General features: G+C 50.4%; 2 protein-coding genes across 4 annotated transcripts in view; one reads left to right on the top strand and one right to left on the bottom strand.

Annotated features, from left to right (window-relative positions):
- RERE (arginine-glutamic acid dipeptide repeats) overlaps window positions 1–5,876 on the top strand; it is a 470,948-nt gene extending 465,072 nt beyond the window's left edge. For all 3 annotated transcript variants that reach the window (XM_025378261.1, XM_025378250.1, XM_025378272.1), the window contains 4 exons: window positions 1–36; window positions 1,949–2,095; window positions 2,639–2,819; window positions 3,143–5,876. The exon at window positions 1–36 is cut by the window's left edge and continues 685 nt beyond it. In XM_025378261.1, the coding sequence (XP_025234046.1) occupies window positions 1–36; window positions 1,949–2,095; window positions 2,639–2,819; window positions 3,143–3,176 (398 nt within the window). In that variant the 3' untranslated portion in view covers window positions 3,177–5,876. The remainder of the gene's footprint in view (window positions 37–1,948; window positions 2,096–2,638; window positions 2,820–3,142) is intronic.
- An 8,608-nt stretch (window positions 5,877–14,484) lies between these two features.
- On the bottom strand, window positions 14,485–39,946 carry SLC45A1 (solute carrier family 45 member 1). Its single transcript, XM_025400651.1, has 9 exons — window positions 39,851–39,946; window positions 33,505–33,925; window positions 32,834–32,926; window positions 32,184–32,408; window positions 27,029–27,756; window positions 22,168–22,321; window positions 20,020–20,196; window positions 18,320–18,525; window positions 14,485–14,904 (listed from the first exon to the last, which is right to left on the bottom strand). Exons 1-9 carry the CDS (start codon window positions 39,926–39,928, stop codon window positions 14,638–14,640), a joined length of 2,349 nt encoding a protein of 782 aa, XP_025256436.1. The 5' UTR covers window positions 39,929–39,946; the 3' UTR covers window positions 14,485–14,637.
- Window positions 39,947–70,631: the final 30,685 nt, after the last annotated feature.

The following is a 70,631-nucleotide window of genomic DNA, read 5'->3' as shown; positions in this document are numbered from 1 at the left end:
ACCTCCACCTCCACCAGCAGGACCCCCTCCACCAAGGTGCGTGCCCCGGCGTGGCAGGTGGGACAGAGGCACAGGGAGGGGTGCAGAGCCTGATGAGTGATAGTCACCATCCAGGAGCAGAAAGTGTTCTTTTCTGAACAGATTCCTCATACTTGGCAGATCTTAGAAGAGCTCAGCATCCACTACCGTCATGGTTTTGCTGTATCACAGTCTGTCCTTGGCCCTGCAGCTCTCCAGAACTGCAAGGCCTCAGACAGCTGCAGCACACAGGGGTGAAGCCTGTGTTATCGGCCCTGTGCCTGGGATGGAGGGAAGTGGCCTAGGCCCACGGGGCAGGGTAAGGGCAGCACAGCAGTGTCATGTGGCCTTTGGAGCCAAGGAACGTACAGATGAGGCACTGCGCTACTCAGGGGTCACTTGGTGAGAATTAAAAGCACAGTCCTCTTCTCTTGAGGAGCGAGGCTGGGCAGGCCTCCTGCTGGCTTTGGCTGAGTTCTCCGAGCTGACCCACCTGGCCAGGGCTGCCCAGTCCTATCCACCATGGGAGTAGGAGCTCCTGAAGGCCGCTCATTCACCAGCTGTGGGGAGGCTGCTCTAAGGCAGAGGTGAGATGGCGCAGGAGGGTGGCTACTGTGCTTTAAGGAGGCAGGTTCACCGCTCCATGGGACTTGGGAGTACAGGTCCCGTGGTACAGCCTGTGTGCAGGGCTTCCTCACCAGCCACCCTCCAGTGTGGGGCAGGATGACTGAGAGGCCAAGGCCCAGAGGGAGGGTGGGGAGCCACCTTGCTTGGAGGCACCAGGTGCCTCCCCTGCTCCTGTACCCAGTCCTGGCATGGGAGAGCACTCACCATTGCCATCCTCATATCTGAAGCTCTATTGCCACCTGGTGTAGACCTTACAAGCCTTGGTCTAACAAGTGTTGAGGACAGGTAGTCATTTGCTCATTCCTGCATCATTCATTCAGCATGTGTTTACTGAACCCCTGGGATGTGCCAGGCACAGTTGTAGGTGCTGGCAGAACCCCTGTCCACATTCACCTTCCAGTTTGGGGAGATAGTTGAAAGATGTGTGCTGGGTTGTGAGAGGTGGAAAGTGCACGTTCTGGAAGAAAATAAATCCGGAAGAGGGAATCAGGAGAGTGGGGGGCAGGGGCAGTGTGGCAGTTTTGAGAAGGCTGTCAGGAGAGGCCCGCTGAGGACGTAGCAGAGACATGGAGGAGGTGAAAGGGCAAGCTGTGGGAAACAGGGGCAAGAGCAGCCACAGAGGCCGAGGGGGGCTCCCAACCTTCCAGGGACCCCCGGGCAGTGTGGCTGGAGGTGGCAACCCTGAAACCCTGCCAGCACCTGTGTTGGCTGGAGCTGGGGGATAGGAGGTAAGGGTAGGAGGTGGTGTGGTGAGGTCAGATCAAGGCAACTTTCTGAAGGGAGAGATGCAAGATTTGGCGCCAGCAGAGAAGAGAGGGCAGTGCCGGGCCGGGTTCCCATTCTGTGCCACCGGCTCTGCTGGCCTCCTTTGGGTTCTGCAAGTGAAAGGCAGGGAGACAGCCCTTGGCAGGGCGTGCCAGCCCAACACCTGGTGGGGCAAGGCTGTATGCTCCTGTGACCTGACAGGCAGAGGGCAGGCCCAGGTGGCTGACGAGAGGAACCCTGCTGATCCCAGATCCTTGACCAAACCGGACTGAGATTGCCTGTTGGGGGCGCTCCACAAAGGGACTAGGAAGTACCTGCATCAGCGGTGGGCTCATCACTTCTCTCTGCCTCTGGAGCTGTTGTTGAAGGTGGAGGCAGCCACTTTAGGGCAGGGCCACCTGCAACCAGGTGGTGCATCCGGCCCTGGTGACCCGGAGCCAGCTTGGGCTAGGAGGAAGTCATTGGCCATTCCAGCTAAGGGGGACAAACATTGAAGAGCCGCGCGCTGCCTCCATCTGGCCTTTTGTCCTTTCTTTAGGTTCAGCAGGCCCCGTTCACCCGCTGGTCGACCCCCTGACTGCTGGCCCCCACCTGGCTCGCTTCCCCTACCCGCCTGGCACTCTCCCCAACCCTCTGCTTGGACAGCCACCTCACGAGCACGAGATGCTTCGCCATCCAGTTTTCGGTAAGACTTCCCCTCTGGGAGGGGCGGGGAAGCCGTGTGAGTTGGGTTGGGGTCTGGTCTGCTGTCTTCATTCATTCATTCATTCATTCATTCATTCATTCATTCATTCATGCGTTGAGCAGGCAGGTTCTTTCCCCCTGCATGCAGGGGGTCCGTGGGGGAAACAAGCCTGCACTCTGGCACTCTGGGGGCTGCCTGGGGTAGGGGGTCATAAATGCATCAGCCTTGCTAAGAGCCAGGACTGCAGGACCAGTCAAAGTAGCAGAGGGGGCTCATAGCAGGTCTCTGAAGGAGAAGCACTTGGGCTGAGGCCTGGAGCATGTGGAGGAGGGGCCGGGAAGGGTCCAGGCAGAGGCTCCCAAGGGCACCTCCTGCCTCCCTGGAGGCTCTGCCTTCTGGCTTTCTGCAGTCTGGGAGGGGCTGGCTCCTGTGTCCGTGCTGGCACCTCTCCTGTGCTCCTTGCCGTTTGCTGTGCCTGTGCTGTCCCGGTCTTGGCCAGTCCTCTGGCTATTTCTGTAGCGCAGGTTGTTTTGTGTTTGGCAGGCACCCCCTATCCCCGAGACCTGCCTGGGGCCATCCCACCCCCCATGTCAGCAGCCCACCAGCTGCAGGCCATGCACGCCCAGTCGGCTGAGCTGCAGAGACTGGCCATGGAGCAGCAGTGGCTGCATGGACACCCCCACATGCATGGTGGCCACCTACCAAGTCAGGAAGATTATTACAGGTGAGGTGGGGTGCTGGGAGGGAGTGGAGGGGGATCTGAGCCCAGGCTCCCACCAAATCCCCCATGTGCCCACGGTGCTTCTCCCGCAGTGCCCAGGGCCAGGCTCCTCCCCCTCGGCCTGCTGGGCCCTAGAGGGGACATTGCGGAACCACAGTGATGGGAGAAGCAGAGGAAGGGAGGTGTTGGGAGGGTAGGTCAGCTACACAGGAGGCTGCAGGCTTGGGCTTGGATTGCCTGGCTATTGCCTTTGGGGTTGCCCCCAGCCTGCCTGACTGCCTGCCTAGGCCTGAGACTAAATATGCTTTCCTGTTTTGTCTTTCCAGTCGACTGAAGAAAGAAGGTGACAAGCAGTTATAAGTTATTTATTTGTTAATGCTGGCTGTGGAAACCCCAGTTCTTGGGGGGAGAAACAGGACTTTTTACATACAATAGGAGCTGCAAAAGCAAAAAGAATATCTTCTAAAGATTTCTTTATATATTTAAAAACCCACAACTAAAAATGTATCCACATAATAGTGTTCGTTTGTCGAGAGGATTTCCCGAGACTGGTTTGGATCTCCCTGCATGACAGTCCCCCAGAAACTTAGTGAGTCCTGGACTGGACTGAACATCCAGAAAGCTTCCCTGCAATCTTGGGGTTTGGCTTTAGTTTTCTTTTCCTTGATTTCTCAGTAGGTGCTAGAATCCAGTTCACACCCTTCACTGTGCGTGCAGACACACTGACACACTCTGCCACGAGTGCTCCAGAGCCCGCGAGGCTTGCAGATCGGTGGCATAGGAATTTGGAATCCAAGAGCTATAATTTTTAGAAAAATCTTTTATTTTAATACATTGTAGGAAATCTTCATAATTTGAGAAAGTTCTGCAGCATGGCTTTTTACGTCTGTAAATAAATAATTTTAGAACAGCCTTTTTTTTCTTCCATAAACTACTATTGTGATCTATTTTTTCCAGCCATGTCACTAATTGTGAATTCCTACCAACTATTGACAGAATACAGAGTTGATTTTTTAATAAAAAGTTATATATAATTATCCCTTTAATTAAAGGGAGCAAAGGGGCGTTCCACATGGACAGAGGCTTGGGCCGAGGCCTGGTCACAGCAGCGAGCATCCAGGGTTTGCAGGGACGATGTTACAGACTGTCTGTTTTGCTGCCTTGCGTTTCACTTGTGTCTGCTCCTAGCCTGTGCTCTGCCAGCAGCGCAGACTTCTGCTTCATCAGACCTCTTCCATTTTGCACAGGGAGTGCAGGAGGTGAATGTTCACTTTCTGTTCTCCGGTGTCACTGTTCTGTTTCCACGGGATGGAAAGCGCATGGGCCTGTGTCCATTGTAGATTTCCTTCTAGATTTCTATGTACACACACTTGATTGTTCTGGATGAATGTCTTTTTTAATACTCCGAAAATTTCATCATCTAAGAAATTCAAGAAAATGATTCCATATAAATAGCACATGAGCAACCCAGGACATATGCCTGCCAAAAGGATCTGTTAGAAGGCTGCCCTCTCGTGCTCATTGTCATCTGGATCTTGTGGTGAGGACGGCCCTGTCATTCTTGCCACAGACTGAGGCCACTTTTGAGCAAGGGAGATCCTGGAGTTAAGACAGGTGTTGGGGGTAGTCTGTATTTCACCCTAGGAGCAGGTCTGCATGGTGACCTCGCCCCGCACTGGTAAACCATTTGAGTCCCACTCTTCGTCCTGGAAGTGGGAACTGGAGTCCCACCCACAAATGTGCAGTCAGAAAGCCAGCTTTGTGGGGGCCGCTTCTTAGGAGGCCAGGCCCTTCTGAGCGGAACAGTCCTGGAGAGAGCCTGCCCTCCTTTCCAGGGTGCCGCTGTAATGCACTTTCTCCCAGGCTGAGTGCAGGCTCTTCCGGGTTGTCTCCCCTCTGTCAGCCCTGCTTCCTGCCAGGACATGTCCTCTTCCGATCTTTTTCTCTCAGACACTTGACAGCTCTTCTGCCATTGTGCTGGTCCCATCCCAAGAATTGTAGGACAAAAAGAGACCACACTGGGTCAGAGGACACAAAGTCCACCTAGGACCCAGGCCGCAGAGGGAGCAGGAAGAGAGGCTGATAGTTTGATCCAGAAACCAGCAGGTACTAGCTCAAATTCAGGTTCTGGAGTCAAATAGGGGCATTTCCAGTTTCTCTTAAAAACCAGGTTTGGTTTCAGTTGGGATAGGATTGTTTTGTCTGTTGAAAATGTTTCTAGGTTTTTTTTTCTTCCATTTTTCTCTCATTCCATTTCTGCCTTAGCTTTAGTTTCTTAGCGGGGAGGAAAGCTCACATTCACCTTCTGCCGTGGGACTTCAGACCACAGTGGCTTGGAGGCATTCGTCTCCTTCTGGGGTGGGGACAGGCTCTCAGGGCAGGCTTGTTCCCATGGCTCTGAGTGAGGCCTCTTCCTGCTGGGCTGCCAGACTCCTGCGCCCGGGCCCCCACCTTCTCGGCTTTTGGTTTTTCTTTCTTTTTGGTAGAACACAACATCTGCCATTCAGTTAAACCTTCTTTATCTCCTCCTCTGTCATCCGTTTTTCCAAAGAATTAAGAGTCGAGTCCTCTGAGGTCTGTACTTGAAAACCGTCCGAAGGTGTTCTCGTTACGTTTGCTTTTCTCCCCGTATCCCAAGGCGAAGCACTGAGATTCTTCCATCTAAAAAACCCTCGACCCGAAACCCTCACCTGGTCAGCTACAGTTTGTTTAGGAGGCCCTGACCTTCACGGTGTCTTTGAAGCCCAACCACTTGGTTTCCTTCAGATTTTCCTCCCTTTGTTCAGGGTTTGGTTTGGCTCCTCTGTGTGTGTCCGTATCTTGTTCAGTGTCCTCGAGGTTGAGCTTCACTCCACTGCGGCAGAGGCAGAGTGCACACTCGGATTTGCTACATTTCTATATATCTTGAAGCTAAATGTATATATGAGTAGTTCGCCGTGAGATAACACAGTGTGAACAGTAGACACCCAGAAATCGTGACTTCTGTGTTCTCTCCATTTGAGTATTTTGTAATTTTTTTGAAATATTTGTGGACATAAATAAAACCAAGCTACACTACAACCCCTGGGTGTCTCCCATGCGCTGTCTCATTCCTGGAGAGTGGGTGAGGATCCTGGCTGTTACGCTAGGTGGGGAAGGAGCAGAGGGAGAGTCGGCTGTTCCCTGCTACTCAGGACCCTGTTTGAGCGGCTTCCAGAAACATCCTCTGTCTGGGAAGAGGCTTTCCCTGGTGAGGGTGCCATCTTTCTGCGGCGGCTCCCCAAGCAACGGGATGGGCCCTAAGCAGGCATTGGCACTGGGACTAAAAGCATCTTCCCCACCCCTCGCCATTCACCCCACACCTCTAATCTGTGGACATCGCCAGCGTGTATGGGCGTGTGGCAGCCTCCCTGCTCAGGAGACATCAGAGCCGCCCTCACCTGTCTCTCCCCAAGGCCAGCCAGTGCCCCAGCACCCCACCCTCCTGCCCAGCTCTAGAGTCGCCCTCAGGTGGCAGATGTATCCCAGTCCTAGGGGGCTCTGACCCTCCAAAGGGGCAGCAGGCAGCCTGCAGCGTGTGGACATGGCCACATGGGCAGGCATGGTTGGAATCTGCACTGTGGCTTAAGAACCTGTCGGGAATCTGCACTGTGGCTTAAGAACCTGTCGAGGGCGTTTTCCTGAAGCCTCAGGATTGTCCCGGGAAGTGTGTCCACCCCTTGTCATCTGGCATGGGGCCATGAGTTTCTAGATGTTTTGGGACATGGGAAGAGAACAGCGCAGAAGGCTGTTGGTAAACTGCCCTCAAACCAGGCAGGATCCGCCACGTGGTAAAGACTTGGGGAGCAGCAGGCACCAGGCACTGCCTCACTCAGGACCTGAGAAAGCATCGTCATACAAGGACCCGAGTGGCACACGCAGTGACGGTCCTCGAGGCAAACAGCAGGGGTCCTGCTCAGCATCGTAGCTGACCAGGGCACAGGAATGGGCCTACAGGCCGGCCGCGGGAGCCCCAGGTGGCTCTCAGTCCAGGTCTTGAGTGAGAGGATGGCACTGGGGTGGCTGGGAGAGGCTGGAATCCAGGCGCTGTCTTTGTGGGTCTCTGGGACTGCCCCCCTTTAGGAAGCTGCTGTGTTTAGCAGGTACAGGTCTGTGAGGTGTAGATTTCAGGGTGGTCAAATGATTGGACCCAAGCATCTTGAGTAGATAGTAGGTTGATGCTACAACAAGGCCTCATCAGAGCTGGGCAGCTTCTCAGGTGTGAACAGCTGTGGCCATTGTCACCACTCTGCCATGCACGCATGTGAGGAAGAGGGCTGGGAATGCTAACCAGACATCTGCTGGGTGGACGGGGTGGAGGGAAATGGTGCTGTCCTCCAGCAGCACCCCCAAGCTGGGCCCTCACCTCTTGCTGCCCCAAGGCGTGCCCTCTGCCCCTTTGTTCCTGGAAATGCATCCTCAGCTTGGACATGGTGGCTCAGCAGCCCCGCTGGTTCCACTGCAGGTGGGCTAGGGAGATGGCACTTGGCAGGACATGGTGTAAGTCCCAGGGCCTCAGCACAGTGTAGGTGTGCCGCAGGGTGTGTGGCTGCATGGTTGGTAAGTGTCCACGGTAAGTCTAGGGAGGGGAGACCTCACTTAGGCCTCACCTGGGTAAGACAAGATCACGTATCTGAGGGCAAGGATGCACCGTGGAGAGATCAGCGGTGGCCTCCCACACACACACGGGATTGCAAGCTTCCAGGCCCTCAAAAATCAGCACTGGTGAGCTATACAGTTGTGGATGTGATCAGCTGATGAATGGTGGCGGGGCCCTTCTGTGTGGAAACTGAGGAGACGTGAGGACCCCTCATCTGAGCTAAGAGCCCTCACTAGCCTGACAACGTGGTGAGACCCAGGGCAGTGTGGCTGGGCGCCAACATAGACCAGTGACCACCGTCAGCCTCACCTGAGCAGCCCAGAAGGCCAGGGTACATATCTGAACTCAGAGCTTTGAAATCAGAACCAGCTACCCAGACACTGGGGATGAAGCTGCCAGGCCCCAAGACCAGTGGAAAAGTCTGTCCTGCACTGGACCCCTGGGGTCCTTCCTGCTGCCCAGTGGAGACCCAGAAACAGCAGGGTCCTCGGCCTCCCTACCTTCTCCTAGGGAAGGTCTGCCAGATGAGCCAGCCAGGGGAGGCAGCCGTGCACTTGGTCATCCAGTTGGACTGATGTGGGCTGCAGGATAAAGCCAGCCCTTTCTGGTTCATGAGGTTCCTGGACCTCCCATTGGAAGGTGGAGCCTGGCCGGAGCTGGCATCCATCGTGGATCCCCAGGGGTCCAGGAACAGCCTCCTGCTCAGTCCCTGATGAGCTCCAGCCACGGATCCCTCACCGGGTCCTCTTGGAGGCGGCATTGTCGGCTTTTGGCAGTCTCGGTATCTCAGGTCCTTTCCCTGAATCCCTGCTGGGTTCCTAGCTGCCCTGGGATCCTTGGCAACTCAAGTTCTGGGCCCTGGTTCTCTGCTCCTCCAATTCAAGGTGGCTTCTCCAGTGACTGTCTTTGCCAAGAGTGGTCATTGTTTCCTTTTGGCACCTCAGGGACCCAGACTGCAGAAGTCCCTCTGTATCTCCCGCAGCCCAGCTGTGTGTGTGCACAGGCTCCCTTCTTAATGAACCAAGTTCTGTGTGGAAGGCACTTGCTCTGTGGATATTGGATGGATGGATGGGCCCTGCTGAATGGACGGATGGACGGATGGATGGATGGATGGATGGATGGATGGATGGACGGACGGACGGATGGGATGGACAGACGGATGGATGGATGGGATGGATGGGATGGACGGACGGATGGATGGACGGACGGATGGGACGGATGGATGGATGGATGGATGGATGGATGGATGGATGGATGGACGGACGGACGGATGGATGGGATGGATGGACGGATGGACGGACGGATGGATGGATGGGATGGATGGGATGGACGGACGGATGGATGGATGGATGGACGGACGGATGGGACGGACGGACGGACGGATGGACGGACGGATGGACGGATGGATGGGATGGATGGAGGGATGGATGGATGGATGGATGGATGGATGGATGGATGGATGGACGGACGGACGGACAGATGGATGGATGGATGGATGGATCCATCCTGCAGGGCAAGGTTCCTTGCTGCCAGTCCAGATGTGCTGTTGGGAAGTAGGTGTGAAGGACCAGATAGAAGGACCTTTTGGGTTGACTTAGGAAGGCATCCCAGGGACGCCTCTGCTGGGCACCTAGAGACCCTCCCTGCACATTCTCCTGACTGTGCCTGCCATGTGGGCCCTGCAGCCCCTCTGACCCCAGCCCTGGTTGACACCATCTTAGAAATGGGGAATTGGGCTTGGGGGATCGGCTTCTGGTGAACCCCTAGGGTTTGAGTATCCACTGGAGTAAATTTGGTTAAAAACAGGCCTTTAGGGCACCTTTCAGTTGTCCCAGAGAGGATTCCTGAGGCCATTTCTTGCCTATCCCACTGTTTTCTGGGCACCTGACCACCCAGCCCCATCCATCCCCTTGGACCCTGCTGCTGGGCAGCCGTCAAAAGAGTCCGTCCCCATCCTGGCCACCAGGTGGCAGTCGTTACAAGGCCCAGGTGCTTTCCCTAGGCCTGTGGCTGCCACAAGACCTGCAGCCTTCGCCGTAGGGGTGAGCCAAGGCTCCCTGGGGATGGTGGGGAAGGCTGGAGGGTTTGACAGTGAGCATTGTGTAAGAGATCCGACATTTCCTGGAGGCAGGCGGCCAGACGGGTGGGTCAGAGATCAAGGGGCGACTGGACAGGCCCCAGCAGAGCAGAGTGTGGAGACGGCTGGGAAGAGGGGGCTGAGTGTGGGCAGGTGAGGCTGATGGCTGTGGGCAGGTAGGCAGGGCGGCACGGCTGTGAGAATGAGGGCAAAGGCCTTGTCTAGAGAACAGGAGGTTTCTTCTGTTCTCCGCTGCATCCCCCAGGGCTTGGGAGGTACCCGGTAGGAACTCAATGTTTCTTGTGTAGAAGAGAATCCCAGGATGGCATCAGCAGTGGATGACTTCCAAGAATCAAGACTCCCATAACCATGCCTCCACTCCCCGAAAGGCCCCCTGAGCAGCTGCTGGGGGTCCTTGTGTGCCATGAAAGTACCCACCCCCAGTTCCAGATACCTGCTCCTTCCCTCTTCGGATGCCCTCCACCCGCTCCCCGCTGAGGATGACACGTCACGTGCCACGCGCCCGAGTGGATTCTGCAGACACGCTCCAAGCGAGTGCAGGGAGGGCCGGGACCGCCCGACTGCCGGGGGCCCAGGCAATTGTCAGTTCTTGCATATTCCAGGGAAACCACCTCTGTTCCCCCCAGAAACCTGTAGCCCAGCCTGGTGAGTGTGGGAATGCCACCTTACCCTGTCCTGGTTCCCAAGGGAATGGTCCAGGGTTAGCCCAACAGCCTAGGGAGGTAGAAACACAAAACCCAGGGAGGTGATGACTTCTAGGGCAATTCCTTTGATGATGTTCAGTTTCCATGCTAAGTGCTGTGGGCAGCGCTCGATGGCAGTTCTGAGTGGCATCAAGGAACAGCAGCCACTTTCCAAGTTTGCTGACAAGAAAGTCAGGAATGGCTTCAGATCTTGGTGGCGCAGTTTTGGTTTTGAGTGGCCTGAGAAGCGTGAGTCTTACGGAGTGCTGGCCGATAAAGCAAGAGGCCTTCTCCCGCTGTCCCCTCACCTCTGAATGGGATGAGAAGCTCCTTCCAAGCTGAGCTCTCTGGGGAGCGAGCCCAAGGCCTCCCTGCAGCAGCACAGTGTTCAGGACACAGGGAAGGAAGCCGCCCGCCCTCAGGGGCTCGGCCAGCTCACAGTGCTCCTGAGGCACTCGGCGGCATGAGGCTGGACTCAGACTCTTTGGGCTCAAACTCCACCCGGTTGTGACCTGGGCTAGGTACTGGGTGTGCTTGTCTCAGGATCCAGGTCTGTCAAATGCAGGAATGGTACCTCCTTCCCGGCAAGGTCGGAGAATAGATTAAGATTCATTCACACGTGACCGCGTGCATAGTGAGGACTTCACAAACAGCAAGCAGCGGTGACCATCCTCATCATCACAGCCTGAATTTTTTTTTTTTTTTTTAAATTTTTTTAGACAGAGTCTCGCTCTGTCGCCCAGGCTGGAGTGCAGTGGCGCCATCTCAGCTCACTGCAATCTCTGCTGCCGGCTTTGAGTGATTCTCCTGCCTCAGCCTCCCAAGTAGCTGGGACCACAGGCGCCCACCACCACGCCCAGCTAATTTTTTGTATTTTTAGTAGAGATGGGATTTCACCGTGTTAGGCAGGATGGTCTCAATCTCCTGACCTCATGATCCGCCCGCCTCAGCCTCCCAAAGTGCTGGGATTACAGGTGTGAGCCACTGCGCCCGGCCCACAGCTTGATTTTTAAGTAGAGAGAAATCCTCTCTGAGATGTGGAAGTCAAACGAATGTGGCTCTCAGTGAGTCCCAGGCCTTGTGGTTTGGAGCCAGTGACTGCCCCCACTGCCATCTGCTAGGAACAGACCTGAAGGTCAAGGGCAGCTTTTTGGACCCGGCCTGAGGGCAGTACCCCCGCAGTTCGGGAGGCTGGGCAGGTTCTCAGAAAAGAGAGGCTGACAGGGACAATCCCCACATGTAGAAGCAATCTGTGTTTTGTTAGAAAGTTCTAGGAAGAGGGCCTAGGATTTGACAAGCCAAGAGTAAGAGGGAAGCCCCTTATTCTTCATTTTGACCAGTTCTTGGCAAAGACAGCCCAGACCAGAGGACAGCCACCCAACACCACAATTTCTAGAAAGTCTGAAGCTCTTCCAAACAACATGAATGTGGGGAGGATAAGTCTGCAGTTCCAGGAAAAGCATGGGACTAACAGGGCCCAGGTCCATGGAGGCCCAGTGGAGCTGTGTGACTTTGAAAAGCCACTAAACCTCTCTGTGCTTCAGCTACACGTGTATCAGGGACCATGAGAGCCACCTCGCTGAACTCATGACCATGAAGAGTAAAGCAGCATCACATGAAAGCACAGGGAAAGAATCGCTGGCTCCAACCAGGATGGACTGAACGGAGGAGGTGGCATTTCAGACAGGTCTACATGGATTAATCAGATATTGATCGGCAGAGAAGAGGTGGACTTGGCCTGCAGGAAGATCCTAAACACAGACACCAATTGCGGCCCGCAAGGGTTCTGTGGCTGTAGTACCGGGGGCTGGCAACATGGCGGGTGGCCGGCTCAGGAAGATGGGCTGGGCTCCGTTTGGCGGGAGGAATTTCCACCTGATTCCTCAGGCTCTGGGGAGCCAGGGTGGGTGTCATGGAAGACTGGAAGAGGGGATGGGCTCAGGCCTGTGTTTATAGCCCCCCAGCTTCAGGGTGGAAGATGGATGTGAGGGTAGACAGGAGGCCAGGAGGCCGGCAGGGGTGCAGAGAGGAGCGGTGGGGCTCCAGGAGGCAGCAGGCAGTGGCACTGAAGAAGGCTATGGCCCATGGGAGGCTGGGGCTCACGTGGGAAGGTCATAACCAAGGTGGGGAGGCCGTGGTTGGGAGGGAGGCTGTGGCCCAGGTAGGGAGGTAGCCTTTCTGGCTGGCCCTAACTGGTCACAGCAAGATGATAAGACACTATCAGAAACCCCAGACTCCCCCCAGGCTGGCAACAGGCCCCAGATCCCCTGTCGCTTGTTTTGGATTTGTGGTCAGGGATGTCTTCTATGTCCCCAGAACACAGGGACCATGCAGTGAGGGAACTGGGGGCTGCACAATCCCGGGCCAGACCCAGCTTGGCGATAACAGGGACCTGGCTGTGACGCCTCGTGGCCATTAATCACCCTGCGGGGAGGAGCCCTCCCAGGCCTCTGGGAAGGGGCTTCAGCGAGCTCGCGGTGTCAGGTGGTGGAAGATGGTCAGAGGCCAGATGGTGAGGGACTGCCACAGTCACAAGAGCTTTGCCAGGTCCATAAAGGGACACTGGGAGGCAGTGGGCACGGCCCGGGCAGACCCAGGCTCAGCAACACCTGCGCACAGCAGGCACATGAGGTCCATCTGTGGAATGAACCCTTGGTCGATGGAGGGGGAAGAATGACCCGAACCTCGCCCTCCAGCCCCTAGTCCCTGCCTGTGGAGTCAAAGGGCAGGATGGGTGCTGACCAGCCACGTCGGCTCCAACCTCCTTGAGATTCCAACTTTTGGAATTTTACAATCCAAGCATCTTGGTGCCTGTGCTCCCTCGAACCTGTGAAACAAGTGCTCACCTCGGAGAACCCTCCCTGGCTTCATCAGGGCTCAAACGGCACCTCACTAGTGAGGCCACCCAGCACGCCACTGCCGCCCCGTCCTCCTGCCCTGCACTTGCACTTGCACTGCACGGAGCCTCAGCGAGCCATGTGTCTCCCTTCCTCTCACATCAGGTCCAGCAGGGCAGAGTGGACACTCACAGCTGGATTCCTGGGCCAACCACTGTCTGTCACACCCAGGCACTCGCTGGATATCTGGAGGGTGGATGAGTGGATAAGAGGATGGATGGATGGATGGATGGATGGATGGATGGATGGATGGATACATGGAGAAGTGGATATTTGGATGGGTAGATGGGTGAACATGTGGATGGATGGATATATGGCTGAGTGGATATTCGGATAGGTGGATAATAGTTGTATGAGTGGATGGATGGTCATGTGGATGGGTAGATGAGTAGATGTGTGGATGGATGGATATATGGATGAGTGGCTATTTGGATGGGTAGATGGGTGGATATGTAGATGGATGGATATATAGAGAAGTGGATATTTGGATGGGTAGATGGGTGGATGGATGGATATATGGATGAGTGGATATTTGGATGGGTGGATGGGTGGACGAGTGGATATTTGGATGGGTGGGTGGATGGATGGATGGATATATGGATGAGTGGATATTTGGATGGGTGGATGGGTGGATATGTGGATGGATGGATATATGGATGAGTGGATATTCAGATGGGTAGATATTTGGATGAGTGGAGGGATGGTTATGTGGATGGGTGGATGGGTGGATATGTGGATGGATGGATATATGGATGAGTGGTTATTTGGATGGGTGGATATTTGGATGAGTGGATGGATGGTTATGTGGATGGATGAATGGGTGGATATGTGGATGGATGGATATATGGATGAGTGGATATTTGGATGGGAGGATATTTGGATGAGTGGATGGATGGTTATGTGGATGGGTGGATATGTGGATGGGTAGATGAATGAATGGATGAGAGAATAAATGGATGAATGGACAAGTGAATGAATATGAGGCATTCTGATCCAAAAGACCTGTATGCTCTGACTCTACCATGGGATGCAATGTACAGAATGTATGGTCCAGTTAGACCAGGCTCTCTCTACCTCAGCATGATTGACATCTGGGTCTTGCTAGCTCCTTGCCGTTGGGGCGGTCCTGTGTGCCGTGGGAGGTTTACAGCATCCCTGAGTTGTGACAACCAAAGCTATCTCCAGACGTTGCCAGATGTCTTCCCGGGGGTGGGGGTGGGGTGGCAAAATTGCCCCTGGTTGAGAAGCATTGAATTACACCTTTACTTTCAAAAAAAGATTCTTACAAACCTCCCCCTGCTCAAGTCCTCAGGAGGGTAACTCAATCCCCTACGGACCTCTCAGCCACCGGAGAGCAATGCCTAGAAACCGCAGGCTTTGCGGCTGTCGTTTATTATTTTATCACATATTTACATTCCAGTAGGCAGCCTGTCCCCCTGTCCACCAAGGTCCTTTGGTCCTCACTGGTCGGCCTGCTGCAGACCCCCAGGTGCAGGCGCGTGTGCAGAGTCGAGGCTCCGCGATGTCAGACATTCAGCAGGAGAGGCCGGTGCTCCTCGTCTGCAGCATCGCTGGGAGGAATTTCATAAATGACAAACAGGGAGGAGTACAGGCAGCCCAGGAAGGACACGAGGCTGGAGAAGTACATCACTCCGTTGGCGCTGCCCACGGCCGAGGTCAGGGGCCCCAGGACCAGGGAGACCAGAATCTGGGCCAGGAAGTACTGGCAGCTCAGCAGAGAGATGTCCACGCCCATGCCCCGCCGGGTGCCGTCCGCACTGGACCCTGCAAACTGACACAGAGGAAGAAACGTGTCAGCGAGACCCGTCGCAGCCGGCACGAGGTGACCGAGCTCCATGTGTCCTGCGAGCCCAGGAGGCCTGAGCGGCCACGCACAGCGGCCTCACATTTTCCAGTGCCGACATGCACAGGGAGTTCAGCCAAGAGTTTAACAATGTTTTTGTTTGGAGAGATGATGACAATGAAAAGAATCCGTGACTAATGGGGCAGATGAGGTGGCCGGAGACACTTTCCCCCTCAGCACTTGAGCTCTTCCTCGTCCTCTCACCCAAAGAAAACCAACCTGCACAGCCAGGCGGCCACTCCACTCCCGCCATCCCATCCTTCATCTTCGTCCGGGATGGGACCTGCCCAACACCACTCCCCACAAAGTCCTCTGCACATGACGCCCTTTGGTCCTCTGTCTGAGGCTCCGAGGTCCTCGTGGCCTCCAGCTTGGACACGTCACTCACTCTCCCTTCCCTGCATGCCACACTGGGAGACAGTGGCTGAGAGTGTGGTCTGTGCAGAGCGACAGTGGGGAGCCGTGGCATGGATTTCCGTCACTCAGCTCCCCCAGCACCAGCCGGTCTGCAAGGTGCTGGGTGAGTGGGCATTGCTGTGACTTGGGAGCCTGGGCCTCCCCTGCGGCTTCCCTGTGCCAATTCTACCCCCATCAGAAGGGCTGTGCTCAGGGCCAGCCCAGCTGAATGTGTCAGACTCCAAACTCCCTAAAACAAATCAGGCCTAGGCCTACGGGAGGCAACTGAGGCATGAGATTAAAAGGGAGAGAGAGAAACTCAGTAATCCAGGTCACATTTCCTTCCTTCCTTCCTTCCTTCCTTCCTTCCTTCCTTCCTTCCTTTCTTCCTTCCTTTTTCTTTTTCTTTATTGAGACAGGGTCTTGCTCTGTTGCCCAAGCTGGAGTGCAGTGGCACAATCTCAGCCCACTGCAGCCTCAGCCTCCTGGGCTCAGGTGATCCTCCCACCTCAGCCTCCTGAATAGCTGGGACTACAGGTGCATGCCAAATTTTTAATTTTTTTTTTTAAAGAGATGGGTCTGACTATGTTGCCCAGGCTGTGCAGGTAATATTTCAATGCAGCATTTTAAAATTTCAAAGTCACTGCAAAAGAAAATTATGGTGGGAACATTATGTGACCATAAAAAGGAATGAGGCCCTGACCCAGGAAACAGCATGGATGGAGCTCAAAGCCTACAGCTGCGCCACAGATGCCAGACACAAGAGACCATGGATCGCCTGACTCCATCACAGGAGACGTCCCAAATAGGCAAGTCCATGGGGACAGGAAGTAGGTTAGCGGTCACCTAGGCCTGGTAGAGTGGGAGGGTCAGAGGGGTGACAGCTGACAGATTCTTCCTGGGCTGACAAAACTGTTCTGAAATTGACGGTGGTGACGGTTGTACAACTCTGCGTGTGCCGAAACCACCGAACGGTGCACGTCACACGCTATTAGATGGTGCATGATATCTCAGTACAGCTGTTAAAAGTCTATGCTGAGCAAAATATCAACAAAAATTTAAGGCACTTTATTTATTTAGTTAGTTAGTTATTTGAGACGGAGTCTCGCTCTGTACCCTGGCTGGAGTGCAGTGGCGCGATCTCGGCTCACTGCAAGCTCCGCTTCCCAGGTTCTCGCCATTCTCCTGCCTCAGCCTCCCGAGTAGCTGGGACTACAGGCACCCGCCACCACACCTGGCTAATTTTTTGTATTTTTTAGTAGAGACGGGGTTTCACTGTGTTAGCCAGGACGGTCTCGACCTCCTGACCTCGTGATCCACCTGTCTCGATCTCCCAAAGTGCTGGGATTACAGGCGTGAGTCACCGCACCTGGCCTGTTTATTTATTTACGCAGCCTCTGTCACCCAGGCTGGAGTGCAGTTGCGCAATCTTGGCTCACTGCAACCTCCGCCTCCTGGGTTCAAGTGATTCTCCTGCTTCAGTCTCCCGAGTAGCTGGGATTATGGGCACGGGCCACCACGCCCCGCTAATTTTTGTATTTTTAGTAAACACAGTTTCGTCATGTTGGCCACACTGATCTTGAACTCCTGACCTCAAGTGATCCACCCGCCTCGGCCTCCCCAAGTGCTGGGATTACAGGCATGAGCTACCGCACTCGGCCTTTTAAGGCACTTTTAAATGCCATTTTTCTTTTTGCCTCAGATTCCAATATGGGGTGGCTCAGCACTGTTATTGATCCTCTCTTTTTTTTTTTTGAAAGTATTACTATCTTTATTATGGCATGCAGTAGTATTTTATACATTAGGTCATTTTATAGTAAAAACATTTATGTACAACTGTAGAGAAACTGCTGCACAGATAGCTCCAACTTGAATTAGAAACTATTTTCTCTGTAGAAAATAGTAAAAATTATAACATTTACCAACCTAGCCCAACGAGTTCATTTAAACAAAATAGTAGCTAAATATATTATACGTTTATAAATACAGGTTGAATTCTGGGATCCAGGAGAAACTTGAGTTTCATTGATTGAAACAGCCATGTTTTAAGTTATGTGAAATGAAATTTCATTTTTTTTTTTTTTTTTTTGAGACAGAGTCTTGCTCTGTTGGCCAGGCTGGAGTGCAGTGGCACAATCTTGGCTCACTGCGACCTCCACCTCCAGGGTTCACGCCGTTCTCCAGCTTCAGCCTCCTGAGTAGCTGGAACTACAGGTGCCCGCCACAACGCCTGGCTAATTTTTTGTATTTTTAGTAGAGACCAGCCTGACCAACATGGTGAAACCCCATCTCTACTAAAAATATAAAAAATTAGCTGGGCATGGTGGCACCTGCCTGTAATTCCAGCTACTTGGGAGGCTGAGGCAGGAGGATCGCTTGAACCCAGGAGGCGGAGGTTGCACTGAGCCGAGATCGTGCCATTGCACTCCAGCCTGGGCGACAGAGCGAGACTCCATCTCAAAAAAAAAAAAAGGAAAAGAAAAATTGATGTTTTTGTTCTACATGGTTTTTTGGCAAAAATTCTGATTTTTAAAAATACTGTATTAACATGTTATTGATCTGGATTGCTGAGTTTTCTGAGCTTCACTGCCTCCCCATAAGCCCCACCCTGAATGACTGGGACAGGCGTCAACAGGAGACCCCGTGACCTGACAAAGGAGTAGGAAGGGGCAGCCTCCCATTCCGTGCATCCCTGCAAAGGACAGAGCCCAACCCAGAGCCTGGGTGAGCTGGAGGCTTGTGCTAAGGAAGCAGTGAGGGGATTACAGGCAGGTGCACGCCCCACGCTCAGAAGGGCCCCCCTTGGTTGAATGCTCTGCCATTGCTGTCTTGACAGTCATCACTGTGCACCAGGCTCTGCGGATTGTGCCGCTGGTCCTGGGGGACAGTTCTCCGGAGGAGCTTCTCCAAGAAGCGGACCCGAAGCAAGACAAGGGAGAGCACCTACCTTCTTACTCTGGTAGTAATCGCAGAGCAGCGAGTAGGGCAAGGTGCACAGGGTGGAAAATAAAACCCCGTAGGTTATGCAGAGCGACAGGACCACGTAGAGATTCCTGGAGAGGGTGGCGAGCCCCGTCCCCAGGCCAAAGGCGAGATAGGCGATGAAGTAGAGGGTGCGGACGCTGAGGAACTCCTCCAGCTTCTCCAGGATCGCTGCGGGCCACAGAGAGGGTGAGCGGTGCCACACGGCCAGAGCTTCCGGGGACTCAGCTTCCAGCGCTACCTCCCCGCGGCTGACCTGAAGCTAGCAGTGGTGGGACCTGGCTTGGCAGGCCACTTGCCCCAGACCAGAAAGTACTTCCTGGGGCACCCAGGGGAGCTGAGAGACCGCCCCAGTAACTCTGGCGGGAGCCCAGGACAGGGCTGTCTGGATGGACGGCAGGACCGGGGTGTCCTGTTCACACCGGCTCGGGTCAGGCCCCCCAGGGCTCCTGCAGGTGGAGGGATCTTGGGGTTGTGACACCAAAAAGGCTCAAGGACTGAGGGTCTCGAGCTAAACCTCTGTGTTCTTGTGTAATTATGGGCACAACAGCAGCCCATCCCGTCATCGGCCACCATCTTTACGCCCCCAAGATGAGGCGACAGCATGGATATCAGCAACGGGGCTCCCTAGAATCGATAAAATGGGGCCAGTTCCCCATGCCCCAAGGCCACACGGCTATGGGGGAACCCAACACCCAAGGTGCCGCCCCGTGGACTCGCAAGTGAGATCTGACAAATTTCTTCTTGCCGCAGCCCCTCAGTGACCCTCTGCTTTGGGGCTCGAACCCATGAAGATGGAGGCAACTAAAATAAAGCAGTTGGCAGATTATGGCTCGAAGGCGAAGTCCAACCTGCAGACTAGTTTTGTAAATTAAAAAAAAATTAATTTAAAAAATCAAAAAGAGATGAATATTTTGTGACATGTGAAAATCACATTAAATTCATATTTCAGTGAACACAGTGCAGTTTTACTGGCACATGGCACGCCCATTCGGTTTCCCCTGTCTGTGGCTTTCAGTGAGGGGCTGCAACAGAGACCGCTGGGCCGGCAAAGCTGGAAATACCAACTCTGTGGCCTTTTGCAGAAAAAGTGTGTGGACCTCTGGGATAAAATTTGCCCAGTGTACGCTACCAGCCAGGCCCCATGGGGCTGGCACCTTGGCTTCACGCTGGTATGAACTAAGCACCGTGCTCCAAGGGTACCCCAGACAGAGAACCTCAAAGTCATCTGGGCCCCTGGCCCCTGCCCACTCCCATGCTCCACGATCACTCACCCCTGCCCCCACCTCCCTGGGGACAGGTTGCTCCCTGAATCAAAGTGGGAAGGAGCTGGGGGCTGGCAGACAGTACGCTGCCTGGGAATGGCCTCAGGTTCCCCCTGGGCCCCCACTTCACCCTCGCTATGGCCTGCGGGTATAGTCAGGTTCTGACAAGCACCCGTGCCCCATAGGCCACCAGCTCTCAGAGGCCTGAGGCCCACAAGCTCCATTTCTTCAGTCCGGCTCCCCCAGGCCCAGTGCCCTGCAGCGGGGAAAGACAGTGGCGCCCCCCAAATTGGGATGTAGTGTCTGCAATCGTAAGGACATGAACCTGCCTTCACTTCACATGCTCCAGGAACCCAACCAAAGCCCTCACTACCGTGCCAGCCTGGCTGGCGGCGGGTACCTGAGTAGAAGGCTGCACTGAAGGCGTAGATGCACATGCCCCAGCAGCCCATGGTCACGCCGCTGTTGTACTTCTGATACGCCTCGGACGTGTGTGGGGCCTTGGGGTCCCCCTGAAACACCACCTCGCCCATGAAGTCCGTGTAGAAGAGCAACATCCCCTCGAATGAGAGCCACCCTGGAAGAAAGAAAGGGGTTCATGACGTTGGGGGCAAAGGCCAGCACTCTGCCCTTTCTCTAACCAACATGTATCTACTGGTTATAAAAGCAAGGAGCGATTAAAACTGTGTTCGTTTCTGATATGGTTTAGCCGTGTCCCCACCCAAATCTCATCTCTAACTGTAGCTCCCGTAATCCCTGTGTGTCACGGGAGGGACCTGGTGGGAGGTAACGGGATCATGGCGGTTCCCATGCTGTTCTCATGGTCGTGAATACGTCCCATGAGACCTGATGGTTTTATAAATGGCAGTTCCCTGCACACGCCCCCTTGCCTGCCGCCATGTAAGATGTGCCTTTGTGCCTCCTTTGCCTTCCGCCATGATTGTGAGGTCTCCCCAGTCATGTGGAACTGTGAGTCCATTAAACCTCTTTTTCTTTATAAATTACCCAGTTTTGGGTATGTCTTTATTAACAGTGTGAGAACAGACTAACAGAGTTTCCTTACAATTTTTTTTTATTTTAAAACACCATATATTTCTATAAACATGAGGCAAGGGTAGCAGTGGAGGTGCTCCAGCTACCTCGGCAATACAGGGGAGGGGGTCCATTTAATTGGGAGAAATCCACCAGGAAGCACAGGCATGGATGTGCTGGCAGATGTGCTTAGCACTCCGTTCCTTGAACCATGGGAATTCCGTCTTTGGTAGAGGAAGGTGGTATTTATAGGCCCTCTCGAACCATAATGAATTATCATCTATAATGTTCTATGCCATCGAGAATTATTAAACAGACTCATTTTGATGGCAGCAGAATATTTCACAGTCTGGGTGCACCCTGATATATTTAACCCTTCCCCAACTGTTTGACACCTCTATCCCCGATCACAGACTGTGGCTGTCCTAAGCCATGCTGTGATCAGTACCTTGCATATATATTCTGAATATAGTTTTTGATTATGGGCTTGCATGGAATACTGAGTAAGGTCACAGGGGAAAAAGGTAGGACCATTTTCAAGATTCTCACCCATTACGAAACTGCCTTCTAGAAGGTCATGTTGATTTATGTCCCACAATATACGAGAGCCTAGATTATCTCAAATTCTTTTTTCTTTTCTTTTCTTTTCTTTCTTTCTCTTTTTTTCTTTCTTTTTTTTTTTTTTTTTTTTTTTTTGAGGTGGAGTCTTGCTCTGTCACCAGGCTGGCTGGAGTGCAGTGGTGCCATCTCGGCTCACTGCAATCTCCACCTTCTGGGTTCAAGCAATTCTCCTGTCTCAGCCTCCCAAGTAGCTGGAACTATAGGCACTCGCCACCACGCCCGGCTAATTTTTGTATTTTTAGTAGAGACGGGGTTTCACCATGGTGGCCAGGATGGTCTCGATCGTCTCACCTCGTGATCCACCAGCCTTGGCCTCCCAAAGTGCTGGGATAACAGGCGTGAGCCACCGTGCCCAGCCTCAAATTCTGAATCATGTTCAAACGTTCAACCACTCAACAGCGAAAAGAGACTAAATGGAATGAAATGCAAGTTGGTGCTTTTCATTGGTCATTCAAAGGCCAGCCGTGTGAATTTACGAACGGCAATAGACATGGGCAGGCAGGTGTGGGGTCTGTGCTTGAAGACAGAGCAAGACAAAGTTGGAAGGTGGGAAGGTGGGAAGGTGTGGGTCCATCATTTCACTGTGGAGTTGTCCAAAGGGCTTCAGGTAATAAGAATTTTGGTTCTGTGGAGACCCAGGTGTCGGATCCAGAGTGAGCTATGTGGCTCTCAATGGTGACACCTGGTTTAGTTTGGGGCTGTCCAGGGCAGGCACCCTGGAGAAAAGCCCTCCAGGGCAGCCACCGCACCCCAGGCCTGCCCTTGGTGCTGCTGTAGGGGGCTGGTGAACATAGAAAAGTTCTGGGAAGGGAGGCTCAGGGGCATCCTGGGAGGCCAGTGGGGCGAGAGCCCTGAGCAGGACCGGGACTACGGGGAGGCTTGGCCGGGAGCTCACCCAGGAAGTGGTTGACGCAGAGGGTGCGCAGTGCCTTGGGCATGTTGCAGATGGTGGAGCAGAGGCGGCCCACAGACAGAGGCTGCTCCACGCGCTCGCTGGAGCCCGTCAGCTCGCTCTCGTACTTCACGCCGTTGAGCAGGATGTTGGCGACCTGGGAAGAGCCCACAAACCCCTCATCAGAGCCCCGCACCCCATCAGGCAGCGCAGACTCCGCTCTGCTCAGGGGAATGCGTTCTCGGAAACACCGCACCGGTCTGTCTTCATATCAGAGGGCATGAGCCCCGCGTGGACAGCAGCCTCAGAGGAACGGCTTCAGGGCATCGCTTCCGAGGCCCCGGACCAGCTAAGACTAGAATTTCATTTCAGGTATGCCTACGGTTTGGCCACAGGACACGATCTGTGCCACAGGGAGTGAGATAAGACTTTGTAAAATGCAAAATACATTTGAAATACACGTGGGTCAGTTCAGATCCAAACACTTAGGAAGTCCTTTCTTTTTCACAAGAGAAGGCTGGGAAAGACTTATTTCAAGGTGGCCACCAGGAACATGTGTTCAAAATTCTCTCTGGACAGGTGGAACCTCCACCACACAGAAGACAGGGTGGCCCTGCCCACACGAGCACCTCGGCCCTCGACAGGGGCTCACACAACACACAAAAAGCCCCACGGTCAACAGGATGGAAACTGGTGCGAGGGGCTTCGATTTCTTTCCGGGGCTCAAGAACAACATTCCATGGACATTTTCACTAGGTTTGCAAACTCCTCCTGGAATGAGAAGGTTTCATTCCAAGTAGCCCTGCTTGGGTTTGGGGTACAGACTCCAGTCAGGGGAACTTGTCATTTTGTTGTTGTTGTTGTTTTAGAGACAGAGTCTTGCTCTGTCGCCCAGGCTGGAGTGCAGTGGTGCAGTCATGGCTTACTGCAGCCTCAGCCTCCTGGGCTCAAGTGATCCTCCTACCTCAGCCTACCGAGCAGCTGGGGCTACAGGCGTGCACCACCACGCCTGGCTAATTAAAAAAAAATTGTTATGGAGATGAGGTCTCACTATGTCGCCCAGGCTGGTCTCAAACTCCTGGCCTCAAGTGATCCTCCCTCCCACCTCGGGGAACTAGTCGTTTTTGAATTTAGACGTTTGAGAGCAAAGAGGCGCTGCAGCCTCGCTCCACTGGGGTGTCTGTGGTGCGGTCGGCCTTGGACACTCCCGGTGGGAAAGGAAGCCGAGAGGCCGCAGTGCCGGCTCCCAGGACACCCACATCAGCAGAGCGCGTCCCCCACGCCTGCGGAGGAACAGCGCTGCAGTTACGCCTCTGTCTCCGTTGAGCCTGGATGTGTTTATATTTAGCTCATGATTTTTACTTTCCCCAAAGCACTGATACATAAATTACACTCTACGGAGAAAGGAAATGGAAAAAAGGGATGAAGATGAGATTTTCTTTTTTTTTTTTTTGAGATGGAGTCTTGCTCTGTCACCCAGTCTGGAGTGCAGCCATGTGATTTCGGCTCACTGCAAGCTCCGCCTCCCGGGTTCACGCCATTCTCCTGCCTCAGCCTCCCCAGCAGCTGGGACTACAGGCTTCCGCCACCACGCCGGGTCAAGTTATTTTTGCATTTTTAGTAGAAACAGGGTTTCACCGTGTTATCCAGGATGGTCTCCATCTCCTGACCTCATGATCCACCCACCTCAGCCTCCCAAAGTGCTGGGATTACAGGCATGAGCCACCATGTCTGGCCCGAGATTTTCAACCACACCTAAAGAACTGAATCTAAAGCCAGTCTGAACTTTTTGAAACAGTCTGGGATGATCCAGTGTTGACAAAGGCAAGATAAATTACCCCGGCATCATCCACAACGAGGCTGGCAGTGCCCTCGACCTGAGCAATTAGAAAACCTGTTTCCGGCCGGGCGCTGTGGGGTGGCTCAAGCCTGTAATCCCAGCACTTTGGGAGGCTGAGACGGGCGGATCACGAGATCAGGAGATCGAGACCATCCTGGCTAACACGGTGAAACCCCCATCTCTACTAAAAAATACAAAAAACTAGCTGGGCAAGGTGGCGGGCGCCTGTAGTCCCAGCTACTCGGGAGGCTGAGGCAGGAGAATGGCGTGAACCCAGGAGGTGGAGCTTGCAGTGAGCTGAGATCCGGCCACTGCACTCCAGCCTGGGCGACAGAGTGAGACTCCGTCTCAAAAAAAAAAAAAAGAAAACCTCTTTCCTTTCCTTCATAAAGATGGGCTTTCCTGGCTCTCCAGTGATTCCCAGTTCCTCAAGCCCTTTCCAGACAAGAGCTCTCTGTGTCCTTGGTGTCACCAGGAGCCTCAGTAGATGTCCCTGTGAGGCCTGCGCATGCCTAAGCAGCGACCTTCCTCGTGCTGAGACTGTACATGTCTATGAAGACACCCCAGCCACACACACCAGAGAAAAGCGAACGAAAGGCACCATCCTGCTCACTCCAAGGAGAAAACGGGGCCGGGTGTGGTGGCTCACACCTGGGATCCCAGCTCTTTGAGAAGCCAAGTTGGGAGGACCGCTGGAGCCTAGGAGTTCAAGACCAGCTTGGGCCACATAGTGAGACCCCTATCTCTAAAAAAAATTAAAAAATTAGCTGGGTGTGGTGGCACACACCTGTAGTCCCAGCTACTCAGGAGGCTGAGATGGGAGGATCATTCGGGCCTGGGAGATTGAGGCTGCAGTGAGCCGTGATTGCACCACCGTCTTCCAGCCCCGGCAACAGAGTGAGACCCTGTCTCAAAACAAAACCAAACAAGGCCAGGCTCGGTGGCTCACACCTGTAATTCCAGCACTTTGGGAGGCCAAGGCAGGTGGATCGCTTGAGCCCAGGAGCTCAAGACCAACCTGGGCAACACGGTAAGAGCCCATCTCTCTATATTTTTAAAAAGTATGTAAAAACCAAAACAAGACAAAATAATCAAAAAAGAAAAAAGAAAGGAGAGGAGAGGAGAGGAGAGGAGAGGGGGAAGGGAAGGGGAGGGGAGGGGAGGAGAGGAGAGGAGAGGAGAAGAGAGGAGGGGAAAGGAAAGGAAAGGGGGAAGGGGAGGGGAGGGGAGGAGAGCAGAGGGGAGGGGAGGGGAGAGGAGAGGAGAGGAAAATAAAGGAAAGGAGAGGAGAGGAAAATAAAGGAAAGGAGAGGAGAGGAGAGGAAAATGAACAGTGCAAGCCCCATTTCCAGTTAACCTCCGACTAAATCAGGGAAGTCATCTAGGCAGAGACAGGACACGTGAACCCCTGAGGGGGAAATGAACTGAGGACCGGGTCCCATTTAAACCCAACGGGACAGGACCAGGCAGAGCAGGGTCTACTCCATTTAGGAGACACGGCCCACGTGCCTCTGTAGCCAAGTGAGGCGTCTCCTGGGCCAGGTCTCCAGGCTGCTCGGCTTTTCCAGCTGCCTCCCTCGAGGGACCAGGCAAATGACACTGGGCTTTGTAGGACCCGGAACACCACATTCCTCCTGAAATGCACTCTCCTCCTGCAACGCCCACTGGGGTGGGCAGGCCAGTAACTCTTATGTCTACTTTAAATAAGAGAATAACCTTTCTTTACTTAAAGACCATGGATTCTGGCTGGGTGTGGTGGCTCATGCCTGTAATCCCAGCACTTTGGGAGGCCGAGGTGGGCGGATCACTTGAGGCCAGGAGTTCAAGACCAGCCTGGCCAACATGGTGAAACCCCGTCTCTACTAAAAATACAAAATTAGCTGGGCGTGGTGGCGGGCGCCTGTAGTCCCAGCTACTCAGGAGGCTGAAGCAGGAGAATCCTTCGAACCCGGGAGGTGGAGGTTGCAGTGAGCTGAGATCACGCCTCTGCACTCCAGCCTGGGCAACAGAGCAAGACTCTGTCTCCAAAAAAAAAAAAAAAAATCAGCCCATGAAACCCCACAGATCAGTTGGTGGTCTTGCAGCTCATCTGACATATAGAAAATACAACTCAAACAGCTTTCTGGAAGGTTCTTGGCCTTCGCGGAAGATGGCACTGCCCTGGAGATTCCCATTTGTACAGCCTCCAGGAGTGAACCGATGTCAGGCACCAGGAGGGATGATCCCAGACACATCTGCAGGTTCACTGTCAGGGAAGACTTGGATGTACTGGCACGGGATTCCCACTGCCAAAATGGGCTGGAGCCCGGACGTCTAGGGAAAAATACCAGGAACAAGTGGGGTGCACACCATGCCTGTAAGAAACTCACTGGCAGGACAAGCCCGGCCTGAATTACGTTTGGGCAAACATAAGTGTTTAAAAGAGTTGTCACTGTCGCTCCCAGCCAGGATTTTAAACCACCTGATACCTAACAAATGCTCTGAACTCACTCACTCATAGGTGGACTCAGGCCCAGAACTTGTTCACTAACATGCAGGGGAAGACGTCATGTTTCTGAGACTTGTCTTTTTTTTTTTTTTTTTTCCTGAGACAGGGTCTTGCTCTGTCACCCAGGCTGGAGTGCAGTGGTGCAGTCATGGCTCCCTACAGCTTCAACCCCCTGGGCTCAAGCCATCCTTTCTTCAGCCTCCAGAGTAGTTGGGACCACACTTGTGTGCCCCACGCCCCAGCTACTTTTTGTATTTTTAGTAGAGATGGGGTTTCGCCATGTTGTCCAGGCTGATCTCAAACTCCTGAGTTCAAGCGATCCTCCTGCCTCAGCCTCCTAAAGTGCTGGGACTACAGACGTGAGCCACCGCGCCTGGCCTCTAAGGCTTTTCTCTTTAGGCCAAAGCACTTGACAATACCTCCATGACAGCCGGGAATTTCTTCCTGGATGGACTCTCCCTGTTCGTCATGTAACTGACCAGGGGGACCCCCGACGCTGCCCTCTGAGCCCCGGCTCCCCCAACATTTGCTGTTACCTGCTGACTGAAGGTCACATTCCTTCTCCTGCTAGTTTCGGGACCCCCTCCTCCGGCCGTGTCTGGGATGGCCAAGGTTTGGGGTCTCTTCAGAATCCCTGACGATCTCGGCTTAGAGGTGTCCAAGGAGCCCACCCTCAGAATGTCTCCGTCAGAGCCGGAGGTCAGGGCACCCTCTCTGCCCTCCAGAAGTCCACGGTCCTGGCGGTAGAAGCCATCAGGGGCCCGGGGGAAACTGACGCTGATGGGCGGCCTGGGGACACTGCCGGGGATGGCCAGGTAGCTGTCGTGGCCGCCTGTGAAGCAGTCAATGAGGACGCTGTCTATGTTGGCGGTGCCGAAGGATGAGGCGAACTCGCTGATGCCCGTCAGGGAGCTGTCCCTGCTGATGAAGCTGCCATACTTGGGTGTGAGGGGGCTGGGTGGGGAGATGGGGCTGGAGAAGTTGGTGGCCACGTTCGACGGAAGGGTGTCACCTGGGCCTTCCTCTGGCAGGACAGGTGGGGATGGGGGCAGCGGGAGGCTGGGGCTCTTCATAGCTGCCCGCTTCTCACCCGGCGGCCGCAGCGGCCTCTCAGGGATGCTGACCAGGGTCAGGACGGTGGTGACGCTCAGGGTGACCGCGGTGAAGAGATAAATGACACGGAGCTGCCCCCCCAGGGCCCTCCCAAAGCCAGTTTTATCCCAGTGGATTCCGCCGACCACGTATCCGAAGCCTCCTCCGAGACCTGGGGAAAGAGACAGGGTTTGAGTTCCCTTCTGCGGGAGGAGAAGGCCCAAGCGTGGTGGCTCCGTTTCTTAGAAGGACACGAAGGTAGCCAAGGCCATTCCAGGGATGTGGGCACAGTACTCGTCCCACCTAAACCCCAACGAAATGGGACAGGATTCCCAGGGCAGGCCCCTCGAGGAGGTCTCCCTCCTGTCCTGCACGGCCACCTGCAGGGCCCTTCCTGGCGCGACCCCCAGCGGCAGCACAGTGACCACCTGCCCACATCCCCTTCCACTTCCTGCCTGTTCCACTTTCCCCGTAACCTTTCAGGCCCCTGGAGCAAATGCTGACACCGGATGCATCCTCCCTCCAAGGCCCCCTCCAGCTCAGGGCCGACCCCATCGCCCACACACAGCCGACCACACGTGTGCACGTGGGTGTTTGTCCCCGTGCATGGAACACCATGAGGAGAGTCACCCCTTCTGGTGACCACAGACGGGTCCCGCCTCCCCACACCCTGGCGGGCAGCTCTCTGGTCTCTGAGCCATCAGCCCACAGCAGAAAAGTAGGGATTGGATCACTGCTGTTCCTGCTGTTCTCGCTCCACGCCTCGGGGCACCGGCCAGCCCAGCCCTGGCCACAGAGCACGGCAAGAAACTGTGGGCGATGCCGTGGGGGCCCAGCCAACAGCAGCAGGCAGATTTACCTCCAGACCCCGCGGCTTCTTCCAGCTTGGCTTTGTGCTTCAATGGCAAAAGCCAGGGAAGCCACAGGGGCTCCACCCCAGCCAGCTGCACGTCCACGACACCCACCCCATCAGGGATCCGGTGTTTTGTTTTGTTTTATTGTGAGTTGAGCCACATTTTGAGTCCGTCTAGTGTTGAGAGGAGAGGAGGGTTCTCTCGGTTTACCGCTGCTGGTGAGGAGGAACCTGCCTGCTACCAGCATGGGATTTTTGGTTTGGGGAAGACTTGGCCACGTGAGGGGTTTACCTTTCAAATAAGAACTTCTACGGACAGGCCTGGGCTTCGGACACTCCCAGCTCAGCCTTCCACACATACCCAAGGGTGGCATGACTGTGGATCTCATTATTTCGAGGTTTCACTGCAGATCTTCCTTCCTTTGTCCCAGATGGGCCTTTTCATTTCACTCGCATGCCCATTTAAAAGCCCCAGTCCCGTCCCTTCTCTGCCTCTGTTCTTCTAGACTTCGGAGTCTTTCTGCCTCCCCACTGCCCCCGGGCATTTCATTATTCTTGACTTCCCACGCTCATGATTCTAATTACCTTCCCTCCTCCTCTCCTGAAAGACATCATTGCTGTTCATGACCCTTATCCAAGGTCAGATTTCAGATCAACTTTATCTTTTATCTCTTTATTTTTTGGAGACGGAGTTTCACTCTTGTTGCCCCGGTTGGAGCGCAGTGACGCCATCTCGGCTCACTGCCACCTCCTCTTCCTGGGCTCAAGCAATTCTTCTGCCTCAGCCTCCCAAGTAGCTGGGATTACAGGCATGCGCCACCAGGCCCGGCTAATTTTTCTATGTTTAGTAGAGGTGGGGTTTCACCGTGTTGGCCAAGCTGGTCTCGAACTCCTGACCTCAGGTGATCTGCCCGCCTCAGCCTCCCAGAGTGCTGGGATAACAGGCATGAGCCACCACACCCGGCCCAGATGAACTTTGTTACTAATTTTCTTGAATGATCGAAGTGGTGCATTCTCATAGACGGGCGTAAGGTAAAAACCAACGTCCCTCTTCCACTCTGCCAAGCCCAGCACTTGCCCAGCATGGCCCCTTTAGAGGTTCCCTCGCCCACAGCAGTGCACGTGTGGAAACAGGGAGAGAAGCAGCAACATTTTCCAGGAGAGGCTTGGGGAGGCCGAGCCATTTGCTCAGTGTGGACTTTCAGCTTCCAGAGCCCGAGCCCCCAACCACTGGGTGACCCAGCCTCTTCATTCAGGTCCTGTATGGGTCTCATTAAGCCTTTCCCTTGATTTTTAAACATCGTTCCAATATCTATTGCTTTTTCAAGACTAGTCAAGTGCAGCAGTGAGGGCTGGGGAAAGAGTGGAGGAAGGAGTTCCGTCTGTAACTGACTGTGAGCCATCAATCAAGACAACTCGCTACCTTCAGCCCAGCCAATTGCTATTTTATTTGTTTTTTATTTTATTTTTTACTTTATTTATTTTGAGATGGAGTTTCACTCTGTCGCTCAGGCTGGAGTGCGTGGCGCAATCTCGGCTCACCGCAACCTCCACCTCCTGGGTTCAAGCGATTCTCCTGCCTCAGCCTCCCGAGTGGCTGGGACTACAGGTACGCAACACATACCTGGCTAATTTTTTGTATTTTTAGTAGAGATGGGGTTTTGCCATGTTGGCCAGGCTGGTCTTGAACTCCTGACCTCAAGTGATCCACCCAGTTGAGCCTCTCAAAGTGCTGGGGTTACAGGCATAAGCCACCATGCCCAGCCCCAGTTGCTATTTTAAATGGAATTTTTTTCTTCCATTTTATTCTGCAACAAGGCAAATATTTTATATAGAAAAGCTAGAGTTATTTATTTATTTAATTTTATGTTTTTAGAGATGTGGTCCCACTATTCCCCCAAGCTGATTTCAAACTCCTGAACTCACGCAATTCTCTTGGCTTCGCCTCCCAAGGTGTTGAGATTAGGCCACTGCACCCGACCAGTATTGATTTTTATACAGCACATTGATAGCTAAGCATCATACTGAACTCCTGCACTGCTTTGCAGCCAATTCCCTTGAAGTTTCCGTACGTCCAGCCCCAGAGACCAGTGGGGCTGACCTCGCTCCTTCTGTTTGTGTCTCCCTAATGGCAGTGGTTCTGTGGGACGGGTGCAGTCTTGCCTCATTCCTGACTTTGATGGTAACATTTCTCCTGTTTTGCCACTGAGCATGCCCCAGGTGTGTATATATACACACATCCACACATGGTATGTATAACACGTGTGGCCATGCACACACACTCGATCCTCATTCTCTGTAGATTCTGTATTTGTGAATTCACCTCCTCACTACCATTTAGTGAGGTAAACCCAGAACCAGACCTCACGGTGCTCTCACCATCATTCAAGGATTTGCACACAACAGCACATCGCCTGCACTTCCAAGGGCGCATGGTCCAGCTGAGGCCCCACAGGGCTGAGCTCTGCTTTCTTGTCTCCACACTCACACTGGAAACAAGAGTTGGTATGTCTTTGTTTGTTTGTTTGTTTGTTTTTTGAGACGGGGTCTCGCTCTGTTGCCCAGGCTGGAGTGCAGTGGCACGATCTCGGCTCACTGCAAGTTCTGCCTCCCGGGTTCAAGCGATTCTCCCGCCTCAGCCTCCCGAGTAGCCGGGATTACAGGCAAGCACCACCACGCCCGGCTGATTTTTTGTATTTTTAGTAGAGATGGCGTTTCTCCATGGTGGTCAGGCTGGTCTCGAACTCCCGACCTCAGGTGATCTGCCCACCTCGGCCTCCCAAAGTGCTGGGATTACAGGTGTGAGCCACCGCACCTGGCCAAAGCAAGAGTTTTTTTGTGTGGTCTATTTGGTGCCACCTTTTTTACATTTTTATGTTTTCTGTTGGTGTTTCACTGTTTAAATGGCCTCCAAGGTGCCTGACGTTCCCAAGTGCAAGAAGGCCGGATGCACCTTGTGCAGAAAATGTGTGCAACAGTGATGCTTCGTTCAGGTGTGAGTTGCAGCGCTGTTGGCCGTCAATTCAACATTAATCAGCCAAAGGCACAGATGAAATAAGGGGTTTTAAACAGAAACTCATACAACAAGGTTATATGTTGATCCATTGATGAAAATGTTGTGACCGGAGGCTCACAGGAACCTAACCCTGTATTGTTCCTAGGAGCGAGACTCGGTGTTTGCTAATTCAGGGTTTGTGGTGACTTTGTAGAACATAACTACCTCAGACAATGAGAATCCATGAATAGAAACATTTGGATTTATAGACCTATAATTGTTGTTTATGTGTCAACAGCATAGGTTGTGGTTGATGGGTGTTGTATGAGATATGTATCTTCTTTTTTTTTTTTATGAGAGAGAGTCTCACTCTGTCACCCAGCTCCCAGGATCACGCCATTCTCCTGCCTCAGCCTCCCGAGAAGCTGGGACTACAGGCACCCGCCACCATGCCCGACTAATTATTTTTTGTATTTTTAGTAGAGACGGGTTTCACCGTCTTAGCCAGGAAGGTCTCGATCTTTTGACCTCATGATCCGCCCGTCTCGGCCTCCCAAAGTGCTGAGATTACAGGCATGAGCCACCGCACCCGGCCAAGATATGTATTTTCAATCACTTCAGTGTTTCTCTATATATTGGAATTCTCCCAGCTTCTTTGTTATATCACGGAGTGAGGAAGGGCCTCAAAAGCCACATGTCTGAAGCCTGCAGCCCTGCAGACCCAGCCTCGGCCCTGCTGAGGGAGACTCACCTGCCAGGAGGGCGTGGATGTTCAGGCCTCGGTCCTGGTCCGCGGGGCTGCACACGTCCATCATGTAGGCGTGACTGGGGTTGTCTGCTGAGTCGGCACTAAAGTCCATCAGCACCACCCCGCACACGGTCAGCAGCAGGCCCCACTTGTGGTTGCCGGTCACGTCAGCCAGGGCGATGCCAATGTCCCGGCCATTCAGCAAGAGTGAGAGGCCCAGCAGTGCCCCTGGACACAGAGAAACAAAGTCACCCCAAGAAAATGCAGACCAGCTCTATCCCCCGCAGCTCACAACTTATGTCTAGAATCTTTAGGACCCAAGAATTTTTAAAACTTAAACCTCAAGCACAGCCTGGTGGAAAAGTCACCTGCAAACTCACCATATATTTTGCACTTGGATGGGGGTTTTTATTTCATTAAGCAGAGAAGAAATGAGATGAACTTTATCAACTCATTTTTAAAAATGATCAAAGGATCTATTCTCACAGTTAACTCAGGTCAGGTTACCGGGCACTCCCTGCCTCACACCAGTGCGAGTCCAGAGCTATCTGGGTAACTACTATGGTCAACGTTCTTTTAAATTTTCCTAAAAGGAGGCAGTTGGGGCCTTTTTTTTTTCCTCTCCATTTTATTTCCATGCCAAAACAACAGACCTATAGCCAGGACAAGAATGAAAGGGCGTCTCCTTCCAAACCTTGAGGTACACCGGTCACTCCAAGCACCCAACAGAGGCTGCAGTAGGAATCCTGAAACAGAGCAGGCCAGTGGTCATTGCTGGGGTCCGCCGGGGTCCCCACGGCACATGGGGACATCGAATCAGCCTCCACGTTCCTGAAGTGGCTGCTCTCAAACACCCCCAGTGCATCAAAAGAATAAGATGATGAAACAGAGTCAGTGACAAAACCCTGAACTCGGAAACCAAAGCTAACTCTTGGGATCGCTCGGCATCTCCTTAAATCCTCCACTTTGTACCCTAAGGCCCTAAGCAGCCACGACTTTTCCTTGGGAATCCAAGAAATTTCAGGACCTTCCAGGCCCACATGACACCAAATGCTATGACTTGGACCCTCTGACAAGGAGAGCCTGGCATGAGATGGTGTCAGCCCTTGGGGGCTGCTAAATCCCTGTTCTATTGTCTGGTTTTGATAAGGAACTTAAAATCTGGGATATGACGGGCAGTACCTGTGCTCCCCACAGTCCCAGACTAATGAGGGGAACTTAACTCTTGATCCTCCCTTCTCCCCTAAGGACCCTCAAGCTGCTGCAATGAGGCTTCTGGAAGCTTCCAGAGGCCCTCCACCATCGGGGAGGAGCTGGGGCTCACCAAGGATGGGGCTGATGAACCACACCAGGCTGTAGAGCTGGTCAGGCAGGCCCATCTGCAGGAGCACCGGGGTCACGTACGCCGTCTCCATGGCGTAGCTGAACTCGATGCCAAAAAGGATGCAGCCGTTGAAAAGCAGCTCCCGGAAGGACCTCTGGGGGTGCAGGTCCCCGAAGTCCACCAGCTCAAGCGGGCATGGGGTGTTGGGGGGTGGGGGTGGGGAGGGACGAATGCACTTCCTCCTCTTGGGGTGTCGTTTGAAGTTGTTGGCCCGGTGACTGAGGTGTCGTGTCACGGACCCCGAGTAGCCCGTGACCTGGGACCTCCAGAAGTCCTGTGGGGCCACGCTGGGGAAGAAGGCGTCTCCCGGCGGGGTGCTGCTGGCTGCGGGGATCATCGTGGCGAGGGCTGGTGGGCGTCCCTGCGAGGAAAGCCCGTTGAGGGGGGCCACAGTTACTTCTGCCTGGGTAGTCCTCCCCTGACATTTGAGTTCACACTGCAGAATTTAGAGTCAAACACCGTCCCCCAACAGCAGAGCCCACTGCTCACGGTAGATGCTCTGGGCCTCACTTTCCCATCTGCAGCTCCTCTGCCCCAGGAGGCCGAAGCCCAGTGCCTTCCCTACTCAGAGAGAGGACCCCCGTCCTGCAGGTCCCCACCTCAAACTCAAAGGGACCATCCCCCAAACAGAGGCTCGGTCGGGACTATCCTGAGGAAGTGAGAGCCTCTCAGCTTCTCTCAGGCCTCCAAGGACACCAGGCTATTTTAGGACCTGCGGCCCATTTCCAGGGCTAATTTTTTCCTTCCCTGAAGGTCCCAGGGGACCAGAGAGGAAGAGAGACCGGGCATGGTTAGGAACCACCCCCAGGCACCCTGAGTGCTTCCTTGCGGTGCAGGGACAGCTCCTCTCTCCTCGGATAGTCATAGCCAGTCCCCTCCACTCCCTAACGCTTGTGTTCCCTCCTTCGCAGTAGGCCAGGGGACCCTCCCTAAAGGCAGCTGAATGGGCTTAACACGAGCCTCTTTCCTTTAGCACCCACTGACAAGTGAGTTTTAGTCCAGTGGGGAGAATTGAGGCTTTGACAGTATTCAAAAATGCTTTCTTTAAAGAAATAAGCCAAACTCTGGAATCCTGTAGTCACAGACAACACGCGAATGCAGAGGGACACAACCAGGGAGAGCTGAGAAACAGATCCCCACCCCCCAGCTTCAACTTACTTTTTAAGCATTTTCACAATGCCCATGACCTAGGTAAGGAGTGAGGAAGTTCAAGGCCTTCCCAGATAGACACCCCTCCACTCCCATCCTCCCCTGTCCTCTGCCCAGCTGAGGTTTGCAACCTGCACCACTTAGGCACCGGCTCCAAAGCGTCGAACTGTTTTTCACCGATTTGAAAGTAAGCTAGATTATTAATATTAACAGAATGGATTCTAATATGTTAGCTTGTGTGTTTCAGCCAATGTCCACTTTTATAAGCACAAGGAGAGGAAAGCTGCTCAGATCAGAGGGGAAAAGATAGACACCAACATAACGGCGGGGGCGGAGGGTCCCAGGATTCTCTCAGACACAGCCCACCCCACCTGCTCCACAAAAAAGCAACAGACTAAATTCCCTTTGAAGTCCTTCCTGAGACATAGGCCCCCAAACTGGGACAACTTTCCCAGCATTGATTTCTGATGATGGCCCTTGTCACTGGCCAAGATAAATATCACAGGCTTTCTCTCAAAATTAGTTTCAAGCTTCAAAAGTAAGGCTCTTCTTTTTCTGACATTAACTTACTATACAGCTTTCCATCACACTATTTTTTTTTTACTATAAAAAAATAAATTATTTACTAATCACTCTGAAATTCCTCACTCCGGATTTGTATCTAAAACTCTTCCACCACCCTAACCACTCAGAGACTGTGCTTTCTTCTCTTTGGAAGACACCAATGGTGAAAATGATTGGATCTAGAGACATCTCAGCAGGATAAAGAACACTGTGTTAATCCAATGACTCATCCATCCATCCATCTACCCACCCACCTATCCATGCATCCATCCACTCACCCACTCATCCATCCATCTACCCATCCATCCATCCATCCATCCACCCACCCATCCACCCACCCATCCACCCATCCATCCATCCACCCACCCACCCATCCACCCATCCATCCATCCACCCACCCACCCATCCATCCATCCATCCATCCATCCACCCATCCACCCATCCATCCATCCATCCATCCACCCATCTGTCCATCCACCCATCCACCCATCCATCCACCCATCCATCCATCCACCCACCCACTCATCCACCCATCCATCCATATATCCACCCACCCATCCATCCATCCACCCATCCATCCATCCACCCATCCACCCATCCATCCATCCACCCACCCACCCATCCATCCATCCACCTATCCATCCACCCACTCATCCATCCATCCACCCACCTACCCACCCATCCATCCATGTATTATCAACCCACCCACCTACCCATCTATGCATGTACCTATCGACCCACCCATCCATCCATCCACCCGCCCACTCATCCATCCACCCATCCATCCATCCACTCATCCACCCATCCAGTCACCCACCCATCCATGTATCCATCTACCCACCAACCCATCCATCCATCTATCCATCCATCCATCCATCCACCCATTCATCTACCACCCACTCTTCCACCCACTCACCCAGCCATCCATTCATCCATCTTTCCACTCAGTCATCTACCCATCCATCCTTCCACACATCCTCTCTTCTATTCATCTATTCATTTGTCCATCCAAAAACCATCCACACATCCACCTACCTATTCTTCCACCCACTCCTCTATCCATCCTTCCATTCACCCATCTACCTATCCTCCCTTCCAAACATTTACTCATCCACCCACCTACCCAGCCTCTAATTCAGCTGAGTATTGAGTACCAAGACACTGAGGTGATAGAGATAAAAGAAAGGCACAGTTCTTGTCCTCGAGTTAGGTGAAAAGGTGGAGGAAAGGGCCTTCCTGGGTGGTGGAATCATTGGGTAAAAGAGAGAGATGAGTAACAGTTGGGCCCAGTGGGGGTGGGGTGAGAGATGAAGCCCTCAGAAAGGTCTTAGCTAATCACGGAGGGCCTTGAAACCTTGCTAAGAGATGGATTTTATTCCAAGGTGACAGGGAGTGACATAGCAGAGACAGAGTCTCCTGTCACTTCTATAAAGGACTTATCCTGTGGCCTTGGAAAATACTACGCTTTCCTGTAGGAAGAGAACAGATGAACCTAAGAACTATGTAGACAAGTAATACTTCATTTGAAATAGAATTCATTTATAAGGAGTAAATCAAGATTAACATGTTTAAAAAGCTAATCTTATTTATGTTCCTCACTGGCCTAGCTCAAGCACTTCTGCATGGTAAAACCTGCCGGTTGGCAGGTCTTCCTTCCAAAAACCCAAGTAGCAGTTAGCATCCCCTGGAGCTTCATTCATCAAAAGCACAGAAATAGAGCGCCAGTTCCAACCCCGTGTAAGACCATCTCCTTCCGAGTCGGGGGTGAGACCCAGCACAGGTGAGGTGGACAGTTGGATTGGACTCTGCCCGAAGGTCACAGACCCACGTATGCCCTCAGTGGCCAACTCCCTTTCCATCCCTCTGCCCAGCCTCTTCCCACCTTCAGGCACACAGACATATCTCCTGCTCTTTCTGATCAGCATTTTAACCATAATGTGAACTTAAGTGCATTAGAAAGCTTCCCTTTAAATTTGGAACGAAGAACTGTGGCCCAATTTGGAAAAATTTCAGCTTTAAACAGCATATGGCAGAAGTGTGTGTGTGTGTGTGTGTGTGTGTGTGTGTGTGTGTAGAGAGAGAAACAGAGAGAGAGAGTGAGAGAGAGAGACAGACAGACAGTCTCCGTCTATCTAGCCCAGGCTGGAGTACAGTCATCATGGCTTAGTGCAGCCTCAACCTCCCTGGGCTCAGGTGATCCTCTCACCTCAGCCTCCCAAATAGCTGGAACTACAGGTGCACACCACCACACCAGGCTAATTCTTGTATTTTTTTTTTTTTTTTTTTTATGTAGAGATGGGGTTTCGCCACGTTGCCCAGGCTGGCCTCAAACTCCTGGGCTCAAGGGATCCACCTGCCTTGGCTTCCCAAAGTGTTAGAATTACAGGCATGAGCCACCATGCCCAGCTCCTGAAGTGTCTTTTTGAAAAGAGGAGCCTCTTCGACCTTATTTAAAGTGGACTACGTAGATGGCCCACTTCTCTACCTGCAAGAGGACAACTGTACTGCCACCTCCGCCACACCCCACTGCAGCCTGTCCCAGCAGAAGGGAGACCCTCGCACACTCAATGAACTTCTCTCTAGCATCTGAACCAGAATTAAATCTAGTTTAATCCTGGCTGGGAAAGTCTTTACTAAGGATTCATCTTCAAATCTGGGGATCGGCATTACCATTTTTATTAAAACTACATTTAGTAAAAGTTGTTCACAAATGTTTATTCTAAGAAGAACTTTAGAAATCCATTTTTGAGGCCAGGCACAGTGGCTCATGCCTGTAATGCCAGTACTTTGGGAGGCCGATGTGGGCAGATCACCTGAGCTCAGGAGTTCGAGACCAGCCTGGCCAACATGGAGAAACCCCGTTTCTAACTAAAAATACAAAAAATTAGCTGGGCATGGTGGTGAGTGCCTGTAATGCCAGCTACTCCGGAGGCTGAGGCAGAAGAATTGCTTGAACCCAGGAGGTGAAGGTTGTAGTAAGCCGAGATTGTGCCACTACACTCTAGTCTGGGCAACAGAGTGAGACTCTGTCTCAAAAAAAAAAAAAAAAAAAAACAAACATTTTTTAAGTTTCCATAAAAATGGGTGAAAGTGGAAATTAAGATCATAAAATCTGATTTTAATACACAAATGCAAACATTCGCCAGACCACCTTTAGTGCACCATATGACCATTTACTCGTCAAAAGGAAATGCACTCATCTCCCTGGACCCCCCAAAGGTTATACAGGGGCCCACTATGCTTCTGGAGTACAGGGGATGTTTAAAGTAACAGATCCCTCAAACTGTGTTGTGGGAAGTTTAAGCGGCAAATGAATAATAAAAGCAATCAGTGTCCATGTAGTTTGAATGCTTGCAACGATCCTACTACAAGCCAAAACCATTTCCTCATTTCTTTCTTCTCTTTATGAAAATGGGTTCCTGCCACGGGGTTGCCTTGGGCCACTTCCCTTCCTCAGGCTTATTTACTTATTTATTTATTTGGTACGAGTCTCACTCTATCACCCAGGCTACAGAGCAGTGGTGCAATATGGGCTCACTGCAAACTCCGCCTCCCAGGTTCAAGCAATTCTCCTGCCTCAACCTCCCAAGTAGCTGGGATTACAGGCATGCGCCACCACGCCCGGCTAATTTTGTTTTTTCAGTAGAGATGGGGTTTCCCCATGTTGGCCAGGCCGGTCTAGAACTCCTGACCTCAGGTGATCCACCCCCCTCGGCCTTCCAAAGTGCTGGGATTACAGGCATAAGCCGCCGGCGCCCAGCCCCTCATACTTCTTTCTACCCATTCTCAAAATTCTTCACTGAGGTCCTCCCGGACCAGGAAGGGGCTCTGCGGACTTGGGAGGGTGCACTTAATAGGCTAGTTACTGAATCGCGGCCGTTTCCCACTTTGCATCTCCGGCAGCTTGACCCCTACTCCAGGGCCAACTTTTCCCAAAAGCACAGGCCAGGTGCAGCCTGAACGTGGCTTTCTCCGCACCTGACTCTGCTTCCCTATAAGAACTGAAAAACATGCAAGGCTGTCACTCTAGAAATAATTGGAGAAGTTGCTTATTGTCGAGGGCAGAAGGAGCTGAACGGCTTCCATCTCAGAGCGTTCCCCTCGGTGCTGACTCGCTCGGGAAAGGGGAGTCCTCGGTGCCCTCGCTAAGTAACCCTGGGATGCTGAGGGGCGTTGCCAGGCCCCTGGTCAACAAGAGGGCTCAGCCCCAGGCAAGACGTGAGCCGGGAGCGGATGACACCTGCCCAGGTGACCAGGGACCAGGCCTCCGGCTCAAGGAGCGCATCAGGAGCTGGGGCCAAGGCCGGGGTTTCTTCCCCTTGCCAGCAAGGATGAGAGCACCTGCCATCTGGCCGGCACCTTCCCCTGGACCCGAGGCTCCTGCCCTCGGAGGGGCGAGACGGAGGAGCTCCGTGGACTCTGCAATTCATGAGACTTCCACGAGGAACAAAGGTCTCCGTGCCGGCCTCGGGTCCCGATCTCGGCGCCCTGATTACCCCGGGGCCCAGGGCGCGGCGCTCCGGCAGGCACCGAGCCAGGGAGCGGGCGGAGGGCGCGGAGGAGACGGTGGTACCTGTGGGTGGAGACGGCAGGCATCCCTGTCCCCGCTGGGCTGCTGCCTGCCCGGCCGCGGTCCCGGCTGCTGCAGCATCACCCGGGGCGGGGCGCTGACGTCATGGCCGCAGCCTCTGCATCCGCGCGGGGTTCGGAGCCTTAAAGCGGCGCCGCGCCCGGGGCCCCGCGGACGGGAGGGGAGCCCGGCGTCCTCCCGGGTCCTTCGCGCGGGAGGCCCGTCCCGGTGTTTCGCGCACGACGGCGCGGTCTCCAGGGTCTGCCAGGATCCCAGAGGAAAACTTCCCCTCGGCCTCACAGTTCTCACCGTTTGCTTCTGATTTTAAAAGAAATGAATACATTTTCGTGTCTTCATGTATAAATAGATGCCCATGTGTTCGCTGATACGTGAATGCCGCAGTGCGTGTGCCAAGCCTGTGCCCATGTGCTCAGTCGGGGAGCCGGGCCTGCTGCAGGCGTCGCGGCTCTGGGCCCGCAGCTGTCCAAGTCCTGGGGATGCCGCAGGAAACAAGGCAGAGTTCCCGCCCCCCGGGAGTGACATTTGATGCATTTATTATTTATTTCCTTTTTTAAAATACGGAGAGACAGGGTCTTGCTCTGTTGCCCAGGTTGGTCTCCACTCCTGGGCTCAAGTGATCCTTCTGCCTGGGCCTCCCAAAGACCAGGTGTGAGCCACCGCACCCAGCTGCACGACATTTGAGAGACAGATGCACCCACATTAAACAAGACATAAAATAAATGGTATGTCAGAAGATGGCAACACCCTAGAGAAGGGGTTAGGGAGTGTGGGGCTGGGGAGGTGCTAGCCTTGCAGGTTTCCATCGGGTTGTTGGCGAGTCCTCACCTCGAAGGTGACACTAGAAGAAGGACTTGAGGAGCAGGGCGGGCATGGTGGCTCACACCTGTAATCCCTGTGCTCCGGGAGGCCGAGACGGGCAGATCATCTGAGGTCAGGAGTTCGAGACCAGCCTGGCCAACATGGCAAAACCCCATCTCTACTAAAAATACAAAAATTAGCCAGGAGTGGTGCCAGGTGCCTGTAATCTCAACTACTCAGCTGAGGCAGGAGAATCACTTGAACCTGAGAGGCAGGGGTTGCGGTGAGCTGAGATCGTGCCACTGCACTCCAGCCTGGGTCACAGAGTGAGACTCCATCTCAAAAAGAAAAGAAGGACCCGAGGAGCTGAGGAGGCCAGCCAGGCTGACGTGTGGGGAAAGTCACGCCAGGCACTGGGAAGAGCAAGTGCAAAGTCCAGGGCAGAAGTGAGCTGGGCTGAGTCCAAAAATTGTGGATCGAATAATTATGCAGCCAGTAGTGGAATTATAACCCCAGGTTATACCCCCAGGAATGATAAGCCCAGGACACGCTGAGCTTGAGGGCCTTTGCAGCCTCTAGGCCACTAGAGACTTGGGTTTGGAGCTCAAAGACGCTCCTTTGCGAGTCCCCTGCACATGGGAGCTATGCAGGTGAACTGTGGAGCTCACACTGCCAGGGAGACGTGCAGGGAAGTGCTGCAGAGGGGAGTCACAGGGCCCTGTGGAAGTTTACAGCGGCGGATTCCACCCCGTTGGGAGGGTTGAGGGCTCCTCAAGGAGCCCTACCAGGCCAAGTGGAGAGAACAGCCTGTCCCACACAGAGGGCTCAGAGGGCTCAGCACTGGCAGGTATCCGGGAGGGCAGAGGGCCTGGAGGCACACAGCGAAGGAGGTGGATGGGGGGCAGGGATGCAGAGCCCTGGGAAGGAGGTGAGGGCTGGGGAGGTGGGACAGGCCCAGGTGTGGCCTCTTAGGCAGTTGCCATTTTCTAAGAGCAAAGAGAAGCCTAGAAAGGTTTTATGTAGGGGAGCGGATGACATGAATCCTATTCATAGTTAGCAAAGATCATAAAGCTCAGAGTGAAAATGGATTGGAGGGAACCAGGGGACCAGATGGGCTCACCGGGTGGCCCAGGTGGGAGAGTCAGGGGTATTGGTGGAGGGACAGAGGTGATGAATTGACCAGGCACTTAGGACTCCATGATTGATTGAAAGTGGGGGGAGGTATAGGAACGGGGAGGGTGGTGCCAAGAAATTTCTAGCTTGAGAGGTGAGGGAAGAGGTGGCTTCATGGAGGCCAAAGCAGGTGTGTGCTGGAGTGAGTGCCATAGGTTTGCTTTGGGACACACTGAGCTTGAGGGCCTTTGCAGCCTCTAGGCCACCAGAGACTTGGGTTTGGAGCTCAAAGATGCTCCTTTGCGGGTCCCCTGCACATGGGAGCTAATGGCAGGTGAACTGTGGACCTCGCACTGCCAGGGAGAGGCGCAGGGCAGAGAGCCCCAGAGGACACCGTGGGAATTTCAACAGATCCTGCCCAGGCCTAAGAGAAGGAGCCATTGGAGGGGGCTGGTTCTGGCTTCTTTTATCTCTGTAACGGTAATAGTTTGAAAAAAATACTGATGTGCTTTTCTATTTTGCATGCAAGTGGCCTGCCATTAACTAATGACCTTTAACACCTCAGGGACTTAATGCAATAGAAGCTTACTTCCACATGAGGTTGGCAGAAGTGTGCCTGATGCGTGGGGACCTCTGTGAAGTCATTCAGGGATCCCGGTTGCCTCCATCTTGCTCTGCCCTGGTGTACGGAGGGAGGAGCCCAGGCGGTGCTGTGCCCGCAGGATCAGGTGTGCAGAAGGCCCATGTTCCACTCGAATCCCATTGGCTAGGACTCTGCCACACAGCCACACCAGCCACACCCAACCCACAACAGGGCTGGGAGATGGGGCCCCTGTCCCCAGGAGAGGAGGAGATGGGGATGGGGAGTCACTGGCTTCAACCGCTTCTGTAACTTTTAGCCGCTTGCAGAGGGGAGGGAAGATGTGGAATGCTGAGAAAACTTCAAGATCATCTCGAGGTTCTGATGTTCACAATGGGATTTTGCAGCAGGAGAAGAGGTTTGAAATCTAAGCATTGTTGAAAAAGAAAGGGATTTTGAAAATTCCTTTGACCTTTTTTAAACTTCCAAAGTGAGAACCTTCTAAGTCTAGAGCTTTGGCTTCTTAGTTCCTCCAAGGTCAGGGCAGAGAGCAGTGGTTCTCCCCGGGGTAGACAAGATTTCTCCTGTCTGGACAATAGGTCTAGACTGGGGGCCAGAGTGGAAGGGGACGACAGAACACGCAGGAAAGACAAGAGACGCTCGCCCTCTGGTCCTGGGCGTGTGGAGAAGACGGCAGAGCGAGGAGGGAGAGCGAGGCGGAGGAAGGTGGTTGGGGTGCATCCCAGCTCCGTTCTCCCTGCGCCTTGGTGCTGTCGTGGCAGAGTTTGTTCTGGGCAGAGCCCCCACACACCAACACAGCGGCCGCAGCCCGGCTGGGGGATCAGAACTCTGGGGGCTCTAATTTGCCCTGTGAGCTCCTGTGGCTCCCATTTGGTGCCTGGATGCAGCGCTGAAGCTGCAATGGCCCCGTGGCGCAGGCACATGATGTGGGGTGGGGGGACCCTCAGCCTCAGTGTGGGAAGGACAGTCGGGCTAGGAGGCTGGCTGGGGGGACTTTGGCAGAGAGACCTGGAGGAGTCTACGGAGCCAGCCAGGGCCCCAGGGAGGCAGGACCCCCACCAACTCCACGGCAGGGTCTAAGGAAAACAGGGGACTGCTGCAGCCCTGCCACATACACGGGGACCAGCAGGCAGCCAGGAGGGCACGGGAGCCCCATCCCCTGCCGCAGCCCAGAGAGGAACAGAGGATGGAGACCAGACACGTGCAGTGTAGGCCTAGAGAGACCCAGTCGGACCCAGAATAACAGGCTCCAACAGTGCAGAGGAGAGCTGGTGTGAGGTGGTGGGTGCCTGCTCACCTGCCATCCCTGAGTGTCCACAAGGTGGTGGAAGAGTCCCGCCTTTCCCGGGAGGCAGCGGGAAAACCTCGGAGCAGGAGGCGGGGAAAGGGAGAAGCTTTTCCTGATCTTGTCAAGATTCTTGGTTCTAAGGCTGGATTTTTCTTTCCACTTTGTGAACACACTTTTTCTGCAAAGCATGAAGCCAAGTAAATTTTTATGAATAATGTTTGTAATAACAGATCTTGTGCTAGTCACCGTGTTGAGGTTTTTACGTATTTTAACCTCATGTCGTCATCATAGCTTTAGGAACGGGCATTATCTCCACCATTTCTTTTCTATCCACAAGCCTGAGACCTGGACGGAGTAGGGTCATGACACAGGCAGGGTTGGAGCTGTGGATCCTCCCAGGCTGTTTCCAGGCCTTGGGGTCATTCCTCCGTTTGTGCAGCGGTTATTTATACAGCATCTGCCGTCCTCGGGTGCGGGCGGGAGGTGGGATTCGGAGATGGTGTCTGAATCCCATCGGCCGTGTTCTCAGTCCTCAGCCTCCTCGAGGGACTGTGCCATCCCATTGTCTCTATTGCCCTTGCCCATCCCATTCCCTGACTTACAATGTTGTCAACTTGTGGCTCCCAATTCAGATCTGAGCAGTGATAGACATGGGTGTGCGTGTGCACCTGTGTGTACAAAGTGTGTGCCATGCAAACATAGAGAAAGGTGCATTCTCGGCTGGGCACGGTGGCTCACACCTCGAATCCCAGCACTTGAGGAGGCTGAGGCAGGCAGATCACTTGAGCCTAGGAGTCAAGACCAGACTGGGCAGCACGGTGAAACCCCGTCTCTGCTAAAAATACAAATAATTAGCCAGGTGTGGTGGTGTGCACCTGTAGGTAGTTTTAGCTACTCAGGGGGCTGAGGTGGGAGGATCACCTGAGCCTGGGAAGTCGAGTCTGCAGTGAGCTGAGACTGTGCCACTGCACTCCAGCCTGGGCGAGAGATCTTGTCAAAAAAAAAAAAAAAAAAAAAAAAAAGAAGGAAAACACAAAATGCATTCTCTTACATTGTGCGGAGTTAATAAATTATTGGCAACCTGCCGTCAATATTGCTCTCCACTCTTCAGATAGCCTCTGTGGCTCTGACATGATCTAGACTCATACACACACACAAACATACACACATATGTGCACACATGCTCTCGGATATGTGCACATACACGCTCTCATACTCTCAGATATGTGCACACACACACGCACACTATTCCTCCTGTCACACCGCCTCCTGGTGGGAACCCAGCAGCCCCCCTGAAACTCTGAGTTAGAATCCAGACGTTTTGTGTCCATATGAAAAAAGTCACAAAATTACAGTCCTGTAATGACAACACATTGCAAACTCCAGAGGACAGGGCCATCCAGTTCTTTTTTGTATCCTCCTGCAACACCTGGCAGAGGCCAAGCACTGACACCCAAATGCTTATTTACTCTACGTGGAATAGGATCGGTTGAAGTTGCACGGTTTACCTGTGCACACATGGGCACATCGTGGGATAAAACAGATTGTCCTGGGCTGCCCTGGGCATGCCAGTGAAACTCCATTGAACCATTTCTGCAGGAAAATGCATTCTGATTTCCAAACGTATGTCCTTCTTATAACATACCTGTGGAAGCCAACCCTGGACTTTGGGTCTTCTAGAAGAACTGGGGGAATTAGAACCTACAGGGTCATGGTTGCACTCTGAACTGAGCCGGAGCATGAACCCAGGGTCTAGACATTGGGCAATGCTGGAGCCAATGGGTGTTGAGCCGCCGAGGTTCTAGAACTAAGGTGGTGGAATCCAGGCATGGTTGGCACCCAGGCAGCTACAGCCTCCCTGTTTGTGGGCTGGGTAAAGCCTCACTGGGTCACACAGTTGCCAAATAAAATACAAATACCCAGTTAAATTTGAATTTCAGATAAACAGAGAGTAATTTTTATGCACAGCATGTTCCAAGCAACATTTGGCATTCTGTATTCTGATTTGCTCCACTTGGCAATCTTATCGGGACAGCTCCTGGAACCAGGCAGAGGCAGCCACCAGAGGAGCCCAAGGTCCTCTGAGGCTCAGCCTGCTGCCCCACGCCTGGGAGCCCCCTCTGCTTCGATTTGCGGTTCACCTGTGAAAACAGTCGACACCCAGCATCCATAGAGAAGTCCCAGCTAATATCTGCTTGGGTCTGGAAAGAAGCAACTGCCAGACAATATGTGGCTGGGATCTTTAAAGTTCGAGTGGCTTTTGTGCTTTATCTGTTTGTTCAATTTATTAAAATTCTGAATCGACTAAACAGAACTTTCTAAACACTTAACTACTCATTATGCAACTAATAAAAGCATGAAAATTTCAAATTATTTTAATCTTTGATCTTAATAACATCATTATTATTAAACTTTTATATTATGAGATATAATGCAGAAAAGTGCACAAAATGAACACTCAATGATTTCACACACACATGCAACCACCAGCCAGGCCTAGAATAAAATAGAATAGAATATCCCTAGAAGCCCTCTTCACACCATCCGTAGTGCTAAGTCTTTCTCCTCTCAACCCCTGCCAAGAGCTCATCCCTATTCTGGCTTTTGTGTTCATTGCTTTCTGGCTTTTTTCTATAGCGTGTGTCTTAGTCTGGATTCCCCCAAAAGCTGTTAGTTTACTGGGGAAGTCATCCCTGAAAGCAGAAAGAGAGTGAGATAGGGAAGAGGGAAAAGCTAAAAAATGTATGAATGACCAAATCTTCCATGTGAGTGACTGGGGCTCAGTCTAGCTCTGAATCTATTTCTCATAGTTCTAGAGGCTGAGAAGTCCAAGACCAAAGCATGACAGTTTCAGTGTTTGGTGAGGGCCCAATTCTTGGTCCATAGATGGCCGTCTTCTCACTGTGTTCTCTTACCTGTTGGAAGAGATGAGAGAATTCTCTGGGGTCTCTATGATAAGGGCACTAATCCCATTCAGAGGGCCCCACCCTCATGACCTAATCATTTGCAAAAGACCTCACCTCTCCAAATACCATCACATTGGGAATTAGGTTTCAACACATGAATTTTAGGGGGACACAAACATTCAAGTCTATAGCACCTTATTATTGTCCTGCTGAAGGGTAGGGGAGCTGGGGCATGTATTTACCAAATTCTGGTTGAGAGCTGCCCCTGGGAGTGCTAACTGCCCTGCACTTGCAGTTGTGTTTGTTGGCAACTGTATTAGCTCAGCTGCTAAAACAAAAATACCATGAACAAGGTGGTTTAAACGAGAGAATTTATTTTCTGACAGTTCTGAAGTCTGGAAGTCCAAGATCAGGACGTCAACATGGTCAGGTTCTGGTGAGGCCTCTCTTCCTAGTTTGTAGATGGCTGCCTTCTTGCTGGGTCTTCACATGGTAGAGAGAGAGAGACAGATAGAGTGCAAGCAAGCTCTCTGGGGTCTCCTTCTTCTTCTCCCTCTCCCTCTCCCTCTCCCTCTCCCTCCTCCTCCTNTCTTCTTCTTCTTCTTCTTCTTCTTCTTCTTCTTCGTCTTCTTCCTCTTCTTCTTCTTCGAGATAGAGTCTCACTCTGTCATCTAGGCAACAGAACTAAGCAGTGTGGTCAGTGCAACCGAACAACTCTGATGCAAGCTCCATGTTTCCTGGTAGACTGGAAACTGTGCCATCCACACAGAGATCCTGAAAGCTACAGTGTCCATCCCTGAACTGTAAGGTTTAGTTTAGCCTTTAAAAAAAATACTGTATGTAAATGGAATCAGAAGTATGCATTCTCCTGTGTCTAGTTTCTTTTGTTCATCTTGACTTTGAGAGTCTTCTGTGTTGTTGCATGTAGCTATAGTTCATTTTCAGAACTGTGTGTGTTCCATTCCATGAATATACCTTCTGATATTTATCCATCCTCCTATTGACAGACACTTGGGCTTGAGGCTTAATACACTTTAGGGTTGATATAGATAATCCTGCTATGGACATCGTTATACACATTTTTGGTATATGGATGTAGGCATCTCTGTTGGGCTTATACCCAGAAGGGGCATTTTGGGGTAAATATATATTCACCTTTAGCAGGTAATGTCAGTTTCCCAAAGGGTTTTACTAATTTACACTCTCAGCAGTGAGTATAGTTTACTCGCTTACACAAATTGATATTGCTTGTCTTTTACTTTCTTTTTTTTTTTTGAGACAAGGTTTTGCTTTGTCACCCAGGCTGGCGTGCAGTGGCACAATCTTAGCTCACTGCAACCTGCAACCTCTGCCTCCAGGGTTCAAGCGATTCTCCTGCCTCAGCTTCGCAAGTAGCTGGGATTACAGGTGCACAGCATCATGCCCGGTTAATTGTTGTATTTTTAATAGAGATGAGGTTTCACCGTGTTGGCCAGGCTGGTTGCAAACTCCCCAAATGATCCTCCCGCTTGGCGTCCCAAAGTGCTGGGATTACAGGCATGAGCCATAGCACCCGGCCTTGTCTTTTACTTTCAGCCATCTGGTAGATGTACACTGGTGGATAATAACAATTATAATTTACATTTCCCTATGAGTAATGAGGTTAAGCACCTCTTCATATGTTTATCAGCTGTCTCAGTATCTCCTCTGTAAAGGGCCTGATCAAGCCTTTTGTCCACATTTCTATTTACTTGTCTGTCTTCTTTATTGATTTATAAGCATATGTTGACATGTTGTGTATCTGGATACAAGTCCTTCACAAGTTTTTTTTCTTGTTTTGTTTTGTTTTTTGAGACAGGGTCTCGCTCAAATTATAGAAAAATAGCAGATCTAAACATGAAAAATAAAACAATAAAAGTTCTAGAAGCTAGTATAGGACAATATATGTATAACCTTGAAGTAAGAAAATATTTCTTAAATAGGACAAAAAAATACCATAAAATTGATTAACTGGACTACATTAAAGTTAAAAACTTGCCAAGGGACCAGGAGCAGTGGCTTATGCCTATAACCCGAGCACTTTGGGAGGCCGAGGCAGGCAGATCACTTGAGCTCAGGAGTTTCAGACCAGTCTGGGCAATATAGCGAAACCCTGTCTCCACAAAAAATACAAAAATTGCACCAGGCATGGTGGTGCGTGCCTGTAGTCCCAGCTACTCAGAGGGCTGAGGCAGGAAGGTTGCTTGAGCCTGAGAGATCAAGGCCGCAGTGTACCGAGATTGCACCACTGCACTCTAGCCTGCGTGACAAAGTCAGACCCCGTCTCAAAAAACAAAAAATAAACTTTAAGCATTTTAGAACAATACATTGATTTGAGAAGAGCTGAAACTTTTGCATATTTTCAATCTATGAGCATTATATATAGATCTCCATCTATTTAAGTCTTTTAAAATTTCTTTCAATAATATTTATAGTATACAGGACATAGGTACAAAAACTACAAAAATTAGCCAGGCCTGGTGGTACGTGCCTGTAGTCCCAGCTACTCAGGAGGCTGAGGTGGGAGGATGGCTTGAGCCCAGGAGGCAGAGGTTGCAGTGAGCCGAGATCGCGCCACTGCACTCCAGCCTGGACGACAGAGTCAGACTCCATCTCAAAAACATAAAAATAAAATTAAAAAAAAAAAAGTAAAACCCATAATTTCATTGTGGTAAATTCTTCTATTTATTATTGAATGATTTGCTTTGCTAACATGTTTTAGAGACTGGCCTGCTGTAATTTTCCCTTTTAGAAACAGCCTATCGGGTTTGGTTTTCAAGGTCATGCTTGTCTCATAAAACAAATTGGAGAGTGCTTCCCCTTCCCTCCCTCGATTTTCTTCTCTCTCCAGGAAGGATTTGGGTAAGATTGGCATTGTATTTTTGTTCACTGTTTAGAAGAACTCATCAGCGAAGCAGCTGGGACCAGAGTTTTCTTTGTGGAAAAATTTAAAATTGTGAATTCGATTTCTTTAATAGTTATAGGCTATTCAGATTTTGTATTTCTTTCCTCCCTCCCTCCCTTCCTTCCTTCCTTCCTTTCTTCCTTCCTTCCTTCCTTCTTTCCTTCCTTCCCTCTCTCTTTCCTTTCTTCTAGCCTTGCTCTGTGGCCCAGGCTGGAGTCCAGTAGCGTGATCTTGGCTCACTGCAAACTCTGCCTCCTGGGTTCAAGCGAAAGTATTTTTTGGTAGAGACGGGGTTTCTACCAAAACCCTATCAAAGCCTATGATGTTGGCCAGGCTGGTCTCAAACTCCTGACCTCGAGTGATCCACCTGTTTTGGCCTCCCAAAGTGCTGGGATTATAGGCATGAGCCACCGCGCCCAGCCAGATTTTATATTTCTTGTTGTGATCGATTCGTGATATGTGTTTTCCAAGGAAATTGTCCACTTCCTCTTAATTTTAATTTTGGCACAAATTTCTAACCTTTTAAATGTCTATAAGAGCTGCACGGTTGTTTATACAATGGGCCGAGTTGTGTCGCCGCAAAATTCATGCAAAGAAGTGCTAACCTTCAATACCTGCCTGTATTTGGATCTTCAAAGAGGGAATTAAAGTACCTTTATAAGAAGGGGAAATTGGGATACAGGCAAACACAGAGGGAAGACCCTGTGAGGACACACGGAGAAGATGGCATCTACAAGCCAAGGAGAGAGACCTCAGGAGAAACCAACCCTGCTGATAGAGCTTGCCTATGGGTCCCCACCCAAATCTCACGTCGAATTGTAATTCCCAGTGTTGGAGGCGGAGCCTGCTGGGAGGTGACTGGATCGTGGGGGCGGACGTCCTCCTTGCTGTTCTCTGAACAGAGTTCTCGGGAGAGCTGGCTGTTTGGAAGTGTCTAGCACATCCCCCTTAGCGCTCTTGTGCTCCTGCTCTGACCATGTGAAGATTGTGCCTGCTTCCGCTTTGCCTTCTGCCATGATTGTACGTTTCCCCAGGCCTCCCCAGAAGCAGAAGCCTGTACAGTCTGCAGAACTGTGAGCTGATTAATCCTCTTTTCTTAATAAATTACCCAGTCTCAGGTATGTCTTAATAGTGTGAGAACAGACTAATACACCTGTCCACATCTTGATCTCAGACTTCCAGCTTCCAGGACTATGAGAAATAAATTTCTGGTCGGGTGCGATGACTCATGCCTCAGCACTTTGGGAGGCTGAGGTGGGCGGATCGCCTGATCTCAGGAGTTCGAGACCAGCCTGGGTCACATGTTGAAACCCTAAAAGAAAAGAAAAGAAAAAGTGAAAAAAAAAGTGAAATAAATTTCCGTTGTTTAAGCCACTCAGCCTGGGGTACTTTGTTATGGCAGCCCTAGCAAACTCCTAATATTGATTATTTAGGAGTGAAATGTATTTAAGGCTTTGTCTCCTTTTTCTTGATCAGTCTTGCCAGGGGTTTATCATTAATGTCTCTTCAAAGAACCAGAAACAGGCCGGGTGCAGTGGCTCACGCCTGTAATCCCTGCACTTTGGGAGGCTGAGGTGGGCGGATCACCTGAGGTCAGGAGTTCAAGACCAGCCTGGCCAATATGGTGAAACCCATCCCTACTAAGGATACAAAAATTAGCCCGGTATGGTGGCAGGTGCCTGTAGTCCCAGCTGCTTGGGAGACTGAGGCACGAAAATCACTTGAACCTGGGAAGTGGAGGTTGCAGTGAGACAAGATGGCGCCACTGCACTCCAGCCTGGGCAGCAGAGTGAGATTCTGTCTCAAAAAAACAAACAAAAAAAGAACCAGAAATAATAATAGTATAGATAACGTGTTCATCCTCTCTATTTTATGCTTGTTTTCTACTTCATTAATTTCTGCTTTTATCTGTATTATTTTCTCCTTCAGCTCTCTTTGGGTTTAATTTGCTGTTTGCTTACTAATTTCTTAAGATGAAAGCTTAGGTTGTTGACTTTCCGGCCCTTCCTCTTTTTTTTTTTTTTTTTTTTTTTTGAGACAGGGTTTCACTCTGTTGCCTGTGCTGGAGTGTAGTGGTGTGATCTCAGCTCATTGCAGCCTTGACCTCCCAGGTTCAGATGATCCTCCCATCTCAGCCTCCCGAGTAGCTGGGACTATAGGCACGAGCCACTGTGCTCAGATAATTTTTTGTATTTTTAGTAGAGATGGTTTTGTCAAGCAATCCTCCCTCCTAGGCTTCCCAAAGTGCTGGGATTACAGATGTGAGCCACTGTGCCTAGCTGACTTCCTCTTTTCTGTTCTTTTTTTTCTTTTTTTTTGAGACAGAGTCTCACTGTCACCCAAGCTCGAGTGCAGTGACATGATCTTGGCTTGCTGCAACTCTGCCTCCCAGATTCAAACAATTCTCCCGCCTCAGCTTCCTGAGTAGCTGGGATTACAGGTGCACACCACCACGCTTGGCTAATTTTTGTATTTTTAATAGTGACAAAGTTTCACCATTTGGCCAAGCTGGTCTTGAACTCCTGGTCTCAAGCGATCCACCTGCCTTGGCACCCCAGAGTGCTGGGATTATAGGTGTCAGCCACTGCACCCGGCCTCTTTTCTAATATAAGCATTCCAAGTTGTAGTTTCCTCTAAACATGACTTTAGATGTATCCTACACATTTTGATACATAGAATTTTCATTATCATTGAGACAAACATTTCAGCAAGACAAACAAGTGAAAAAGAAAATTGAGAGGTAGCATTGTGGGCCTGGGACTTAGCTACATTTAGAGACATGGATTCGGATATTAAGAGATGGATTTTGGTCAAGGGGACAGACATTATTTTCTGGTTCCACTCTGCTGCTAACCATTGTAGATGGAACAGGGCAAACTGAGACGGTCCCTTGACTCACTAACTTCCATTTAAATACTCTCTGTACTCTGTTCTCTCCTGCCTTGACCTTTTTCTGTTCTTTAGACTTGTATAACCAATCACTCACTTGTTTTCTTCTCTCAGATACATGTATGTGTGTGTATATATAGTATATATATATAAATAAATATATTAGTATATATATTAGTGTATATATATATATAAATTATTTGTGTGTGTGTGTGTGTGTATATATATAAATACTAAGTTTCACTCTTGTTGCCCAGGCTGGAGTGTAATTGCACCATCTCAGCTCACCACAACCTCAGACTCCTGGGTTCAAGCAATTCACCTGCCTCAGCCTCCCCAGTAGCTGGGATTACAGGTATGCGCCACCACGCCCGGCTAATTTTGTATTTTTAGTAGAGACAGGGTTTCTCCATGTTGGTCAGGCTGGTCTTGAACTCCCGACCTCAAGTAATCCACCTACCTCGTCCTCCCAAAGTGCTGGGATTACAGGCATGAGCCACCGCTCCCGGCCTTTTTAAATTTTATTTTATTTTATTTTTTTGAGACCGAGTTGTGCTCTGTCGCCCAGGCTGGAGTGCAGTGGCAGGATCTTGGCTCACTGCAACCTCCACCTCCCGGGTTCAAGAAATTCTCCTGCCTCAGCCTCCCAAGTAGCTGGGACTACAGGCACACGCTTTTGTATATTAATAAAACGAGGTTTCACTGTGTTGCCCAGGCTGGTCTGGAACTCCTGAGCTCAGGCGATCTGCCTGCCTTGGCCTCTCAAAGTGCTGGGATTACAGGTGTGAGCCACCGTGCCCAGCCTCACTTAGATATCTTACAGGCACCTCAAATTTATCATGTCCAAAATCAAACCCTTGGCCAGGTGTGGTGGCTCATGCCTATAATTCCAGCACTTTGGGAGGTCGAGGCAGGAGAATTGCTTGAGGCCAGGAGCCTGGGCAACAAAGCAAAACCCCATCTTGAAAAAAAAAAGAAATAAATGCTGGGCACAGTGGTGTGTGCCTGCAATCCCAGTTACTTGGGAGACTGAGAAAAAAATTAAAAGAACAAAACCAAACCCTCGACTTTCTCCCTCACATCTGCTCCTTCCTTAGTTAATCACCAAATGAAACTTAGAGGATACTTAAGAACCCACAAGCCTGGGCGCCGTGGCTCAGGCCTATAATCCCAGCACTTTGGGAGGCTGAGGTGGGCAGATCACTTGAGGTCAAGAGTTCGAGACTATCCTGGACAACATGGTGAAACTTCATCTCTACTAAAAACACAACAATTAGCTGGGCATGGCGGCGCGTGCCTGTAATCCCAGCTACTCAGGAGGCTGAGGGAGGAGAATTGGTTGAACCTGGGAGGCGGAGGTTGCAGTGCGCTGAGATCACGCCACTGCACTCTAGCCTAGCAACAGAGCTAGACTCCATCTCAAAAACAAAACAAAACAAAAAAAATTAGCCTGGTATGGTGGCACATGCTTGTAATCCCAGCTACTTAGGAGTCTGAGGTAGGAGAATCGCTTGAACTTAGGAGGCAGAGGTTGCAGTGAGCCGAGATCGCAACATTGCACTCCAGCCTGGGTGACAGAGCGAGACTCCCTCTCAAAAAAAAAAAAAAAAAAAAGAACCCACAGAAATGTGAGGTGTACATATTGCTCACTTCGGCATGTGTATCCATAAGTCAGAAGGTGATCCTTCCTCCTCTGCACGGATACACTAACACTTCCTAAATATCTGCTTGAGGATATTCTGTGGCCATTTCCCATATCACAAAGCATCCACATTCTGCCTGATTTTTCGGGGCTTCCATCACCTGCCTCCCTCTGTCCACTTAGGTTCATTTCTCTCCTTGACTTAAACAATCCACTGCCGTAAATCTCGACCCATCCTTGTCTGTGAATATATTATACACTATGCTCTTTCTTGCTTCTGCACCCTTTCTGATGATTATTCAAACCCTACCAATTCTGTTTGTTTGTTTGAAACAGTCTTGCTCTGTCACTTAGGCTGGAGTGCAGTGGCCTGATCTCAGCTCACTGTAATCTCTGCCTCCCAGGTTCAAATGATTCTCATGCCTCAGCTTCCTGAGTATCTGGGACCGCAGGCTCGCACCACCATGCCTGGCTCATTTCTTGCATTGTTAGTAGAGATGGGGTTTCACTATGTTGGCCAGGCTGGTCACAAACTCCTGACCTCAGGTGATCTGCCCGCCTTGGCCTCCCAAAGTGCTGGGATTACAGGTGTGAGCCATGGTGCCCAGCCTCTGAGGCTTATTTCTGAGGCTTTTCCATTTTTCTTTAATTAAAAGCATTCTGCATGCCCATGTGCCATATTTCAGGGTATCGGGGTTTCCTGAGCCCAACACCATCTATGTTCCCTTCCATGACTGATGATATGATTCCAACTATGATCATTTCAACAGCTGTGGGATTGGAAAGAGGTAAGAACAGAGCTCTGATTCCCGCATGTGGCATTCAGTGGGGTGGTTTTCCCAGAGGGGAAGCTTTCTGGTTTAGATCATGGGTCAAACAAGGACTTAGGTATCAAATATGGCTCAACACAAAGGCATGCATAAATGTTGGTTTTAACTTTGTATCTCAAAGCTTAGGGGAAAAAGAGCTCTGTGTTTATATGGTTTATATATGCAAAGTGGTCTGGAAGGGTCCACACTGAACCCTGATAGTGTATTGGGGTGGGACAGGTGACAATAGCCTTTTAAATTGGGCACTTCAGTGCTTTTTGTTGGGGGTGGTTGTTTTACAATGAGCATGTGCTACTTTCAGAATGAAAAAAGTGAAACAGCAAAACGAAAAAAAGCACAGTCCTTTAAAATAAAATATTCAACACAAGTGCTCAATGTTCTGTGTAATGAGAGTGGTGAAGCACAGCATGAAAATCTCCTCGATTATTGCATTCACAAATTACTGGAATGTTTTCAAACACGGAGTTGTGATGGAGAACCGAATCCCAAGTCTTCTCCCGACGAAAGAAGGATGTCTGAGGTAATTATGAGCTTGAAAGGATCCTATTACATTGTGTTTGTTGTCCAAGAAGGGGCTCCCTCAACAGTTTATAGGGCTGTAGAAAGGAAAGATTTCTGGGCTGTGGAAATGAAAGATGTCTGCGTGACTCTAGGCTCTTATTTCTACTTTCGTGCATTTTAAAGCATTGTTTCCTGACTCCTAAGTTTCCCAACGACATCGTTTAGGTTCTTTTTGAACTTAAACGGAGCAGAAGTCAGAACTCCGGGCGTTGCTCACTGTGGCATTGTATCCACACTCAAGAGTTTGAATGGAAAGAACTTGGCCTTCATTTAAACTTGACCAAGAAGGGCGAGCTGGGGACCCTCCCACCTCCACAAATCTCCACTCTGCCCTCCCACCGTGATGTTCCTTCTGTCCCTGCGTCCTTTGGTGTCAATGACACCGCTTTATTTTCTCCTCCCATGAATCCGCCTCTTACAGCGCATTCACCTCCTCCCTCACTTTTCGGCTTCTCTTGGGCTCGGTGTTTCAGCGGCCAACAGACACCTCATTCTTTACCGAACTTGAATTGGGACCATTTTTCTGTTTCTTGGAAACCTCTCTCAAGAGCTCCATAATCCTTTCTCTGATGAAACGGTTGCTCCCGCTGAGTGAAATTCCGCTTAGGGCCCCAACACAGCCTACGTTGTTCTCGCTCCCAAAGAGATTTTTTTTTACTCCATTTAACTTGTTTTTCAACTGAGCTGCATGGATCAGACATATCTATTCAGCAGCCACCTGGTCAGCAGCAGTTGTCTCTTTCATATAAAATTAGGTTCTTTACTCGAGGGCCTACATTTTGGAAGCAGCCAACCCAAAAACCTTGAGGTTTTCCTCTGGCCAGCTGCAGGATATTGACGAATCCCAGCCAGCTATAAAATATTGACGAATCCCAGCCAGCTATAAAATATTGACGAATCCCAGCCAGCTATAAAATATTGACGAATTCCAGCCAGCTATAAAATATTGACGAATCCCAGCCAGCTACAGGATATTGATGAATCCTACCCAGCTACAGGATATTGATGAATCCCACCCAGCTATAGGATATTGATGAATCCCACCCAGTTACAGGATATTGATGAATCCCACCCCACTACAGGATATGGATTAATCCCACCCAGCTACAGGATATTGATGAATCCTGCCCAACTTGTGACAAGTTCCATGTCTCCCACTGGCCAGGATCTTCTATGCTGCAAGTTTCACCAAGTGAGACTGGGCTACCTCATGTTGCTTTCTCTAAGAAGTGCCATTGCAGGAGTTTGTAACACAATTTGCTGGCTTCTTTTCAGACAGAGCAAATGCCAGGTCTGGTGAGAGAAGCCCTTGAAGGTGGTAAGGACTTTTGTTAAACACCATGAGGAACTGAGATGGAGTTATCATTTAGGGCAGAAGAGCAGAGAGGACTCTTCGTTACCAGAGCAATTGCAGTTGTCATCTCCAGGTAATTCTAGAGGTGTAATTAGTCTTCAGATGCTCTGCTCATTTATTATAAGACTTCTCTCTTATAAAAACAAATAGTGTTCAAAGAGTTTGGTAAAAAGCTGAGAACATAAAGTTGTTGGTCATATTTTTCAGGAAGTCTAATACATCATATTTAACATTTTAAATTGCTTTTTAAAATTACTTCCAGATCTATTTTTGACCATATTTCAATCAAGATTAAGGGCTTGCAGACAGTTTCCCTTGTGGATTACAAAGTCCCAAATGAGAAGGCTCTACAAAGTGATGTAATAATGTAACCTCAACACTCCAAAAACAAGGAGACGAGGCCTGGAGAGATGAAGTAACTTGCCCAAGGTCACTCAGCAGCTCAACATTAGGGCCAGCAAAAGATCTGAGTTTTCTTCTTCTCCCAGAACAGTGTATTTGTTCCATCACACCAAAGAGTCTCAGTTTCTCAACCCAAACAGACCACTGCCCCTTCATTCTCCTGGTGATATTCGCAGGTAATATAATGTTCCTATGCAAATAAATTTCAATCACTTGGCATAATGTCCTGATTGTCTCAGAAAGAAGAAATAAAACAAGGCCATGTACTTAACCAGGAAGGTCCTGCATCACAGACTGCTCCCTACCCTGTGAATATCTGGCCATGGGTAGGACAGGTCTTGCCCTCTGAGGCTCCCAAACCCACTACACCTGCCCTAAACTCACCTCTCCAGGGGGTAAGCAGAGTTCAGAGGATTGTGTGTGTTTCCAATATTTCCCTGCTTAAAAGTTTCTTTCACGTCAGGCACAGTGGCTCATGCTTGTAATCCCAGCACTCTGGGAGGCGGAGGCAGGCGGATCACTTGAGGTCAGGAGTTTGAGACCACCTTGGCCAATACGGCGAAACCCTGTCTCTACTAAAAATACAAAAATTAGCTGGATGTGATGGCTTGCGCCTGTAGTCCCAGCTACTTGGGAGGCTGAGGCAGGAGAATCGCTTGAACCCAGGAGGCGGAGGTTTCAGTGAGCCAAGGTTGTGCCACTGTACTCCAGCTTGGGCAACAAAAGCAAAACTCCGTCTCAGAAAAAAAAAAAAAATTTCTTTCAATAAGCCCTGTGCATTTTTACCATGGGGTGCTGGCAACGAATGCCTCCTCTGCGCGACACTGCTCTGACACTCCCCAAAGGGCAGTGGCACTTCTTGGAAGAGTGCAGGGCACCATACCTGCAGCTATATTTTTCTCCTAAAACTGGATCGGTCTCTAAATGCATAATTATTAGGACCAGGTTTACCATCCCAATGAATTGACTTCTGCATTCTGAGCTCAGGATTAACATCCACCCATTTCAGTGTGACCACATCTTATCTCCAACTTTCATTTTCTCCTGTGTAAGTACTGCAGCTCCTGGTTCTTTATATACTATACAAATATTTTACTGGTTGGGCATGGTGGCTCACGCCTGTAATCCCAACACTTTGGGAAGCCAAGGCAGGCAGATCACCTGAAGTCAGGAGTTTGAGACCAGCCTGGCCAACATGGTGAAACCCTGTCTCTACTAAAAATACAAAAATCAGCCAGGTGTGGTTGCGGGCACCTGTAATCCCAGCTACTCTGGAGGCTGAGGCAGGAGAATAGCTTGAACACAGGAGACGGCGGTTGCAGTGAGCTGAGATAGTGCCACTGCACTCCAGCCTGGGCGACTGAGCAAGACTCCATCTCAAAAAAAAAAAAAAAAAATTAATATATATATATATATTTCCTCCATAAACTACACTTGGAGATAAAACAATGAGCTCGTGGTCTCATAAATGTGCCAACTCTGTAACGTAATTCAAATGATTGGGCAGACCAAAATATACTGTTCTCACCACTCTTCCTCCTGAATCATTTTAAAAGAATATACTCATCTTACACTCAGACCCCTCTTGAAGGCCCATGTGGACTCTGTTTATCATGCCAACCCGGTTTTGTTTTTGTTTTGTTTTGAGACAGTGTCTCTCTCTTGTTGCCCAGGCTGGAGTACAGTGGTGCAACCTCGGCTCACCAAAACCTCCGCCTCCTGGGTTCAAGTGATTCTCCTGCCTCAGCCCCCTGAGTAGCTGGGATTACAGGCACCTGCCACCTCGCCCGGCTAATTTTTGTATTTTTAGTAGAGACAGGGTTTCACTATGTTGGCCAGGCTGATCTTCAACTCCTGACCTCAGGCGATCCACCCGCCTCGGCCTCCCAAAGTGCTGGGATTACAAGCGTGAGCCACCGCACCCTGCACCAGTTTTTATCATTTGTTCTCCATAGCGTCACCTCTGGTTGGCATCACAGCACAGAGAAGCAGGCCACTCTCTGGGACCAGGTTGAATCTCTCCAAGGAACAAATGCTGCTACTGCAAGGGTGTGTCTTAAAACAACCATAAATTTTTATTCTGGGGACTTGTTCAGGCATTTAAAATAATTATTAAAATTTTTTAAACTTTAATTTTTTTGCTTTATATAATTTCCAACCTTTATAGGACAATTAATTGCTGCACACATTCTGCTTCTTTCAGGTGCTGGGAACTCCTTGGCAGCACACGTTTTCCATCCCTTCACCACCAAGACATTTTCATGTGCAGATGTTCCAATGACAACACTCGCATTAGTTTCTACTTGTGGGGGACCAAACCTCTTGCTTGAGTCAGACTTAGAAATAAGCAACTGTATAAGCAGAGAACTGACAAGATGGAAATTTTTGTCCACTAAGGATTCATCTTGAGCAAAGTTACTTGTCTTACACAAAGAGGGTTGATGCTAGGTGCAGTGGCCCGCACCTGTAATCCCAGGACTCTGGGAGGCTGAGGCTGGTAGATTGCATGAGCCCAGGAGTTCAAGACCAGCCTGGGAAACACAGCGAGACTCCTATCACTACAAAAAATACAAAAATTAGCCAGGCACCATGGGGCACACTCATAGTAGTCCCAGCTACTGGGAGGCTAAGGTGGGAGGATCACCTGAGCCTGGGAGGTTGAGGCTGCAGTGATCCATGATTGCACCACTGTACTCCAGCTTGGGCGACAGAGTACGACCGTGTCTCAAAAAAAAAAAAAAAAAAAGAAAGAAAAGAAAAGAAAAGAAAAAAGAAAAAGTTGGTTTTATGAAGCTTTGTGAATCTCCTGATAGGCCTTAGTACAATTAAACACAATGAAGACAATTGCTTTCTACTTACACGGGACCTGGGGATTGTTTCCCGTTTACTACACCATTTCTTCTTCCTGGGTGCACAAGAAGACTCCATTTCCCAGCAGCCCCTTGGGCTAGGGTGGGATCATGTGACTGAGTTCTTGCCAATGGATGTGAGTGGAAGTGATGGCTGCTATCAGGTCAGCATGTTAGAGCAGGTGTAAGCTCTTCACACTCCTGCTCTCTCATCAGGGGCTGTTAGCAAAGAACTTCCAGATGGCAGATCTGTGAGAGGCAAGCAGACTGGATCCCTGAGTTGCTGCTGGAGAGCCACCTGGCCTCTGGACTCAAGGGAGTCACTTTTTGTGTTTGCCCTCTGAGCTTCAGGGGGTTACTTGTGCCCTTGTTCCACCCTGATTAACAGAACACACTTCTGCAATACTACATTCTCAGAGGGGTGAAGGGACCTTAGACGTCTGAGCCCTGCACTGTGTCCCCAGAGACTTCATTCTGGTCTGCGTCGATCTATTAATCAACAATCAAGGAGTATAATCATCCTCGGAAGCATCTTATTAACATGGGAGATTAGGATGCGTTTCTCACGAAGTTAAGAGCTCTCCTTTGAAACTCAATCAGTAAGTAGTTACCCAGTTCCCCTCTTGCCAGCTCACAGTGTCCATTTCAGACCCGAAAAGGAATTCAAGGTGTCAGAGGCATTCGAACTAGAGCAACTACATCTTGAACAGGAGCTGGGTAAAATAAGGCTGAGACCTACTGGGCTGCATTCCCGGGAGGTTAAGGCATCCTTAGTTACAAGATGGACTCACCCCGAATTCTTTCTCGTGCGCTATCCAAGAACCTTCTCTTGCGGTCTGGATTAGGACCCTTTTCCGGTAACAAAGGGAAGAGAATCAGAGCACCACCTTGCTCCGAGTCGTGATCATGAGAAGAGCTTGCTTTCTATCGTAACTGATATTTTTTTATGATGGTGTGAATAATTGGCCACTATTCATCACAAAGCTCCCCAAAAGCATGAGGCTCTCCGCGGAGAATGCCCACCCCTTCTCCAAATGCGCTAATCAGAGATCTGATGGGCCTGTGGGGCCACCATGAGGCCCCTCCCAAAATACCCACCGCTGCCCTCCTTGAGGAGCCCCAGGGTTGCTGTAGATCTGTTCTCTACAAGACTCTGAAACCGGTGAAAAGAACACTTATCAAAACAATTCCAAAAGCACTTTAAACCTTTGATTAAGAAGACAAGTGATTTTCTATATTCCCATGATAACTATTTCAATATTATTATATGTAATATATTATTTCAATATAGCTGATCAGAGGCCTTGCACTGACGTTAAATGACAACACAGAGACACATGAGTGTGATGGGGGCACCTCTAATCCCAGCTACTTGGGAGGCTGAGGCAGGAGAAATGCTTGAACCCAGGAGGCAGAGGTTGCAGCGAGCCGAGACAGTGCCACTGCCTGGGCGACAAGAGTGGGACTCCGTCTCAAAAAAAAAAAAAAAAAAGGTTCCCAGAAGCAGGACCATGCAGGGCAGGTGCCAGGGTGTTCATGGAAGGGGCTGTCGGGGGAGAATCTTCCTGTATCCTGTGGCACCGGGGTGCCCAGCAGTCTCTGCTCTCTGCCCAGCATCCAAGGCCTGTGGCCTTAAACTCATTTTGGAGAGGCTTCCCACCAGCAGCTGAGCCTGACCGTACTTGGGTGGAATCCCCACCTCAGAATTCTGTCTCCTTTTCAGAAAGTGACAGTTTTGTACAGTTTTGCCTTTTTGTAAAGTGTAGGCAATTATAATGGTGATACCGGCATACACAGTTTGAGTGGCCCCTCTCTCCCTCTCTCCCAAGCTCCATGATGAACATTTCTAGGCCCTTTGTGGGCCTCCTCACCACTCTGCATGGAGGAGGGCAAGCTGGGGTTCGTCTTGCCAGGCTCAGCTCAGTTCCCCTCCCTGGGGTCTGCCCTGGCTTTGCTCTCCTCAGGTGCCTGCCCACAGCTCAGTGATTCAGCCTCCCAGAACAGGTCTTCCTTCCCCTCTCGGCCTTCCTGGGTAGACCATGGACTCCTGGGACATACGGAGTGAGTCTTGTGTACGTTGGTGTCTCTGGAACCCAGAACAGAGTTAGATGGAGAGTCGAACAAATAGCCTTGAACGATCTAGTGCTTTTATTTTTTTGTCCAAGATTCCTTGCTCCAAGAAGCTGTTGTAAGGAAGGAGCCAGGCTCTCTCTGTCCCACTGCGCCCTGGCTAGCTCATGGAATTCGCCTCTCCGTCATCACTGGTTTGTGACCTGGGTGTTGGTCAAATCCATCCCGTCTGCCCTAACAGCGGTCTCCACACTCCGTGCAAAGATAAGGTTCTCATACAAGGTCTTGCTAGAAGGGGACGGTGCTGGGAAACATTTGCTTCCGAGGTAGCCTGTTAGGAGGGAAGTTAAGGAAACCGAATATGACAGAATGAAAGCTGACCTGCCTCTGGGAATGCTGATTTCTTGCACTTCATGCCTTCCCACTTGATAGGGTTGGTCCCTGAAGGAGGCACTAGCAAGCACTGCTGGGATGAGGCTTCATCTTCGAGTGGTCAGAATCCCAGCACAGCGCCAAAAGAACACAGCCCCAGCTCCCCCACTTTTTATAAACAAACTTGTAAACGGCCCTCATCTTCGGGGCGATGTTGCCAGCCCAACCCAGACTTTCCGACTCACTTCAAAACCACGTCACTGCCAACTTTCCAGCTTAAAAAGAGGGAAACTTCATAAAAGGCTCCATTTCCATTTGGCCTGTGGGGGAGGATGGAATACATGGTGAGTCGGAAGCTATGAACAAAACAAGTTTATAAAAATTCCAAATAAAGAGGCGCCTCCAGTGAAATTAGCCAGACGAAAGTTGACAAAGCTGACGGCCCCGCGTGGGCTGCGGTAATGGGGCGACGTGGGAGGAGGGCTCTGCTAAGACGGCAGGAGAAACGTGGGGAGACACACGCGGGAGGGGACAGCTCTCAGCACCGTCAAAGAACAGATCCTCCAAGCGAATGATTTAAGGATTTAAATAAGAGAGTCAAGCATTTGCTTTTTTGTTTTGTTTTGTTTTGTTTTTTGAGACAGGGTCTCACTCTGTCGCCCAGGCTGGAGCACAGTGGTGTGATCACGGCTCACTGCAGCCTTGACCCCCTGGACTCAAGCAATCCTCCTGCCTTGACCTCCTGAGTAGTCAGCACTACAGGCAGGTGCCATCATGCCCAGCTAATTTTTGTATTTTTTGTAGAGATGAGGTCTGGAAATGTTGCCCAGACTGGACTCAAACTCCTGGCTTCAAGAGATCCTCCCACCTTAGCCTCCCCATGTTGGGATTACAGGCATGAGCCACTGTGCCTGACCAAGAGTCAAACATTTTAAGCGCTAGACAGGACCTCAGCACATCATCTTCTCCACTCCCCTGCCTCCCAGAAACTCAGAACAATGGCAAGAAAGTAGATGCAAAGGAATCATTTCTATTTTTATTTCTATGCTATCTTGTATATTATTAGAATTGTGGTCTTTTTTCTAAAGCTCTGTTAAAAGAAAAAAAAAACCTTCTGAGTTCATTACATAATGTTTAGAGAATATGGTATGTATGATATCAATTCCATGAAATTTACTGAGATTTCTTTACAGCCTAAAAATAGAGTCCGTTTTTAGGAACGTTCCTCGTACGCTGGAAAAGAATGTGTAGTCTCCACTAGCCGAGCTCCAAATCCTGGCCGCATGAAGAAGGTGTGGACTGGGGAGACTTGAGTCGGGAGTGGGGGATGGGGGAGGCCTCACTGGCTGACGCTGGTGGAGACTCTGGAGGGTGGGGGTGCCGGGAATGAAGGTGCGGCTGATGCAGGAGCACAAAGTAGGCCTGTGTGAGTGGCACCTCCCAGCACACGTGCATTTCATTACCTTTCTTATTTTAAGTGTTGAGGGCTTCCAACTTCTTGTAATAAGTGTGTGAAACTTCTCTTCCAAGCTCCATCCCAAAGGAGGCACAGAGTCAGGAAGACGGCAATGTCAACATCAGGTTTAGTTGTGATCAAGTGAATTGGAGAACATACCTCAGATGTGTGGCCAAATAAGTTGCCTCCCAGGTTAGCAGTGTCCCCCAGCCCCAGGCAGGGCTGGACATCCAAAGCCCAATTAGGAGTAAGTCCAGGGTCTCCTGATTCAAAGCGAGAGGTAGAGGCCAGGTGTGGTGGCTCACAAATTCTAGTATATCAAAGAATCCTACAGTAAATATTGTAGGTACTAGCCAATGCAGTAAGTGGAGAAAAACAAAGATATGAAGATTCATATCTTTATTTTGCTTTAAAAGCAGAAGGCAGTCATTATTCATAGACCTCATGATTGGTTGGGGACAAAAGCTTTTAAATATACTGATAAACTATTTGAATTAATAAGTGAATTTACCAAGATTACCAAATGCAAAGTCAGGGTATAAAAATTATATTTCTAAAACCAGTCACAAAGACAAAATGAAATCTAAAGATAAGATATCATTATAATAGTTTCTTTTCTTTTCTTTTTTTTTTTTTGAGACAGGGACTCACTCTGTCACCCAGGCTGGTGTGCAGTGGCGTGATCTCAGCTCACTGGAACCTCCACTTCCCAGGTTTAAGTGATCCTCTCATCTCGGCCTCCTGAGTAGCTGGGACGCAGGCACGCACCACCATGCCTGGATAATTTTTGTATTTTATTGTAGAGATAGGGTTTTGTCATGTTGCTAAGGCTGGTCTTGATCTCCTGAACTCAAGCAATCCTCCTGCCTCAGGCTCCCGAAGTGCTGGAATTACAGGCATGCGTCACTTCGCCCAGCCTATAATAGTTTCAAAGAAAATAAAAAACAGAGTAGGCTGGGCCCGGTGGGCTCACGCCTGTTATCCCAGCACTTCATGAGGCCAAGGCAGATGGATGGCCTGAGGCCAGGAGTTCGAAAGCAGCCTGGTCAACATGGTGTAACCCTGTCTCTATTAAAAATACAAAAATCAGCCTGGTGTGGTGGTGCACGCCTGTAATCCCAGCTACCCAGGAGGCTGAGGCAGGAGAATTGCTTGAACCCAAAGGCAGAGTTTTCAGTGAACCGAGATCACGCCACTGCACTCCAGCCTGGGCAACAGAGTAAGACTATGTCTCAAAACAAAAAAACAAAAAACAAACAAACCAAAAAACATATAATAAATCTAAGAAAAGATTTTTAAAGATGTCTACATAGAAAACTATAAAACATTGAGATCAATTAAAGAAGATCTAAATAAATGTTTATAGTTTGAATACTCAATTTTATAAAGATGCCAATTCTGCCCAAATTGATCTACAGATTCAATTTAATCCCGATACAAAACTCAGTAAGACTGAGTGTCTGGGTAAGTTGAAAAACAGATTTTTCAAGATCATACCATTGCACTCCAGCCTGGGTGGCAAGAGTGAAACTCCATCTCAAAAAAGAAAAAGAAAAACAGATTTTATAACATACATGGAAATGCAAAAATCTAAGAATATCCAAGATCACTGTGGAGAGAAGAGGTCAGAGTTGGAGGACTCACTCTATCAGATATCAAGACGTCTGAGTTGTTTCCACTCTTGCTATCACACACAGTGCTGTACTAAATTGCTTTTGTACATATCTTTTGAGCATTTTTGCAAGGTATCTTTGGGATAGAATCTTAGGAGTTGCTTCAGCATCTTGTCATATGGTTAAAAGTCATTGCATTTTTATTTTGTAAAGAGTGTGTTCATGTCTCTAGTCCATTCTTCTATGGAGATAGTCCCCATTTTATTTTTAGGCGCTCTTTGAATATTAGGTATTAAGTTGAAGCCTATGAAATTGCCATTTTGTTACGTCAAAAATGGTCAAATTTCAAATGGCTTAACCTAAAATATAAATCCTTTTGTAAATGTTTTTCTCACTTTGTTTTTTTACTTAGCATGCATACATACATATATATATATATATTTTTTTTTTTCTTTTCTTTTCTTTTCTTTTTTTTTTTGAGACAGAGTCTCGCTCTTGCCCAGGCTGGAGTGCAGTGGCGCAATCTCGGCTCACTGCAACCTCCACCTCACGGGTTCATGCTGTTCTCCTGCCTCAGCCTCCCAAGTAGCTGGGACTACAGGCGTGAGCCACCACGCCTGGCCTCTTAGCATATTTTTTTTGAGACGGAGCCTCACTCTATTGCCCAGGCTGGAGTGCAGTGGCAAAATCTCGGCTCACTGCAACCTCCACCTCCTCGGTTCAAGTGATCCTCCTGCCTCAGCTTGCCGAGTAGCTGGGACTACAGGCGCACACTGCCACACATGGCTAATTGTATTTTTAGTAGAGATGGGGTTTCACCATGTTGACCAGGCTGGTCTTGAACTCCTGACCTCAGGTGATCACCCGCCTTGGCCTTTCAAAGTGCTGGGATTACACATAAGAGCCACCACGTCTGGCCAAATTTTATATTTTTATGTAAACATATTTATCAATCCTTTTCCTTATTGTTTCTGGAAATTGAGTCATAGGAAAGTTTCTTTGTTTGTAAGTTATACAGTAATTTCTCCAAGTTTTCCTTATTTTACATCTAAATATGTGATCCATTTGGACTTGATTCTGTTGTACGGTGTAAGAATGGGCTCAATGCGACCAGGTCCGGTGGCTCACGCCTGTAATTCCAGCACTTTAGGAGGCTGAGGCAGGCAGATCACGAGGTCAAGAGATGGAGACCATCCTGGCCAACCCCATCTCTACGAAAAATACAAAAATTAGCTGGGCATGGTGGCGCATGCCTCTAATCCCAGCTACTAGGGAGGCTGAGGCGGGAGAATAGCATGAACCTGGGAGGCGGAGCTTGCAGTGAGCCAAGATCGCACCACTGCACTCCAGCCTGGGCGACAGAGCAAGACTCCATCTCAAAATAAATAAATAAATAAATAAATAAATAAATAAATAAATAAATGACTCAATTTTGTATTTCTTCGTATTTTAATACCATGTATTAAAATTTTCCCACTGATTTGAGATGTCAACTTAATAGTATATTGAATTTCTATGTTCAGTTGGGTCTATTTCTGGATTTCCTATTCTGTTTGATCTGTCTGTGCATATGTGCACATATCAATACCAAACTGGGGTTTTTTGTTTGTTGTTTTGAAACAGGATCTCCTAATGTTGCCCAGGCTGGAGTGCAGTGGCATGATCAGGGCTCACTGCAGCCTCCATCTCCCAGGCTCAAGCGATCCTCCCACCTCAGCTTCCCAAATAGCTGGGACTACAGATCTGTACCACCACACCTTGCTAAATTTTTTGAATTGTAATAGAGACGAGATCTCGCTACATTGCCTAGACTGATCTTTTTTTTTTTTTTTTTTTTTTTGAAACGGAGTCTCACTTTGCCACCCAGGCTGGAGTGCAGTGGTGCGATCTTGGCTCACTGCAAGCTCCGCCTCCTGGGTTCTCGCCATTCTCCTGCCTCAGCCTCCTGAGTAGCTGGGACTACAGGCGCCCGCCACCGCGCCCGGCTAATTTTTTTGTATTTTTAGTAGAGGCGGGGTTTCACCATGGTCTCGATCTCCTGACCTTGTGATCCGCCTGCCTCGGCCTCCCAAAGTGCTGGGATTACAGGCGTGAGCCACCGCGCCCGGCGACTAGACTGATCTTGAACTTCTGAGCTCAAGTGGTCCTCCTACCTCGGCCTCCCAAAGTTCTGAGATTAGAGGCATGAGCCATGTGCCCAGCCCATATAGATTTAACTACAGAGGCGTTATAGTAGGCCAGCCAATCCCTAAGTATTTCATTTGTTTTTTGGGATGGAGTTTTCCTGACAATTCTTTGCTCCTTTCTTCTTCTAAAGGACTTTTTTTTTTTTTTTTTTTTTGAGACGGAGTCTTGCTCTGTCGCCCAGACTGGAGTGCTGTGGCCGGATCTCAGCTCACTGCAAGCTCCGCCTCCCGGGTTCCCGCCATTCTCCTGCCTCAGCCTCCGGAGTAGCTGGGACTACAGGCGCCCGCCACCTCGCCCGGCTAGTTTTTTGTATTTTTTAGTAGAGACGGGGTTTCACCATGTTAGCCAGGATGGTCTCCATCTCCTGACCTCGTGATCCGCCCGTATCGGCCTCCCAAAGTGCTGGGATTACAGGCTTGAGCCACCGCGCCCGGCCTTCTAAAGGACTTTTATAATCAACTTGTCCAGTTGCAGAAAAAACCATCTGATATTCTTGTGGGGACTGTGCTACGATTAACAGGGAGCATTGCACTTCCTATTTCTTCTCTAGTTAGTTTTGACAAGTTTAAATTTTTTCTAGGATTTTACCCATTTAACCTATGTTTTCATGTTCACTGGCTTAAAGTTTTTATCATCTTCTCTTACTATAAATATTTTACATGTTTCTGATTTTGTACTTTTGTCCTTTTTTCATTCTTATTCTTATTTACGTTTTCATCTCTTTTTTCCTTGAGCAATCAAAGAAAATGGTTGTCCATTTTCTTTGAATTTTCAAAGGAGTAAACTTTTGTCCTCTCTTGTATGTCTGTTTTCTATTTCTATTTTGTGTTGGGTGTTTAACTCACTCATTTTTATTTTTAAATTTTTACTGATACAAGTATTAAAAGTTATAATTTTCCTGTTTTAGCTTTCCATCACATACATTTTGATGTGTTGTGTTTTCATCCTTCCCTTATTTTTATTTTTATTTTTGAGACGGAGTCTCTGTCGCCAAGGCTGCAGTGCAGTGGCATGATCTCGGCTCACTGCAACCTCCACCTCGCAGGTTCAAGTGATTCTCCTGCCTCAGCCTCCTGAGTAGTCGGGATTATAGGCGTGCGCCACCACTCCCGGCTAATTTTTGTGTTTTTAGTAGAGATGGGGTTTCACCATGTTGGTCAGGCTGGTCTCGAACCCCTAACCTCACGATCTACCTGCCTCAGTCTCCCAAAGTGCTGGGATTACAGGCGTGAGTCACCACGCCCAGCCTCGTCTTTATTTTCGAGACATTCTGAACTTTGTTTTTTTTTTTTTTTTTGAGGTGGAGTCTTGCTCTGTCGCCCAGGCTGGAGTGCAGTGGCGTGATCTCGGCTCACTGCAAGCTCCGTCCCCTGGGTTCCCACCATTCTCCTGCCTCAGCCTCCCGAGTAGCTGGGACTACAGGCACCCGCCACCACGCCTGGCTAATTTTTTGTATTTTTAGTAGAGATGGGGTTTCACCGTGTTAGTCAGGATGGTCTCGATCTCCTGACCTTGTGATCCTCCCGTCTCGGCCTCCCAAAGTGCTGGGATTACAGGCGTGAGCCACCGCGCCCGGCTGAACTTTGTTTTATATTTCTTTATTGACTTAAGAGTTATTAGAGGCTTTTAAATTTCCAGGTGAAAGATTTTTTGCTTTTCCAGTTGTCATTAATTTCTAGTTTTATTGTATTACGGCCATTTCACACATGCGGCTGAGAAAGACTCAGAGAGGTTAAGTGAGTTGCCCGAGAACACATATTTAGTAATGAGTGGGGCTGGCCTGGAAACCTCAAAGTCCATCTTCTTTCCACTGCCCCACCCTGCCCTGCATGGTTCATAGGTAGATATGCTATTTAATCATTCCAGGCAAAATTCCAGCAGGTGTTATTATGAGATGCTGAAGCATAATTGATGAACTGGTTATGAAATATTAAAATTTAATTTTTTGTGGGTAGGAAATTAAGTGTTGTTAGAAGTAGCAATTAAGTGGATTTTTTCTTAATAAACTAAAGTGACTCTCTGTCTAGGCAGAGCCTAGAAAGGTCTGCTGAAGGCAGAGTAGATGGGTGTGTAAGCCCAGGAAGCACAAGTGAGGGTGGAAGATACAATCAAAAAAGCCATTACAAGGATTGTTACTGAGTTAGCCAGGCGGATCCATTTGCCGGGACCCTCAGAGGAGCCTTATGAAAATAGTCTGAGAACTGTTCTCCTGGGGAAAGACAGCAAAAGAGTGTATCTACTAGCTCCTGTCCACCAATGGTCAAAGGTAGACCCTGGGCTATACCTTCCCACACCTCTAGGCTGGGCAGGAGTTGACGCTGATTGATCTGTGCCCCTGCATGGCTTGAGACAGGCATTGCTGTCCCTGGGCAAAGCTGGTGGAAGTCGGCTCAGAACAGTTAGAGAGTAGGCAGAGGCCAGGTGCGATGGCTCATGCCTGTAATCCCAGCACTTTGGGAGGCCGAGGCAGGAGGATCACTTGAGGTCAGGAGTTTGAGATGAGCCTGGCCAACATGGTGAAACCCCGTCTCTACTAAAATACAAAAATTAGCTGGGTGTGGTGGCACCCGCCTTTAATTGCAGCTACCCAGGAGGCTGAGGCAGGAGAATTGCTTGAACCCGGGAGTTGGAGGTTGCAGTGAGCCAAGATCGTGCCACTGCACTCCAGCCTGGGTGACAGAGCAAGACTCCGTCTCCAAAAACAAACAAACAAAAATCTACACATGATTCATGTGTACTGTTAATGCAGCCAGTGAAATACATAGCGTCCGGCAAATAGATTAATTCACACTCCACTGACACAAGTTTTCCATTCCCTACTTGGAGACTTGAGGCAGTTTGCTTAATTTTCCCCAAGAAATGAATGGCTGGAGTCACTGCGTCCATAGTAAAATGGTGATTGTCATATT

This window comes from Theropithecus gelada, chromosome 1 (genome assembly GCF_003255815.1).
Source record: "Theropithecus gelada isolate Dixy chromosome 1, Tgel_1.0, whole genome shotgun sequence".
In the NCBI taxonomy this organism is placed as follows: domain Eukaryota; kingdom Metazoa; phylum Chordata; class Mammalia; order Primates; family Cercopithecidae; genus Theropithecus; species Theropithecus gelada.
Note: the sequence above shows the minus strand (reverse complement) of the source record. Positions and strands in the feature narration are given on the sequence as shown.

What these genes read in the sequence shown, in the direction of transcription:
- SLC45A1 (XM_025400651.1), bottom strand. Translation starts at nt 39,928, where the DNA reads ATGCTGCAGCAGCCGGGACCGCGGCCGGGCAGGCAGCAGCCCAGCGGG. An exon ending in CATTCTTGTCCTGGCTATAG is followed by an intron (nt 32,409 to 32,833) that starts GTCTGTTGTTTT and finishes CTCTGTGTCCAG; the next exon opens with GGGCACTGCTGGGCCTCTCA. An exon ending in CATCCACGCCCTCCTGGCAG is followed by an intron (nt 27,757 to 32,183) that starts GTGAGTCTCCCT and finishes CTCTTTCCCCAG; the next exon opens with GTCTCGGAGGAGGCTTCGGA.